Source organism: Callospermophilus lateralis, chromosome 20, assembly GCF_048772815.1.
Source record: "Callospermophilus lateralis isolate mCalLat2 chromosome 20, mCalLat2.hap1, whole genome shotgun sequence".
NCBI lineage: Eukaryota > Metazoa > Chordata > Mammalia > Rodentia > Sciuridae > Callospermophilus > Callospermophilus lateralis.
Genome location: NC_135324.1, coordinates 6,477,049 through 6,536,172, shown reverse-complemented (window position 1 = coordinate 6,536,172; position 59,124 = coordinate 6,477,049). Strand labels below are relative to the sequence as shown.

Here is a 59,124-nt window from a genome sequence, read left to right as displayed (position 1 = left end):
TTTTTTAGTTGTTGTTGGACACAATACCTTTATTTTATTTATTTATTTATTTTTATGTGTGCTGAGGATCTAACCCTGGGCCTCACACGTGCAAGGCCAGCATTTTACCGCTGAGCCACAACCTCAGCCCAATTTTAACCAAACTTTGGGGATTTATGAATGATGAGTGCTGGCATGGAGCAGGGTGAAAGCACACTTCCTGGCAATCCGTTTCCCTGGCTGTGAAATGAGAACACCTGCGTCTTAAATTCAAGTTGGAGCTTAATAAACTGTCAATGCAGGAGAGGCTTTGGGCAAACAGCATAGGACGCCTAAATTGGAGATTAATTTCCTGCGCGCTCCACACGCGCAGACGTGGGGCGGGGCCCGAGAGAGCGAGAGCGCATGCGTGAGGGCAGTAACCACAGAGTCGGTCCTCCCAGGACAGAGAGGCCGGAAGTCCTCCTCGCAGAGCCGCGCGGCCGTTGGGTAACTGTGCTGAGGCGGCGCGAACAGGGTTCCTGGGGTTCTTGACTGTGTAGTTGTTGTAGCCGGTGGGCGCGAGGGGCTCTGGGGTTCTGTTCGGACACAATGGCGTCTCGGGCAGGCCCGCGAGCAGCCGGCACCGACGGCAGCGACTTTCAACACCGGGAGCGCGTCGCCATGCACTACCAGATGAGGTATGAAGTGAGGCGAGGAGCACGGAGGCCTTCCTGGCTGGAGCCTGCAAGGGTCTGGGAGGCAACACCAGTCCGGTTTCAGCGTTTTACTCCCCAGCCCCCGCGCACCTGCCCAGCCCTCGCCGCCCGTGACGGCCTCCCCAGTTCTGGGGAAACCCCATCGCCCCGGCGAGCTCCACCCATTGATTCGCCCATTGATTTTGCGTTAGGGGATCCAGCCCTTCGTGGGCTCTGGAGTCGCGTAAATGCTGTTCATGCCACGTGACCTTGGAAACTTGAAAACCTCAATAATCCACCTTTCAGGTTTTGATGAGGTATTAGCGAATAACTCGTGTAAAGGACATAGCCTAGGGCCTATCACGTAATAATACATGGTAGTTGTTATATTCTGGGCAGTTTCGGGGAATGTGTAAAATGGGTCCCTGCCTAAAATGAATTTTGTAAAAAAATCCCACATAAGGACTGTTTTCTACAGTCATTTATTCTTTCCATAAATTCTTGTTGAGCTTCTACCCATTCTGCATTGTGTTAGGATACAATAGTGAGCAAAAGCAGACGTAGTCTTTGTTTGCATGCCATACCTTGAAGTTTATTAGTCTTTGTTTGCATGCCATACCTTGAAGTTTATTTTAAACCAGGCACGGTGGCCGCATGCCTTTGTGTAGACCCAGTTACTTAGGAGGCTGAAGCTGGAGGGTCGTTGGAGGCCAGCCTGAGCAACACAGGGAGACCCCAACTTAAAAAAAAAAAAAAAAGTAACTCTCAACCTTTACCCCTCATGAAGCTTGAAGTCTGGAGGTGTTTGACACACACCCCTTCCCCACACTTTTTTATAATGAATATTTTTAAATTAAATTATTTTCTTTATTAAATTCATTGACTCCTCCCAGGATGTTCTTCACATCTTTCTTCAGGATTTTGAAGAATGACAAGCTCTTTGGATCCTCACTTCATTTTCAACCTTAGGCCCCTGCCTAAGGTGTCCTCACAACCCAAGCAGTGTTTTCTTGACTACCCAGAGCAGAAACATTGCCCACAGGAGTATGAGAAGGATACATTTGGGACCTGAGAGAATTCAAAGAATAGAAGAAATATTCTTTTATATGAAAAATCTATAGCTGAAGAATGGGCAGCCTTAGCTGGGTCCTTGTTGCCAATACCTTCTCTCTCCAGGCTGTAGTCCTCTGGTGCAAATAACATTGCAGCGTTATCCTGCCATTTATAGTCTTTGCACCTTCATATCCTGTTCCCCTCCCATCCACATTCAACCATTTGGTTTCCTGGAACACGAATGCTTATGCCTTTGTGCCTGCATGCTATTGTCTCTGCATAGAATGCTCATCTCCAGCCATCTCTAGAGCTTGAATCAAATATCCCAGTTGAGATAGCCTTCTGTGACATTCCATCCCATACAGAATTGATTCCTTTCTGGTGATCCTGTATATCTTGGAACATACATTTACTAAAGCGTTTTTTCATTTTTTTTCTCTAATTGTTTTTTCCTCTGTTCTTTGTGCTCAACCTCTGTCAGACTGTATCATTCAAATTTGTATCCCCCCTGTCCAGTAAAATTGCCTGGCATATAGCTGGTGGTCAAAAAAATTTGAATGAAAGGTGCTTCTCCCTCTGCTCTGCCCCACAGTGTGACCCTCAAGTATGAAATCAAGAAGCTGATCTACGTGCATCTGGTCATATGGCTGCTGCTGGTTGCCAAGATGAGTGTGGGACACCTGAGGCTCATGTCACATGATCAGGTGGCCATGCCTTATCAGTGGGAATATCCATATTTGCTGAGCATTGTGCCCTCTCTCTTGGGCCTTCTCTCCTTTCCCCGAAACAATATTAGCTACCTGGTGCTCTCCATGATCAGCATGGGGCTATTTTCCATTGCTCCCCTCATTTATGGCAGCATGGAGATGTTCCCTGCTGCTCAGCAACTCTACCGCCATGGCAAGGCCTACCGCTTCCTCTTTGGTTTTTCTGCTGTCTCTGTCATGTACCTGGTGTTAGTACTGGCGGTACAAGTGCATGCCTGGCAGTTATACTACAGCAAGAAACTCCTAGACTCTTGGTTCACCAGCACACAGGAGAAGAAACGAAAATGAAGCCTGCCTGATTGATGGACTTCTGAGTGAAGCCCAAGCCTCCCATTGAGCAGAGAAGGCTAGAAGAACTGTTTGTAAATCTCTTCCGGTGATTAAGGCAATTGTCATGTTGGCACCTAGGGTAGACTAAGCCCAAGTTCTGACTTAAAGTTCTCCTACTGCCATCTGCTGAGGTAGCAAAACTATATTTAATTTATTCCTGATTGGCTAAAACTGGGTGACCAACAGCTGTGAAACTTCACTTGGTTGAAGTTGAGCCACTTAGGACTTTTTCTGCCTTACCTTGCCTCCTCTTGGTCATTCTCCCCACTTCCATCAAGACCGAAGGAGATAAGGAATAAATCATTCTATTTTAATCAATAGGGCAGGAAACATTTGGGAAATGCTTCCCCTGAAGGCTGTGCTCTCTACTGAAAAGCATTTTAATTAAGTAAAAAGAACCTCAATAAAAGTTAAGACTGCCCTCTCCACCTTGTTCCTTGTGTCTGGGATTTGGTAAGAATGTGAAAGGGGTGTTGCTTGAGTAGCCTTAGAAACGGGGGTAAGCAGCAGCTCTCTAAGAAACTTGGCAGTAGCTGGAAAGAAATGAACTGGGCATGGGAAATATAAGTCATAGTTGTAGTCCTGCAGCTAATTGGCATAAACTCCCATGGGTAGACACTTAGTCTCTACCCATAACATGGGCCACTTTCATTTATCTAGACTGGGTTATAGACTCTTACGAAATACTCAGGTTTATGATTTATGTGCCCAAAAGAATTTCAAAATATTTTTGTGCACAGGAAGTGTGAGCTGAAGTAAATCAGACAAAAGGTTTATTTTGGCTCTTGGTTTTGAAATTTTCAGTCCCTTTCAGTTGTCCCATTGCTTTTGGTGAGGTGGTAAATCATGATGGGAGCATGTAGGGGAAAAAGCTGCTCATCTCATAGCAGCTGGGAATTGAAAAAGAGGAAAAAGTCTCAATATCCCCTTTGAGGGCACACCCCTAACTTCCTTCTATTTGGCTTCACCCCAAAAAGGTTCCATCATCTCTCAGTAGGGCCACAGGCTAGGGACCAAATCTTTAATACTTAGACCTTTGAGGGACAGTATCCAAGCCATACCAGGAAATTTAGCTATCCAGTGGGAAAGAGCTGTGTATGTAAAGTAACCAGTAAGAATAGGATCTAATGGTATGGACCAGATAATTTTTAAAAATATTTTTTAAGTGTTGATGGACCTTTATATTTTGTTTACTCATTAATATGTGGTACTCAGAATCAAACCCAGTGCTAGGTAAGCACTTTAACCACTGAGTTACAACCCCGGCCCCCTGAAGCAGATAATTTAAGTGGAAGGCTGTGGTCATAACTTAGTGGTAGAGCATTGCCTAGTATGTGTGAGGTAATTTGTTCAATCCTCAGCACCACAAAAAAATAAATGTGTCCATCTACAACTAAAATTTTTAAAAAAGAATAAAAGTGGAAAAGAAATCTGTTACTGAAATAACACTTTGAAGTTTGATGCACAGTAAATATTTATTACATGAAAGATGAATGTCCCTTTGCACTTCATTGTGTAGGGCTCTGCCCTCTCCAAAATTGTAGTCATTCTTTATTCTAGAAACAGGATTTCTGTACTGTCTATTACATACTTGTGATAGTTTTAACTGCAAAACCTCTTCCTTTAGTTGTCCTGTTATCTCAAACTTATGTCCCAAATTTAATTTTGCCTTCTGCCTCATATTCATTACTCTTCCCTGCATCCTTGTGTTCAAGTGAGCCTACCAAGAGCATAGATTTGCATCATCTTCCATTCCTATCTTGGTAGAGAGAGGGGAAGTTGAACCCAGAGCCTCACACCTGCTGGGCAAGTACTGAGCTTCATCCCCAGTCTTTTTTTTTTTTTTTTTTTTTTGGCAGGGAGGTGGGTTTACCTGGGATTGAACTCTAGGATATTCAACCACTGAGCCATATCCCCAGCTGTATTTTGTATTTTATTTAGAGACAGGGTCTCACTGAATTGCTTAGCACCTTATTGCTGAGGCTGGCTTTGAATTCATGGTCCTCCTGCCTCAGCCTCCAGAACTGCTGGGATTACAGGCCTGCACCACCACACCCAGCTAAACAAACTTTTAAACATAAGTACTGGGGATTGCACTACTACTGAGCTACATCCCAACCCTTTTTTATTTTGACACAAGGTCTTGCTATAATTCCCCCGGCTGGCCTTGAACTTGGAATCCTCCTGCCTCAGTCTCCTGAGTAGCTGGGATTACAAGTGTGCACCACCATGCCTGAACTCCTTTTCTTTATTAACTACCCAGCCTTCAGTATTTTGTTATAGTAATGGATACCAGAGTACTTAGAGCCATCCAATGAAGACCTTGAACATAAACACGTAAAAGTTTAAATATTTTCTCCCAACTCCCCCACCCTGCCGGCAAAAGCACTTCTGCTTTAGCCAGAAACCTGAAAGTCACATGACACCTGCCTGTCCAATCAATCAGTGAGACCCAATGATTCAACCCCAAACCTACTTTTATAGGCTCTCTGTCCTAGGGTTGGCACTAAGTCCATCACTGTCTCTTGCCACCTGGACAGTTGCAACGACTTCCAGTTAGTTTCCAGCCTTGACTTTTGTCTCATTACAATCCAGTCCCCACCCAGCAGCCAGAGTAAGCTTTTTCAAATGCAAACTCTACCTTATTCCCCTCCCTTAGCTTCTGCCTCTTGCTAGAATAAAGCACACATAGAGCCAGGCCCTGTGGGGCACGCCTGTAATCCCAGAGACTTGGGAGACAGAGGCAGGAGTTCAAAGCCAGCCTCAACAAAAGTGAGGCACTAAGCAACTCAGTGAGACCCTGTCTCAATAAAATACAAGATAGGGCTGGGGATGTGGCTTAGTGGTCGAGTGCCCCTGAGTTTAATCCCCGGTACATTTGCCTAATGGGTATACATAGGACATACAAATAGTGTATACAGTTGCTCCAACAGACTTTAAGAGTTGGTCAGGAAGATCCTGGAACTGCTGCACCATGGTCTGTCCAGAGTCTCTGCATGACAAGGTTAGCACCAAAAAAGGGAGGGAGGAAGGAAGGAAAGCTGCCAGAGGTCCCCCACAGGTGCTCTACCTGAGCATGTGCAAAGGCCTGTGAAGATCCAAGTTCCTGGCCTGGTCTGCTAGTAAGCGTTATTAGACCATGAGGTCTTGATTAGGTCATTCAGACACAAACCATAGGTGGGTCAAGTCTCAGTCACACTTAGGGAACACAAGACCTCTGGGCCGAGGTCCTAAATCACACCCCTGTTGCCTTCATACTAGTTGGCCACCTCTGATTCCAGCCATCCAGTTACTTACTTACTTACTCCTCCCATGTTGACACTTGCCAGTTTCCTCCCTCCTACAAGGAAGGGACTGCTGATCTCTCACTGTCATAATGCCTACTTTCCTTTATTCTTCCAGCCATTCCAATTTTTCTCTTTGTTGTTTACTCTGCCAACACCGCTAAATCTAGTACCTTCTGTGGTCAACAGGATCCAGAAACCTTCTGATTCCAAGCAGTGTGTTCTGGCAGGGGAAAAAAAAAAATGGGAAGACAGGGAGATAGGGTGCTATATTCAGTTATGTGTTGGAACAAGTCACCTAATTCCCCTGAGTGTTTCCCGGTCAATATAATTGGGTCATAAGCCTGACCTCAGGGGTTTTAGTGCCAATAAAATGAGATTAAGTGAGCAAAGCATTTGATGCTGAACCTCATCCCCCACTCTTCCTCAGGATGTCCTGGAATTCATTCCTATGCTTTTTTACTTTAAATCCTTTTGGGAACAGGCTCCACACTAAATAAATAAAAGTAAGCCAGGAGAGCTGGGGTTATGACTCAGAGGTAAAGTGTGCGCCTAGCATGCATGAGGCACTGGGTTTGATCCTCAGCTCTACATAAAGTAAAATAAAGACATTGTGTCCACCTATATCTAAAAAATAAATATTAAAAAAAGTAAGCCAGGAAAACAATAAAATGTAGACCTACTTTTCTCTTTTTCCCTATTTTTTCATCTTTATTCCTTTTCTACATGCTCCTTTTCTCCTTCTCCCCTTTCCCTTCCCTCTCCCAACTTTCCCTGGTATCTCCATTTTGTTCAAATCTCCATTTCTTTCTTTTCTGCTTTAACCAGGGTCAGAGAGAAATTAAACCAAATATTTCACTTTGAAATTGAAATCGGAGGATTCAGAGGTCTAGAAGGACTAGTGTTACAGAATAGAGCCAAGCTTCTCATTTCATGCCCAAGATTTAGAAAAACTCAATTATTTATATAGAGCAAAGCCACTGTACTGTAGAGTTTGGGGCAAGGCTTCCTAGCCCATTTGTGTGTGTGTGTGTGTGTGTGTGTGTGTGTATTTTGTGGTGCTGAGGATTGAACTCAGGGCCTTGTGCATGCGAGGCAAGCACTCTGTCAACTCAACTGTACCCCCAGTGACTCCTAGCCCATTCTTGGCATGGCTAGACCACCTTTTCTCTCTTCAAATTTTACTAATTTGTTGCACAGATGAGCTCCAAGGTCATAAAACAGCACTGTGTCAGGCAGATCCTCGGTTCAAAGAGCAGAAGAGGATCAGGCAGTGGGAAAAGAGATCACAGGATGCTAGAAAGAGCATTTGAGTTGCCAGGGCCTAGCAGAAGTGGGGCTTCCTGGGCTATAGACTTTGACCTTGTCTAAATCACTCTCCCATCTGCTTCCTTATTTCTCTTTATGAAATGAAAACAATAATTCTCACTTATCTGTCTCATAAGGTGCTTGGCTCAGATAGGAAAATGCTTTGTGAAGTGTGAAACAGATAAACTAGTTAGATGAAATGTATCTAACTTACATTTGTTCAACTACAGAGCACCAAAATTTAAGAGATTCACTACTAGGTATTGGAAAAACATAAAGAAGTTTTATCTTTTTTTTATAATTTTTTTTCAGTTGTATGGATTCAATGCCTTTATTTGTTTTTATATGGTGCTAGGATTGAACCCAGTGCCTCACACTTGAGAGACAAGCACTCTACCACTGAGCTACAACTCCAGCCCAAGAATTTTTATCCTTTAGTGAGCTCAAAAGATAGAGGATATTTTTAGGATAATGGATAGGATGAGGACTTCAGGTAGTGCACCTGAACATTTAGGCCAAAAGAAGGTCATGGTTAGAGCCAGGTGGGGGGGTGTGTACCTGTAATCCCAGCTACTTGGGAGGCTGAGGCAGGAGGACAACAAGTTCTGAGCCAGGCCTGGACAACTTAATGAGACACTCTCAAAATAAAATAGCTCAGTAGTAGAATGTCCCTGGATTCAATACCCAGTACAGCTAAAAAAAGGAAATAGAAGAAGGCTTTGATCAGGCTACTGAGGGTTTTTAGGATTAAGTCGCCGAGGGACAAAAAAACAACCTCAAAATGCTTTGAGTATACTGAGTATGCCCCCAAACTTTCCTTCTACTGTGGGTGTCACCAATATTAGGGCTGAAGCAGCTCAAGTACTCCATGAGGGGGAGGAAGCTGTGGGATGATGGGGAGGGTCCCCACATAGATTGGAGCCTTGTCAGCCTTTTCCTGCACCGGAAACCACAGGAAACCAGGTCAGTGTGTGAGGCCCGCTCCCTTTGCTCCAGGGCTCATCTATGAGCTCTGGGGCTTCCTTAGCAGGCTGTACTGTTTAGTGGGTCCTTGAAGCTGGAGAGCCCTTGACATGAAACCCTTTGCCCAAAAAGTCTAATGGGTAGAAAGAGCCAGCCAGATGGGGGAACCAGGGTAACATTGGGGCATTTAAGATTTCTGTGCACCCTGTAGTGTCTTTTTCTTTTTCTTTTTTGCTCAACTTTAAAATGGTTTGTCACTCACCTCTAAATTTTCAGCATCCAGTGTAGAGTAGTGCTGCTTAATAGCTTTATTAATTCTCCAGGTGAGGGGAAGAAGCTTGTGTCTATGGGAGACCTAAATTCAAGAGCATGTTAATGGATGGGTGTTTAGGTGTAGGAGGGGTTAAGAAATGGGTAAGAAATGGGTACACCATCCCCCAACTTGGTAGTGGCCCCTTTCCTGTTATTTCTCTGCCACTGCAAGAGCCCCTGATTGTTTCAGATGGGAGCGAAAGGTTTTCTAGGGAACAAGTAACCCCAATCCCTTTGCTTGGAGAAGGAATGTGACCTAGCCTGCTGGTTAGGATCAAGGAGGAGCTTTGGGGCAGGGCGGGGCCTGGGCAGGGTAAGGCGAGGGTTCCTGCTGGTACCTTACTCCTACTCCCGCTGCTGCACAGCAAGGCCCTGCTGCCCACCTTCAGGCCACAAAGCCATGTCCTGGGTTCCCTGATCCCCCAGAAGCCCATGGAGAGCCCTAGACCAGCAACCCTGCTACTGCCTCTCCTACTGCTGCTCATCGGCCTCTCTGCCTCTTCTGGGATTGGCTGCCCCCACCTGCCACACTGGATTACCCACTGTCTACTAGCCTCTCACATGGTAAGGTGCCACTGCTACAGGGAGCGGGGGACACCTGCCTGGCACAGGCATAAAGCTCCCCACTCCTCTACCTGCCAGTTCTTACTTCTCTGTCCCTGTGTTCTTGTGGCAGCCACAGTGTGTCCTCTAAAGTCTGGAAGGGATTGTCAAGGTCCTGGTGTGTTGAGGGCCTGGGCAGGGTGGAACTGGGAAGAAAAGAGCCACGGTGGAGGGCTTTTAGCCATGGAATTAAGAACTGGATAGTTCCTGGCAAAGAGCCCAGGGAGAATGCTTCTTAAAGGGAGTATCTTCTATTAATACCTCTTTTCTTCTTTTTGCTGCTGGGCCCTGTGCCTTCAGGACAGGAGTTTTCCTGGTGAGTCTTATTTCCTGTCCCACTAGTGCCTCTTACACTCCCTTTTGTTCTATATCCCCAGTGAGCCCTTTATTGTACTGTTTGGTTCCCACCCTGGGAAGTAGCATAAATCAGTGCAAAAGTGCAGGACAGCCTGGACTTGCACGGCAGTTTACCCCAAACTCCATGAGTAGCCTCTTTTACTTAAATCCTCTTCAGATTCTGAGCTATATAGTAGTAGTGGAGAACTGATTATACCACAGAGACAGTCTTTCTTCTGACCTGTGGGGAGGATTAAGTGAGGAACATGGATACATCTAGTAATCCATGAATGTGGTTCTTCCCCTTCCAGTCCTTTATTCATAATAATACAAAACTAATTATACAAATAATACAAAACTAATCCTTCATATTTTATAGTACATTCTACTTGGCCAGGCATTTCCTCACATATCATCTTACTTGATCCTAACAACAGCCCTGCTTTATGAATGAAGAGGCAGATAGGTAGGTCCCATAACTTGCCCACAATCACGTGTCCAGGATGTAAATGTCAGAGTTCAGCATGAAATCTAATGGTTAAAAATCATCATCATCATCATCATCATCTAATTGGTCTGAAGGAGGAGGGACCTCTTTTTTGAGGGACCTCTTTACACCCTGTCATTTCCTTTCTTTTCCATCTTGCATAGGAAATTCTGTGCCTGCTGTCTGTCATACCAAGTTGGCTCTCCTTCTCTCCACAAAGCCAAGGCATGCGTGGGTCTGGTACTGGCCCTGCTGTTTGTGCCTGCATCAGGTATCAGAGCCCTCAGGTATGAGAAACAGCCCAATGGAGGTGTGAACTGGGGACCTTTTTTTGGGTGGGATACTTAGGCTGAGGCAAACGGGACCTGTCATGGTAGAACAATTGTCAACCTCAACAGGGACTTAGAGCATCCTCAAATATTATACCATGACTGATATCCACAAGTCTAACTGTATGATTCTGTGAAGGTGTTAATCTCTTCAATCAATTCAAAATTTGGGCATTTCTATTAACTTGAAGTTATTATTTCCTATTTTTTTAATTTTTATTTTTTAGGTGTAGATGAACACAATACCTTTATTTTATTTATTTATTTTTTATATGGTGCTGGGGATCAAACCCAGTGCCTTACACATGCTAGGCAAGTACTCTACCACTGAGCCACAACCCCAGCCCCATTACTTTTTATTTTTAAGGTAGGATATTCTTTTTTTTTTCAACTATATTTTCATTGCCTTGCATGGTTACATACTAAATATTCATATGCTGCTTAAAAATTAGAAATTTCTAAGTTTTCACTATTAGAAATAATGCTACCTTTGATCCAGGCATGGTGGTTCATGCCTGTAATACCATTTATTCAGGAGTCTGAGGCAGAAACATCACGATTTTGAAGTCACTGGGCAACTTTGTGAGACCCTGTCTCAAAACAAAAAATAAAAAGGGCTTGGGATGTAGTTCAATGGTAAAGTGCCTCTGAGTTCCATTCCCCATTACAAAAAAAAAAAAAAAAAAAAAGAAGAAGAAATAATGTTACAATGATCTATTCTGAACATGTGCATGTATCACTTTTTCTCTTCTTAATAAATTAACTTTTTTCATTATGTCTTACTTTTTTATATAAATATTTATTATATTTTTAGATGTAGATGGACACAACACAATGCCTTTATTTTTATGTGGTGCTGAGGATCAAACCCAGGTTTCGCCCGTGCTAGGCGAGTGCTGTACTGCTGAGCCACAATCCCAGCCCCTCATTATGTCTTACTTTTGAGGAATAAAGAAGCTTGGCATCATTATGCTTCTTGATAAGATGATTTACAATCTGAGTGTGGTGGCATATACCTGTAATCCCAACACCTCAGGAGGCTAAGGCAGGAGGATTGAAAGTTTGAGACCGTCCTTGGAAATTTAGCAAGACCCTGTCTAAAAATACAAATAAAAAAGGTTGAGTATATACCTCAGTGGTAGAGCATGCCTGGGTTAAATCCTCAGGACCACAAAAAAATAAATTAAATAAATAAATAAATAAATTACTTATTACCCAACATTGGACCACATCTCCAAATAGGAGAGAGGCATTGAAGCCTAGATACTAAGTATGTCCTCCTCCCCTGTGCAGGCCTTCAGAGGGCCTGGTTCTACCTCTTGCTGCTGAAATCCAAAAAGTCTTACAAGTTCAAGTCCTCTCAGAGGCACAGGATGCCAGCATCTTCTCAGGTACTCTCTCTGCCAGTTTCAGCCCTGCCATGTACCCCATAGCCCTTTGCTTCTTAGTCTCTCATTTTGTTCTGTAGCCACATGAGGGAAGTTGAAAATGTGGAGATTGCACAGTAAGGGAAACTAAGGCCAAAAGAGGTTGTTCAACTTGCCTGTGGTTCCTCAGGTTCCAGAGGCACAAATAGAAGCCAGATTTCCTGATTCCTGACCTAAGGCCAACCTTGTTCTCTGCTTTCAGTGGAAGCTGCTAGGTAGCTGCACCCTGTCTGAGAAGGACCATCATATTTCCATCCCTTCCCCAGACATCTTTCAGAAGGGGCTGCGCTCTAAAAGGACCCAACATTCGGATCCAGAAGTAGTGGAGAGTCTCCCCAGACCAGGTTCACAAAGGAATGAAGGTAGGCGTGGGGAACAATAGGAGTTTGCTTGAGTTGTGTAGTGCTACCCTGCTAAGCCCAAGTGACAGCCCAAGTAACTGAGTACCTAACTCTCCTCAGGACCTGAGTTCTCCATTGATTTTCTGCCTGAGGCACGGGCTATTCAGGTCACCATTCCTCCAGGCCCAGAGGTCAATGTGCGTCTTTGCCACCAGTGGGCACTGGAGTGTGAAGAGCTGAGAAGTCCCTTTGATGCCCAGGTATGGAGTGTCATCCCTCTGTAAAGCAGAGCCAGATCATGCTGGGTGCAGTGGCACATACCTGTAATGCTAGCTATTTGGGAGGCTGAGGCAAGAGGATTGCAAGTTCAACACCAGCCTGCTCATTGGAGACCCTGACTCAAAATAAAATTTTAAAAATGCCTGGGGAAGTAGCTCAGTGGCAGAGCTCTTCCCTAACATGTATTAGGCCCTGGCTTCTATCCCCAGCACACATGCACAAAAAGAACAAGAAAAAAAGAAGCTAAAACACCCAGTGCTATAGCAGATGATTAGAGCAGGGAGCAAGGTCATTGTCCCAGACATATTGAGGTGTCTAGCATTAAGCCTTCTTTGGACTAAATAGAAAAAGCAGGGGTCCTGTTACTTGGGAGGAGAGAAAAAAGAGGGGCAGATAGAGTCCTGGAGCGACCAGGAATGATGAATAGCAAAATGAGTATGTTTTGTACCCCCAATAAGACCTTCAGTGTGATTCAGCTTGCATTAGAAGCCTTTTCAGGGCTGGGGTTGTGTCTCAGCGGTAGAGCACTCGCCTTGCACGCACAATGCCCTGGGTTCGAACCTCAGCACCACATAAAAATAAATAAGTGAAATAAAGGTATTATGTCCAACTATAAATAAAAAATAAATTTAAAAAGAAGCCTTTTCAATTCCCACAAGAGGTTCTTCTCAAGGGGAACAGAGTGGTGACATGTCTTGATACCCTCCTTTCTCTCATCCTTTGTTCTGCCCCCCAGGGAATGAGCATTCCTTCAAACTCCCTGCCCTTGCCCTAACATCTCACCTCCACCCCCAGTTTCCACAGATGTCATGTGTACAGTTAATACAATTTGCACAGACTGATGCCATACCCCATAGGCCCTCAGCACTCTTCATTTATTCAGTGGTGTTGATAACTCACAACTTCTCTCTGATATTAGTATATGGATTAACTTAATTAATGCTACTAATACACTGTCTGGCATATAGTTGGAGCTCAATAAATCCATATTCCTTTTCCTGTCTTTTTCCTCCTCACTCCAAGTAGAATACCTAGAGCAAATGGTCAGAATACAGAACAGAGACCCTGAGAGGAAATTTTTCAGTGTAAGAAATAAATGCCATGTAAGAGAAAAATAGAGTGTGTGGGCCAGCTTCCTCTTGCCCTTTTGTTCATGGTTCCCATATGCTCTTTCTCAGATGTCTCTTCTGACCCTTTGCTGTCTCATCAACAGAAAATCGTTCCTGGGGGCCACACTACAGACTTGCCTTATGAATTCCTTCTGCCTTGTCTGTGCATAGAGGTGAGCAGAGGAAAATGTGTGGGTTTTCGGTGGCTCCTCAGTCAAGCATCTCTCCAGTAAGTCAGGTTTTTAAAAAAACTGGATGGGGCTGGAGGTGTGGCTGAATGGTAGAGCACTGCCCAGTATGTGTAAGGTCCTGGGTTCTATCCATAGCACTATTTAAAAAAAAAAAAAAGGAAGGAAGGAAGGAAGGAAAAGATTGAGTGTGACTGAGATGCTTAGGATGACTGGTACCAGTGGGGTTGTGAGCCATATGTGGTTCAAGGTGGAAGGGTCCTGCTGAAGGGTGGAAGGGTGATCCAATCAGCCTCACCCAGATCCAGCATTCCCTGTGCAGATCTGGCTCAGCCTATAGAGAAAATACTGTGTGTTCTGGGGAATGTTCTAGCCCCAAATTCTTCTCCCATCTACCCCTCCATTATAATCTTCCACCTTTCTGTATAAGTCTGAGGTGCTAGCACAAAACCTTGTTTGGATTAGACAAAAAAAAAAAAAAAAAAAAAAAGGGGAGTGTCACTGCAGAGACCAGACAGCAGGCACAGCAGAGAGCTGGAGCAATGAGCAACTGCTAGGTTGGAAAGCAGTTGGGTACTTGGGCAATTCAGAGTGAGGGTAACAAAGGGTACTGGGCACCTTGGGAATGGTCAAGGCGGAGGCCAGGGCAGGTGAAAGTTGAGGAAGGTGAGCCTTGTGATTTTCTTCTTGCTGGGACTAGTTCTCTCCAGGGAGAAGAGGTATCAGCCCCTCACATGCTGATCTCTCTCATACTCAGGAGTTCTTGCCCATCTCTGCCCACACCATACCCTGTCTACCCTCCATGGTACCCTGCTGGCTTGGGTAGCTTGCATTACAGTAAGGTAGAACCAGAATGAGTTTTAGGTCTGAGTGATGCAGGGAATGCCATTCTCCTGACTCTCTCTCCCATTCCCCCAGGCATCCTACCTGCAAGAGGACACTGTGAGGCGCAAAAAATGTCCTTTCCAGAGTCAGCCTAAAGCCTGTGAGTGCTTCTTGTATGTACTGTAGTGCGCACACACCCTCTCTCTGTTTCTCTTACACACCCATCACACACACACACACACACACACACACACACACACACACACACCACCTGTATTGGAGGAAGCCCCAGAAGGCATGCAGGCACTTCCCCCTGCAGTTCTGTCTGTGCATCAGCCTGCCAATAAGCCTAGGGTACTGAGCATTGTAGGACTGTGAAAAGGTCAGATGAGGTCCAGGATGTGGTCCTAAGAGGTAGAGTCAGAGACTTGGGTTCACCCCTCAGCTCTGCCACTTATTTTCCTTTGAGCCTTAGTGTCCTCATATATAAAATCATGGAACTTGTGCTGCTTCATTTTCAAACTATAAATCTTTAATAAAATATTACATGTGAAGATGGTCTGTGACATCTAAAGTGCTGCATGCGCATTGTCCTCCAGGAGAAACAGGACACTGACACAAGTAAGTAGCACCAGGCAGCCCACAGCACATGCAGGGCAGAGTTATAATTAAGGGCTAGGCTTTGGGACATAATCTCAGAAAGGGGACAAACCCATGAAGGCTGTTGTGAGCAGAGACATTCCCTCAAAAGATCTAGGACCTGAACTGGGTTCAGAAAATGGGAGGATTTAGAAAGAAGAGATGGGAGAGGAAGGCATTCCAGGTTCTGCAAGGAGCCTAAGCAGATTTCCAGCATGGAGTACAGCAAGGGGCTGGCTGGAATGGGACCAGGATGGAAAGAAGGATAATAAAAGGATAGAAAGGTAATCAAAGAGACTCAGAAGTAATGTTTACTCACTGAGTACCTATTCATGCCAGGAAACATGCTGGACACTCCCACTTCATCTCCTGGTGCCACTGGGATGGGGGCAGCAATATGGGCCTAGAACAGGGCTGAGGCCTTACTCTTTGACCCTGCCACCTGCCCAGATGGCTCCGACTTCTGGAAATCAGTGCACTTTACTGACTACAGCCAGAGCGATCAGATGGTCATGGCCCTGACACTCCGCTGCCCACTGAAGCTGGAGGCCTCCCTGTGCCAGAGGCAGGATTGGCATGGCCTCTGTGAAGACCTCCCCAATGCTACTGCTCAAGAGTCAAAAGGAGTGAGGACAGACCCCTTTCCCTTCACTGAGGTGGGCAGGCTTGGGACCCAGAGACCTTCCTAACTAATACTCTTCTCTCCCCCAGTGGTACGTTTTAGAGAAGGTGGACTTGCACCCCCATCTCTGCTTCAAGGTACAACCATAGGCAACAGAGGAGGGGGAGAGGGAGTGGGTGATTCCTGGAGCTTGCTGACTTGCCATTCCTGAATTTCTCAGTTCTCCTTTGAAAACACCAGCCATGTTGAATGCCCCCAGCAGAGTGGTAAGTCAATAAATGACCTCAGTTAGAATCCCCTCCCCATAGTTCACCCTTACCCAGCTGTGACTAAACAAACCCCAGTCCAGCCCTGACTTCCATGTTCATCATAGCCCAGCCCCAATCACCTTCCACAAACAGGATCTCTCATATCCTGGAATGTGAGCATGGACATCCAGGCCCAACAGCTGGTCCTTCACTTCTCCTCGAGGATGGAGGCCACCTTCAGTGCTGCCTGGAGCTATCCAGGTTTGAGGCCGGACACCTTGATTCCCCCTGTGTACAGTGTCAGCCAGGTATGGCCCAGCCAGGGCTGGCTCCACTAGGTCCTGTTGTTTAGAGCATGGCCCATACATCTACATGCCACCTTGGTGAGACAAATCCTGGGTGGGTGGAGGCAAGCAAAGCCCTGATTTCTATCTGGTTAATTTATTTACCAATCAGCCTTTGTTTAGCTGGTCCTCTGTCAGCCAATGGGTCCTCAAAGGGGCAATTTCTAAACCTTTCAGCTCCTGTACTGACACTCACCTTTCCACATTTAGCTATTCTCTAGTCCACCTGAACTGCTGCCACATTTCATATTAATGTCATCCCTGAACACAGCTCTCCTCTACCCACTCTCCTATTTCCTCAAGGCACCTGAGCAGAAGTTCTCTGATTCTCTCAAAAGTCAGAGCCCCTAGAAGCCAAAGTGTTCTCTGTACAATACTGTGAACAGATTTAACACAATATGTAGACTAAGAACAGTTTGACTAATAGACTCTCTTCTGTGTATATGATATAAAAACCACAATCAAACATACCCACAAAACCACAGCACCAAGCTAACTCAGTATGACTAGCTTATTCCAGTTGTTTCTTAAATGCTCACTTGCAAGTTATTTGTTTTGCATTATATATATATATATATATATATTCCCAAATAGACAGTGCTACTATGGTAGCAAACACATAGGGTTTAAGACCAAAATTATATGGGATAACCTAAAAGTAAGACCTAAACCCATTGACTCGTGTATTTCTGCAAGGTGTGGAAAAAGACTACCTTCTTTTTGAGAATCAAAAGGAAGATATAGTGATTTGAGAATCACTATATCACTATCTGCTTACAAGCTGACTGGAGAGTTGGGTCTGAGACAGGTGTGAGGCACTAGGTTAGAGCATAGAGGGTACTCCTCAAAGATGGAGACTGGTCAACCCCCTATTTCTCAGAACATAGAGGGGAACCACATCCCACTTGTAGACAGATAGCAATCATTTCTGTCCAATTCAGCGTGTGTTTGAGGACCTACTCAGTGCTCACCCTGTATTAAGCCCTGGGAGATACAGGAGAAGTACATAACACAGTCTCTACCCTTCAGAAGTTCACTGTCTAGTAATAGGTACTACCAAAAAATGAATATATACTGCAGTTTATTAAAAGAGCATTCATATACATATTGCCTTTTGGTGCCCTCAACCCATTAAAATATAAAGATTATTGCTCCTTGGGTACAAATGAAGAAACTGAGGCCCAGGGAGAAGAGGTAGTCATTTCCATGCAAAAATCAGACAGCTGGGATTACAAAGGCAATAGTTAAGCCTGAATGTAGGTTTTCTGACTCCATAACTCACATTCCTCACAATATTACCTCCTTTCTTGGGTGGGAAAGTAAAGGGAGCACATAGAATTAGCCTCTCTGGTTTGTGAGCTGCTGAAGGACAGAGACAATGTCTGTGGCCACCTTCCCCAGGGCTTGGCCCAGAGTAGCACTCAGAAGATGTGTGTTGTGTGACATCTTTTCAGGAGTTGAGATCTGGGAAAGATCAGTAGGGGCTGCAGTAGCCAAGGAATCTTGACTGAAGTGACACTTGGGTCTATAAACCTGGGTGGAATATTTTGGGGGTGGGGAGAAACTGCATAGGCAAAGACTCAGAGGCTGTACAGAGCCAGATTTGCTTCTATGGGACAATCATTCTGCTGTTTGTTCCTACAGACCCAGGGCTCAGGCCCAGTGAAAGTGGACCTTATCATTCCCTTCCTGAGGCCAGGGGGCTGTGTCCTGGTAAGGAATCCTCCTACCCTCACTCTGTGTATACTCCCTAGCATCTGCTCCTCAGGTAGTAAACATGGAAAATATAGTCTGAAAAACTGGCTTTAGCCAGAATAGTTTTTTAAATTGGATATGATTGTCCTATTTACATATTTTTTAAAGCTGTATTTCAGTTTTTTCTGGGCTCTATGTCCACATTTGGGCATGGTGACAATGGTCTAGGGCTCAGCAGTGTCTGATTGTTTCTGCTTTCCAGCTCCCTCCTGTAGCCCTGGCCAACCTTGTGAATTTACTTTTTGAGTTTGGCCACATCACACTTGCACTTGGCACCCCTGCCCTGTTCTGTGCCAGCCTGGGAACTGGCACACACACAGCCTGAACTGGAGGCATGCCCTAGCCAGTAGGGACTTCCCTTCTTGTCCCCACAACTCCTCACCCAACTCCCCCTGGAAGGCAGGGATGTTGTGGCTCAAAGGGCAGGGGCTCTGTGCCCTCAGGTGTGGAGATCCGATGTCCAGTTTGCCCGGAAGCACCTCTTGTGTCCTGATGGTGAGTTCTTGGGAGAGAGCTAACAGAGGTTGGGCGCTGAGGAGCTGGGTTTGGCCTCACCCTGCTTGACTCAGTCTCTCATAGACGCCTGGGGCTCTTGACCCTGGCACTGCTGGGCCTCACCACCCTACTGGGCGTTGTTCTGGTCTTCACCTGCCGGCGCCTACTGCCAGGTATGTTCACCTGGGGGTAACCAGAGGCTTCAGACGTGCTGGCTCCTAGGTTAGTTGCTCCCTCCTGTCCGCCTCCCCCCCCCCCCGCCCGCCAGCCAGCCAGCCAGCCAGCTCCGGACCTGTGCCCCTAAGTCTCTCAGGCCCCCTAGTGGGCATAAATGGTTAAGGCAGAGCAAAGGGTCCTCTGAGTAGGTTGTCTCGGTACCAAGACAGTGGGCCAGAGGCCAGGGGGGCAAAATTCCAGTCTGCACGGAGCTTGCCAAGTGTGGTGTGCTCCATAAGGTGTGCCTTTATTTAATTAGCCCACAAGAACCTTATGGGTCCAAGCTGCCCTAGGTACTGACTCTTCAGCACAGATAGGAGACAGCGGGGCGGGGGGTGGGGATGGGGGAGTCACTCTACTGTGTAGCCGAAAGGCTGGGGAGGAGAGGGCCGGCTGTCCCTTGCCCTCCCCCGCCCCGCCCCACTCTGTTCAGGTGTTGCTCCCGCCCTCAGGCCGGGGCAGAGCGCGACTGGTGCTACTCCTGCACGCAGCGGACTCAGAACCTCAGCAGCGCCTAGTGGGAGCTCTGGCTGAACTGCTTCGGACAGCGCTGGGCGGTGGATGCGACGTGATTGTAGACCTGTGGGAGGGGACACACATGGCACGAGTGGGCCCATTGCCGTGGCTCTGGGCGGCGCAGGCGCGCGTGGCACGGGAGCAGGGCACCGTGCTGCTGCTGTGGAGTGGCGCAGGCCCTGGTCCCACCCAAGGCCTGGATCCTGGCGCCACTTCCCTGCGCACCTTGCTCCGGGCTGCCCCGCGCCCGCTGCTGCTGCTCGCTTACTTCAGTCGGCTCTGTGCCAAAGGCGACATTCCCCAGCCGCTGCGCGCCCTGCCGCGCTACCGCCTGCTCAGAGACCTGCCGCGCCTGCTGCGGGCTCTGGGCGCTCGGCCTTCCACCCGAGCCACCAGCTGGAGCCACCTTGGGGCTCAGCAGTGCTTGCGTGGCCGTCTGGAGCTGTGCCGCCAACTAGAACGTGAGGCCGCCAAACTCAACTGCCAAAGCTCGGCGGGGTTCCACGGCAGTCCCAGATGTTTGTGGCCACAGCCTGTAGGGGCACTGGCTGGAACCCCAGAATGAGCCTTTGGACCTGGATTCCTTAGGGGATCTCTTGAGGACTATTGACAGAAAAGCCTTCTTGTCTGCCTCCTAATCCAAGAGGCCTAGCCTGGGCCTCATGGTGTTGGGTTTCCTTTTCAGACTTGCCTGCCTCTTACAAACTCAAGGGGAAAGAGGTGCTCTTCAACTGAGAACTCAGACCCAGGTTCTGATGGAGAGAGGGCCCTCTTCCCACTTGAGCTCTCTAAATCTCCAGGAAGAGCTGTCTGCCAGGGCTCTAGTCCATGCTGGAGGGGATGGGGCAAGGGTGGTGACTGTAAGAGCTGTCAGTCCTTCAGGGGTTGGAAGAAAACCACCTGGGGCCAGGGTTCTCCATATTTTTTGGTCTAAGGGAGGACTCTCGACTAAGGAAAAGTTGCTTTCGTCCTGGGTGACAAAGCTAAAGGTGGAGCAGGATCCAGAGATCCAGAAAGATGAATAAAAGTGTACATTATAAAGGAAGGAACACAACATGCTTCTCTAGTATGGCTGGAATGCCAAGTTGGGAGAGGGTCCCTGTGAGCCTGTGAAGTATGGGGGACATGGGGTGTATGGGGGGGTTGTATCAGTTTGTGAGTCCAAATCTTCTGCCTGCACATCTACACCCTTGACCATGCATTCTCACAAGTAGTGCCTGGGCAAGGCAAAGGAGGACCAAGCAATCTCCTGGATCCTCACAGTGATTCTTTCAAGAGGAGGGAGGAGAAACACAGGCTTTACTAGGTGGTGTGTTCATCCTCCTGTGACTAGCCATGGCAATAGCACAGGCAGGACCCCGGCCTGGCTCTGGGTCCTGTTTTCCTTCCCCCGTACCATTCTTGAGCCTAGTCTGGGCAGTGGGGAAAAGACACTCTCTGGTACCTTTTAGAGCTCCTGTCCCACAAAGGGACAATGAGACCCAGGAAAGTGTGGGAAAATGGACCCGAGGTATCCCTAAGAAGGAACCCATTGGCCCTGGGATCTCAGGTTCACATGGGAAGTGGAAGTGCCCCAGGATTGCCCAAGCCCTGGGCTGGATTCAGTTGGAGCTCCTTTTTAGGACTCCCAGGATGAGTAGGAATTCCCTTGCTCAGCTATGATGCTGCACTGTCTTTCTGGGGTCCCCTCCCAGTCAGGTGTCAGCTATGGAGGAGGAGGAGAGGCCACCATCCCAGTCCAAGACTGCTAGAAGCCAGGATTGGTGTGGGTGGGAGGGACAGGGCGGGGCGGGAACAGCCGGTTGCCTGCTGGGAGCCAAATCGAAAGCACTCGGCTGGAACTGGGACTGGAGTCAGGGCTCCCAAGAATGGGAGCTCATAAGCTCTCAAGTGCTGGGACCCCTGAGACTGGGGAGGGATTCCAGCTCCACTGCCCACAGACACTGGGCTGAGTGGGGGCTGAGTGGGGGCTGGGATAGGGTGTCTGCCCCCCCCCCCCCCCCCGTGGGGGTGGCAGGACAGGGCCCCAGGCCTGGGTGCTTCCTGGCTCCTGGAAGATGCCTGTGCCCTGGTTCCTGCTGTCCTTGGCATTGGGCCGAAATCCCATGGTCGTCTCTCTGGAGAGGTTTGTGGGGCCTCGGGATGCTGCCCGCTGCTCTTTGGTGAGTCGGAGGCCCTGGGACGATTGGGGAGGCTCAGGGTTCAGGCTACGGCTCATCAAATCCTTAGTCTGGCTCCTGTCACTGCCACTGCCACCAGAACCGCCCTGGCTGGTCTGTCTGGTATGGATGGGGAAAGAGAAGAATAGGAAGGGGGCTGGTCCTGTCTTCTTCTGGAGGGAGACTTGAGATAGAGAGCCTCAGAAAGAGGTGGAGGGGTCTTGGGCAGGGGACGTTGCTTAGACTTGGGGGTATAAATTCTGACTCTACTTTCCCTCCCTTTAAGGGCCTCTCCTGCCACCTCTGGGGTAAGTATCTCCACTTTTTTTTTTTTTTTTTTTGGTAATAGGGATTTAACTCAGGGGAAAACTTGACACTGAGCATATCCCCAGCCCTTTTTTGAATTTTATTTAGAGACAGGGTCTCCCTTAGTTGCTGAGGCTGGCTTTGAACTTGTGGTACTCCTGCCTCAGCATCCCAAGCCGCTGGGATTGCGGGTATGTGCCACCATGCTCGGCAGTATTTCTTCTTTTATAGAGAAAAGAACTTTCCATGTTGATGAAAGGGAGAGAAACCTTCCTAGCCCCATGCCTACTCTGCTCACCCTCATCCCAGGAAGAGCTAAGCTCCTTGGTGCTCTGGGATGTAGGTACAACTAAACTAGGTTCTGAACAACTTCAGCTTCCACCCCACCCTTCATAAACAGATGGTGATGTGCTCTGCTTACCTGGGAGCATCGTGTCCACCCCAGGACCTGTGCTGGTGCCCACGCGCCTGCAGACAGAGCTAGTGCTGAGGTGCCACCAGGAGACAGACTGTGACCTATGTGTACGTGTGGTTGTCCACTTGGCCGTGCAAGGTGAGTGAGTCATCCTGAGACTGCATGTGTACATGTCAGCATGTCTAGCCCAGGCATGAGAGCCAGGGAGTATGTCGGGCAGTAATAAGCATCTTCAGTGTTGAGATGACTGGCCAAAGGACCCCAAGGTCCACCTGGTCTCTCGGCCTGGCCCATGCTTCTCAGCACTGGAATTTTTAGAAGGAAGCCACGCCCAAAGCCAGCCCAGAGCTGGGGATCTGATCTGGTCCTTGCTCTCTGGTCCTTCCAGAGCATTGGGAAGAGCCTGGAGAGGAAGAAAAATTTGAAGGAGCAGCTGACCTGGAGCTTGAGAAGCCTACGAATGGTAAGAAGAACCTGCTGGCCCAACTGGCCCTCACCAGGGTCCCTGGTTCCTGTTCACAATCCCTGGCCTGCCTGACACCTGCCTGTTGCTCACAGCCTCTCTGCAGGCCCAAGTCGTGCTGTCCTTCCATGCCTACCCTACTACCCGCTGTGTCCTACTGGAAGTGCAAGTGCCTGCTGCCCTGGTGCAGCCTGGTCAGTCTGTGGTATGTGAAACCCTCCTTCTCACAACCAGAATAACCACCTGCTAGATATGAATTCTAGAAAACACTTTCATATGCATTATTTCCCTTTGTGCCTCAGTTTTTCTGTCTGTAAAATGGGGATGAGAATATCCTACCTCATATGTTTGACTTTGTGAAAAACTACCAAGGAGAGTTCTACTATTTCATACCCTTTTAGCAGTACATGGGAGTTCTAATTGCTTCCCGACTTTGTCAACACTGGTATTGTAATTGTAAAATTTAGCCATTCTACTATGTGTACAGTGGTTTATCATTGTAAGTGGTTTTTTTCCTCTCTTGTCATTCTTCCTTCTTTCTTTTTTCCCTTCTTTCCTTCCTTTCTTTCTTTCCTTCCTCTCTCCCTCCTCTCCATCTCCCTTCCTCCCTCCCTCCTTCCCCCCTCTTTTTTTTTTCTCTCTCTTTTTTCTTAGTTGCCTGTAATCCCAGTTACTAGTGTGGCTAAGACAGGAGGATCACCAGTGCAAGGCTGGCCTCTGCAATTTAACAAGGCCCTGTCTCAATAAAATATACAAAAAGGCCTGGGGATGTAGCTCAGTGGTAAACTTCTCCTGGATTCAGTCCCTAGTGCCATAAAAAAATAAATTTTGGGGGTTATGACTTTAAAAAAAAATAGTCCTACTGCATACAGCTGGGTTTTCTTTGTTTTGTTTTTTTAGTGCTGGGGACTGAACCAGGGCCCTGTGCATGCAAGACAAGCACTTTACCAACTGAGCTATATCCCCAGCCCTACATATGGCTGTTTTAAGAATTAAATAAATTATTATCTGTAAGACACTTTGTATAATACCCAGTGCTGAAGGATATCAATAATTTTTTTCCTTTCTTTTGTAATATTGAGAACTATCCCCCATGAACGAGGCATTGTAATCACCCTTATTTTCCAGATAGAGAGACTGAGGCTTGGAGAGGCTTGTTTGTGGTCTGCATGCACTTCTCCAAACTCTTGAATAAGAATCCTGCCATCCCATAGTATATACACCTGGTTCAAGGTGTTGGGACTTCTCCCCGCCTCAGGACATCACACATGGTTCAAAGAGCTATCTTTGCTAGGGCCAGATCACTCAAACTCTATGACTACTCCTGCACACCCAGGCCCTAGCTGGAAAATTGTACAATGGGAGAAATTCTTAGCCCACCTCACTCCTACTAAGGCACTGGATATGAGAACCACTTCTGTAGGGAGGGGTGAGCCACATTTGTGCTGGGTATCTCATCAGCTTAGCTTTGGCCAAGTGGTCTAAGCCAGCAGAGGTCAGGGCAGGGACTGGGATAGCTAGAGCCCATTCTTGCCTTGCCCATGCTGCCACAGAGGATGTTTGCTTCAGAATTGGAGACCTTCAGTGGGAACTCTGATGGTAGATTTCAGGGTATTTGGTACAATGGAGTCATTGGTTAGGAAAGGCAGGTGGTGAGCAGAGTGGTCCATGCAGAGAAGCCCAATCCCTCAGTCTGGATTCTGAGCCCTTTACCAGGGCCTCTTTCCAGCCTTCTACCACCCTTTCCTCACAGGGCTCTGTAGTCTTTGACTGCTTTGAGGCTGCTGTGGGAGCTGAGGTACGAATCTGGTCCTATACTCAGCCCAGGTATCAGAAAGAACTCAACTTCACACAGCAGCTGCCTGGTAAGTGCCTGCAGAACCTCAGAAGCCCCACATCCTAGCTTCCGAGTTTCTGTCCCCTCCAGGCACTCCCCTCCTGCTTTTACCCTCTTTCCCATTCACCATTCATCCCAGGCAGGAGTCTGAGTTTGCATCCTCTCAAGGGACTAATTCAGTCCCTCAGGCTTCCTCTCCCCATGTAACAGTTTTCCAGCCCCTCGGGAAGAGCTTTGTGCACTGGATAGATGTGGGTAGTATTTAGGGGACAGGGTGTTCCCCATGGGTTGGATTGCTCCCCTTTCTGTCTTTGGTGCCCAGTCCCACTGGAGGCATTTCTGTGATCTCTCTCTCCAGACTGCAGGGGGCTGGAAGTCCGGGACAGCATCCAGAGCTGCTGGGGTAGGGGCTAGGGCCATTGGGCTGGGAAGAGGGAGGGGCAGGGTTTGGAGTTCATGTGAGGGACTCTTGGAGTTAGCTTCAGACTGGGGCTGCCACACTCACAGAGCCCATTCATTCATTCATTCATTCATAACACATGAAGTACAGCGCTGCTATCTGTGCCAGGCAATGGAAATAACAAAATTAATTTCTCACTTATAACAAATATTTATTCACACCAGGAACATCTAGAGTCCCAAAGCATTGTCAAGATTATGGTGGTCTCATCCATATATCAATTATAATAAACCTGTAATAAAAGCTAAGAAAGGCAAGTTTCTGATTTTTCTCTCCTGTGTGCACTATTCGGATTTTGCTTTCTTTTTTTTTTAATTTAGAAAAAAATTTTTTGTAGTTGTAGATGGACAGAATGCCTTTTTGTTTATTTTTATATGGTGCCAAGAATGGAACCCAGTAGTGCCTCATGCATGCTAGACAAGTGTTCTGCCACTGAGCTGCAGCTCCAGCCCAGGATTTTGCTTTTTTGTTGCTAGGTTTTTTTGGTTTTTTTTTGTACCAGGGATTGAACCCAGGGGCACTTAACCACTGAACTACATCCTCAGTGCCACCCCTTCCCTTTTGTGGGGGAGTACTGGGGATTGAACTAGGGCACTCAACCACTGAGCCACATCCCCAGCCCTATTTTGTACTTTTATTTAGAGACAGGGCCTCACTGAAGTTGCTTAGTGCCTCACTTTTGCTGACGGTAGATTTGAAGTTATGATCCTCCTGCCTCAGCCTCCCGAGCTGCTGGGATTACAGATGTGCACCATCATGCCTGGCTTTTGTTTTGTTTTTATTCTCTGTGTATAACATACATATAGAAAGGTATGTAAAGTGCATTAATTTTAATGTCCAGATCAATGAGTTTTTACATATATGTACATATATAAGTATATATGTGTGTGTGTCTGTGTGTATATATAGACACATACACACTACATACACATGCTTGCATAACTGGAACCCAGATCAAGATTTAAACACTGTGATTTTTTTTTTTTTTTTTTTTGGTACTGGGTATTGAATGGGGGGAGGATTAACCACTTAGCTACACCCTACAACCCCCATTTTTAAAATTTTGATACAGGTCTCACTAAGTTGCTCAGTGTCTTACTAAGTTTATGAGGCTAACTTTAAAATTGTGATCTTCCTGCCTCAGCCTCCCAAGCTGCTGGGATTATAGGCATGCGCCAACATGCCCAGCTAACACTGTGGTTTTTTTTTTTTTTTTTTTGGCAGAGATTAAACTCAGAGGTGCTTAACCACTGGACCACATCCCCAGTGCTTTTATAATTTTTTTTAGAGATGGGGTCTTGCCAAGTTGCTGAGGCTCTCTTTAAACTCATGATCTTCCTGCCTCAGCCTCCCAATCCACTGGGATTAATTGTGATTTTTTTTAACTATTAAATTTTTTCAACTTCATTTTCTTTTTGTTTCCTTAAACTTGGCCTGTCTCTTTGGCAATCCATAAAGATCCATCAGCACCAGGGCTTTGAAAACACAGATGCACATCCTGCATTTCATTTCTTGATTCATTCAATAGACATTGCTTCACTTATTCAAAAGATATTTACTGAATAATTACTCTGCACCAGACATTGGGGATAAATCAATAAACAAAACTGACAAAACTCCCTGATTTATGGAGCTGGGAGCGGGACTGGGGTAGGGGCAAGGGAGGACACAATAAACACATGGAGATATGAAGTAGACAGTAAGTTAAATGGTGATTAGAGCTGTGAATAAAATTCAAGGAGGAGGGATAGAAAGGTTGGGGTTTGTAGCAGTGGAATGACCTCATTCTAGTGAAGGAGGTGATGGAGGAGCCATTTGAGAGACAAGGGTTCTATGGGGAGAGAATAGCTGGTGCAAAGGGTCTGGGGTGGAAATATGTCTGGTATATTTAAGAAGCAGTAAGGAGGACAGTGTGTCTGCAGCAGAATAACTAAGGACATAAGTGCTAGAGAATGAAGTTAGAGAAGTCACAGTACCTAGATTGGGTAAAGACTCCATCTTTTACTGGGAGCTCTAGGGGAGGACCATATATGGGTTCTGAGAAGAGGAGAGTGGTTTGTTTAATAGAGGTTACAGGATCCAACTGGCTGCAGAAGAAGCAGCAGGGAGAAGAGCTATCCCAAGATCACATACTGGGACCTCTATGGGCTTGACCCTAAGTCAGTGGCTGGGGACAAAGTCTGGTCTGAAATGGAGATGCAGAGGACACACCCGAAGCAAGGGCCTCCTAGTGTAAGAGATTTGAAGGAGACCAAAGGGTCAGTTGGTAAGTATGGCCCAAGCTTAGGTTTGTAGCAGAGGTGAAGGAAGTCTAAGCTGCCCTCTTTCCCTGTGTCTCCCCCACCAGCCCTGCCCTGGCTCAATGTGTCTGCAGATGGTGACAGTGTGCACCTGGTGCTGGCCGTTTCTGAGGAGCAGCACTACAGCCTCTTACTGTACTGGAATCAGGTCCAAGGTCCCCCCAAGCCCTGGTGGCACAGAAACCTGGTGAGGCCTTTCCCTCTCTGAGTCCATTTTCAGTCCAAGCCAGTGCTTATACTAAGAATGTGCATGTCTTACCAAAGGGGATCCTTGAAGAGGACACACCCAAAGCAAGGGAACAAACATTGATAGGGGAACTTTTACTTGTCTGATTTCCTTGTTTTCTCCAACTTCTCTCCTTATGCTTTTCCCACAGACTGGACCACAGACCATTACCTTGAACCATACAGACCTACTTCCCTGCCTCTGTATTCAGGTAGGAGCAAAGTCTAGCAGGGCACCAGGAGAAGGGGACTGAGAAGATGGTGAGAGGGTAGATGCCACCTTCCTGGTCTTACCATCCTCTGTACTGTACTGTTCTTTGAGGTGGAGACTCCTCCTCCCTTGACCCTTACTGTGCTATATCTTCTGCCTATTATATACCTAGAATGCTCTTCCTGTTCCTCCATCCATATTACTCCTACTTATGCTCCATAGTCCACTCAGACATCACCTCCGACTTGAAGCCTTCCTCTGTTCCTTAATTTCCCTCTTTGTGCTCACATGGAGAGTAGAGTATATGCTATGGATTCAGACTGTTTTCAATCCTTGCTCTTGTCATTTGCTAGCTGTGTGATCTTTGAGGAGTCATAACCTCTCTGAGCCTGTTTTGTATCTGTAAAGTGGAAATATAATCGACCAACTTCATAGGGCTATTATTAGAAGGAAGTGCACCACATTCTGGCTTAAATTCTGATTGTACATTTAATTGGTCATCAGGTCCTATTCATCTGACCTCTCCACATTGTGTGTCTTTCATTCTCTTTCTCCCTGCTTCTATCTCAGTTCAGTTTGGGCCTCTGTCATCTTTCTGCTAGACTGTTTCAATAATTCCAGCCCCATCTCCCTTCCCATCACTTCTCTGGCATTTTGGACCCCATACTCAATCCCCAGTTGAACCTTCCCCACTAGGTGTTCCCCACGATTCCCCTTTATATGAATTTGGTATGTTCAGTGGAGCTATTTACCGAGGTACAACCACCTCTGTGCCTTTGCTCAGGCATTGCTCTCTCTCTCTCTGAACTGCCCTTACCCTTTCCCTACAACCAAATTTTCCCAGCTCATATGGCATCTCTTTCCCAAAGCTTTTCTCTAACCACCTGGCCTCTCCTAGCTCCAAATCCACTTGTACTTCCTCTTTCCTTCCTTGTGTATGTATCATTTCTTTTCATATTTGGACAACCATCAGCTGCTTCTTCTACATGATACTCAATATATACTCAAAAATGACTGATTTATTTCCTAATTTATGTACATATTTTATTGTGACTACTACTGTGAGTTTGTGATTTCCTTGAAAGCAAGCAAAGCTTATCTAATTTAAATATGATAACTTTGCCAGAGCCTTGCACAGGGCCTGGCATATAGTAGGTGCTAACTAATGAATGAATGAATGAATCTCTACTGCCTAGCACAGAGGTAGGACACAGCAGATGTTTAAGAAGGAAATGTTTGCTATAAGTTAACTGTCCTCATTGCCACACACAATGCCTAACCATATAGTGGGTGCTCTTAATTAAAAGTTTGATGAATAAAATAATAGGTGCTCTTTAAAAAATCTACTGAAAGGGCTTGGGGTATGGCTGGGAGGAAAGGTGCTTGCCTAGGACGTGTCCCCAGCACTGGGGGAAAATTGTTGAATGAAGATATTGCCATTATTCGGCAGAGTGTTTGCTGACAGAATGAATTTTTGCATCTCTAGAGCTTTGTAAAGGGTTGATAAGACCTGGTAAGTGCTTATGAAATATCAGCTGAGAGATTGTGTCCCTAGTGCCTAGCAGAGGACCCTGGCACTGGCTGGTAGAGGGTTGGAATGAGTTGGGTGAGTTGAACAGACCTGAGCAGATCCCTTTTTTCTTTCCAGGTGTGGCCCCTGGAGCCCGACTCTGTTAGGACCAGCTTCTGTCCCTTCAAGGAGGGTAAGCAGATCTCCAGAGGTGACATTGGGGTCAGCGGGGAACCAAGCCGGGAGCACCTTGACCCTCATGCCCTCCTGCAGACCCCCGTGCGCATCGAAACCTCTGGCACGCCACTCGGTTGCGGCTGCTGTCCCCACGGACCTGGCGGCTAGACGCGCCCTGCTCGCTGCCTGTGGAGGTGGTGCTGTGCTGGTGGACACCGGGTGGTGGCCCCTGCCAGCCGCTTGCCCCGCCCTTGCCCCAGGAGAATGTCACTGTGAATGTAAGCAAGGCCAAGGGCAGTGCCCAGGGTGGGGGATGGGAGGGAACCCAGGGGTTCATTTTTACTACCTGACCTCTTCCCTGCTTTTTGCAGAAGGCCAACGAGTTCCCGTTGCTGAAAGGCCACCCCAATATCTGTGTCCAGGTCAGAATGGGATACCAGAGCACTGGGTTTGGGGCCAGACACCACACAGACACAGAAGTCAGTCTTCTGCTTGTACTTTGTTCTTCACTCCCTAAGGCATAGTGGTTACCAGCTTCCTCTTTGGGAGTCCCCCAGTGGACTTCAGCTGTGCATGGGACCGTATGCACTTCACCTCTCTGAAAGTCAGTCTTCTCATCTGTTTAATACAGATGATAATAACTACTTCCTCCAGTTGTTATGAGGATGAAATGAGAGAAGTGCTTTGCCTCAGGGGCTGGCACACACCAAACACTCAATAAGTATAAGTTGCTTTTATTATTGCTCTCATAATCCCATTTCCCCATTTGTAGAATAGGTTGCTCTACAGCTTCAAAGGGTGGTTATATTCAAGATTTATTTATTGAGCATCCACTTTGTGCCAGGTACTGTTTTAGGTCCTATGATCTGCAAATGAACAAAATAAAAATGCTCCCTCCCCATACACAGAACCTATTTTCCAATGGAGAAAGGCAAATAAGATACCATAGTGAGTAAATTAAAGTACATAGTAAGTATGTCAAGGTGGAATACAAACACTACGGTAAAAGGTGAAGGATTGGGGCTGCAATTATAAATGGGGTTGTCAGGTGAGAATGGAACTTTCTCTTTGAGAAGGCACTTGGTTGAGAAGGGAATGTAATAAAGTGCTTGGTTAGGACATTAAAAGAGCTTTAAGATCAGGTGTGGTGATTAATGCCTGTACTCCCAGCAACTCAGGTGGCTGAGGCAGGAGTCTCACAAGCTTCAGGCCAGCCTCTGCAATTTAGCAAAACTCTCAGCAACTTAGATACTGTCTCAAAACATAAAAAGGGCTGGATATGTCATTCAGTGGTAGAGTGCTCCTGAGTTCAATCTCTGGTACCCATCCCCCCATAAAAAGAGCTTGAAGGGTCATCAAGCCCTTAAGTGCAGATGACTTTGCAAGGCTGAAACTGAGGAAGATGAAATTACTCCTAACCAAGGAACTTTGAAACCAGACCTGCCCAACCTCAGCTCCACAGTGCAGATTCCAACCTGGCTTACTCTTGTCTGCCCCTTCTCTTTTGTCCTTTCTGGCCTTGGCTTTCTGTTTTCTTGTGCCCTTAATTCCAAGCAGGTGAGCAGCTGGAAGAAGCTACAGCTCCAAGAGTGCTTGTGGGCTGGTGAGTGGGACCCATGGGGAGGCTGTGACGAGGCCACTGTAATAAGGGTGAACCCTGGAGGTGCTGGGGGTGAAGGTCAGGGCATGGGAGGGGGATAAGGGGCAACTCCCAGCAAGACTAGATCTTGTTCACAGTCACCTGTCATTCTTCCCAGACTCACTAGGGCCCTTCAAGGATGATATGCTGCTAGTGGACACACGAGGCCCCCAGGACAACAGATCACTCTGTGCCTTAGAACCCAGTGGCTGTACTCCCCTGCCCAGTCGGGACTCCACGGTGAGGGATAGTGGAGGCATAGATCTGTCCAGCTGTATCTCACCTGACTTCAAATTTTCACTCCACACACTTTGTGACAAGGCTTGTGCTAGTCTTGGGGGATGGATGTGTGAATATGTTCATATGGGGTGACTTAGACCTGGACCCTGCTCTGAGGCCTGTCAACTCTCCCAGCGGGCCTCCCACTCCAATTCTGCCCATCTGCAGCCTGGTGGTTTCCCGAGAGTTCTGATCCCTGGTGACAGTCCCCATTCCTTTCTTGGCAGAGGGCAGCTCGCCTTGGAGAGCAGTTAATACAAGATCTGCAGTCAGGCCAGTGTTTGCAGGTGAGTAAATGGCAAAAGGGCCTTGCCCTAATGCCCAAGGGCAATGGGCCTAAAGCTAGTCCTCACCTATCATTTGTATTTCTTTTGCAACTAGCCTTGGAGAGGTTAAGGGTAGAAGAAGCATAGTTCCTATCTCTGTGGAGTTCACCACTGGCTAGAGACCAGTAAACCAATACTTACACCCTCAGTGCTAAGTTTGGGGTCCCAGAGAGAGTTTCAAGGAAGGATCTCATCCTGTGGGTCAGATTTGGCATGGAGGAAATCCACCTAGAGAGTAGATAGCTTTAAAAAGTATAGAGTATGGGCTGGGATTGTGGCTCAGTGGCAGAGCACTTGCCTCACATGTATGAGGCACTGGGTTCGATCCTCAGCACCACATAAAAATAAATAAAATAAAGGTATCATATCTATCTACAACTAAAAAAAACATTTTTTTTAAAAGTGCAGATTATGGGCTGGGGTTGTAGCTCAGTGGAAGAATGCTTGCCTAGCATGTATGAGGTACAGGGTTCGATTCTCAGCATACAAACAAATAAAAGTCCATAAACAACTAAAAAATATTTAAAAAAAAATGCAGAGTAGAGTGCAGAAACTTACAGTGCGGGGGGGGGGGGGGGGGGGAAATCTGCATGGCCCAGGCTGGCCAGAAACTGGTAGATGTTGAACACCAACCTGGAAGGAGGTTCTGGACTTGGTTGTTTGTGTCTTGCAGTTGTGGGATGGTGACCTGGGAGCACTATGGGCCTGCCCCATGGACAAGTGTGAGTATTACAAGAGCTGCCCTTCCTCTGCATACTCGGAGCTAGAATCTTGACAGGGACCATTCCTGAGACAGCACATGCAATGGCCTTGTCCTTCCCTGCACTCAGATAAGTCAGAGGGTCATTCCTTTATTCAAAAAAATATGATGAGCCATATGTGGTGGTACTGGAAGATTGCAAGTTCAGGACCAGTCTCAGCAATTCAGTGAGACCCTGTCTCAAAATTTAAAAAAGAAAAAGAAAAAAGAAATATTTTAAATTTAAAAAGGACTAGGTGGGCTGGGGTTATGGCTCAGTAGTAGAGCACTTGCCTAGCACCTGTGAGGCACTGGGTTTGATCCTCAACACCAAAAACAAACAAAGGTATTATGTCCAGTTACAACTAAAAATATTTAAAAACAAAAAAGGACTGGAGGTGTAACTCAGTGGTAGAGCACCTCTGGGTCAATCTCCAGTACCACAAAAAACATAAGTGCTTACAGGGATGCCAGCATCACTAAAATGATACAGTCCTGCCCCCACTAAAAGAAGATAAAAGATAAGCCAAATAACCCATTACAATTAGTAACTATGAGCTACTGAATATTCACAAAAGTGTGAGCTTACAATAGGGTGAGCTATTGAAGTTACAGAAGCCCTCTAAAATGTTCAGTGCTGTAAATGCATATAATGGAGACCTACGTGAGATAAGGGGTTCAGAGAAGTTTATAGACACACTCTGAAGGCTGACCTAGGTGATGGGAACAGGAATACATTTTTATGAAGACTATGAGATACTTTTCTTGAGAAATTCCAAGGTAGTATGGATAGAAGGTCCTGGTCAGACAGATCTCTGTCATGAGATGAAGATGCAGAGACCAGGCAGGGAATTTAGATTTTATATTTACAGAAGCAGGAGCTTCCATTTTATTGAAGGGTTATAATAAAATGTGTATACATATTTTTAAATTTTTTCTTTTTTAAATATTTATTTTTTTAGTTGGACATAATATCTTTATTTTTATGTGATATATATTTTAAAACTTAGGGCTACAATTTTTTAAAATATTTTTTTAGGTGTAGTTGGACACAATGCCTTTATTTTATTTGTTGTTATGTGGTGCTGAGGATCGAACCCAGAGCCTTGCATGTGCTAGGCGAGTGCTCTACCGCTGAGCCACAACCTCAGCCCCTACAATTTTTTTTTTACATTTATTTTTTAGTTGTAGGTGGACACCATATCTTTTTTTTTTTAAAGATAGAGGGGGGGGGAGGGAGGGAGAGAGAGAGAGAGAGAGAGAGAGAGAGAGAGAGAGAGAGAGAATTTTAATATTTTATTTTTTAGCTATCGGCGGACACAACATCTTTGTTTGTATGTGATGCTGAGGATCAAACCCGGGACCCGCTACCACTTGAGCCACATCCCCAGCCCCTGGACACCATATCTTAATTTCATTTTTAGTGGTGCTGAGGATTGAACCCAGAGCCTCTACCACTGAGCCACAGCCCCAGCCCTCTTTTAATATATTTTTAATTGTCAATAGACCTTTATTTATTTATATGCAGTGCTGAGAAAGGAACCCAGGGCCTCACACATGCTAGGCAAGCATTCTACCACTGAGCCACAACCCCAGCCCTAAAAATGTATATTTTAAAAAGATCTTTGAAGATGCCACAGAGGAAATGGATTGGAAGCAAAAAAAGATGGACTGGGGGGCTGGGGATATAGCTTAGTTGGTAGAGTGCTTGGCTTGCATGCACAAGGCCCTGGGTTGATCCCCAGCACCAAAAAAAAAAAAAAAAATGAGATGGGTCAGTGATACCAGGTAGGAGGGTACTAACAGTCAATGGAGACAGGAAGGTCAAGGGCCAGTAACCCTAGGCTTGGGGGACAATGTTAGCTAACATTTGAGCACTTACAATGCTTGGCATCCTATAAACACTTCATGTGCAACTCTATTAAGTTGGTACTGCTGTTATCTCAATTTTACAGCCATAAAAACTGAGGCAGAATGTAAATTCACTTACAGAGGTTCGCCTAAATAGATGGAGTTATGTTAATGCACTGGCTTTGATTATGTGTTTTTGGCAATGACTTCGTTTCTTTTTGTTTTATTACTATTTTTACTTTTTGTTTTTTAATCATATCATTTCTGTACTCCTGTTTTTCATCTCTGTGATGTGGGGTGAAAGTGTAAGATTTTGCTGAGCATGGTGGCTTGCACCTGAGGCCAGCCTCCACAACATTTAGCAAATTAGTGAGACCCTGTTTCAAAAAACAAAAGGATGGGTGGGGTGGGGGTGGGCGTGTAGCTCAGCAGCAGGACACACCTGGATTCAATCCCCTGTATACCGACAAAACAAAACATAAACAAACTAAACAGAAAAAGAAAGTGTAAGGTTTTCTAACTAGCCGTTTTCTTCCTTGGCTTTCTCAGACATCCACAAGCGCTGGGTCCTGGCGTGGCTGGCCTTCCTTCTCTTTACTGCAGCGCTGATCCTCTTCCTCCTTTTAAAAAAGGATCGCATGAAAGGTGAGTGCTTCCCGGCTCCCCAGGAGGAGGGCCACAGTGGGCTTGAGAGTTCCACGAGGGAAGGGGCGGACGAGCTCACTGGCTGCCTAGGCCCTCTCCTTCCCAGGGTGGCTGAGGCTCTGGAAGCAGGACCTCTGCTTGGGGGGTGAGTGTGAGCGTGCGTGGCCTAGGACTGACTGCACGCAGAGGCCAGACCGCTAGCTTTCTCATCTCTGCCCACACCTCTGTCCTTTCTCGTAGTGGCCGCTAGGGGTCGCGCAGCTCTGCTCCTCTATTCCGCTGATGATGTGGGCTTCGAGCGCTTGGTGGGCGCGCTGGCGTCGGCGCTGAGCCACCTGTCGCTGCGTGTGGCCGTAGACCTGTGGAGCCGCTGTGAGCTCAGCGCTCAGGGTCCTCTGGCCTGGTTCCACGCACAGCGGCGCCAGACCTTGCAGGAGGGCGGCGTGGTGGTCCTGCTCTTCTCGCCTGGGGCCGTGGCGCTGTGCAGAGAGTGGCTGCAGGATGGTGCAGCTGCGGCCCCAGGGGCGTACGGCCGGCACGACGCCTTCGCCGCCTCGCTCAGCTGCGTACTGCCAGACTTCTCCCAAGGCCGGGCGCAGGGTCGCTACGTCGGGGCCTGCTTCGACAGACTGCTCCACCTGGACGCTGTACCCGACCTGTTCCGCACAGTGCCGGTCTTCTCACTGCCCTCCCAGCTACTGGAGTTCGCAGGCGCCCTACAGGGGCCCAGCGCCCCCCATCCCCGGCGGCTGGAGGAGTGGGCGGAGCAAGTGTCCCAGGCCCTGCAGCCCGCTCTGGACAGCTGCTTACAGTTCCCGGGAGCCCCGGAGCTGAGGCGTGGGATGGAGCCTGGGGCGGGGAACTGGATTTGAATAAACGCAGACGCTATTTTCCTATCGTCATTGCCCACACGTGCCTCTGTGGCGGAGCAGCTAGGCTGGCAAGCCCTCTTTTAACTCCGCGGCCCTTTAAAGCCAAGACAGGTGCAGCCCGTCGCCGCCTCTGGTTGGTTATCGTGGGGTGACGCAATGGCACATGGCCCGGCGCTATTGGCTGGGAGGCAGGCTCCGCCTCCCGGACTGCGGCGCTGGTGAAGGTTGTACGTTTTACGCAGGCGGTGGTGGCTGTGGCGTTGACGAGACGTCGCTGGCGGTGCCCAAGAGCTGGGGCTGTAGCTGCTCTTCCCTCCTCCGTGGTCTAGGCGGGTCTGGATCCTCCCCTGCTGACTTGTGAGCCGGGACTTTGCCTACCTACGAGGCTCCCAACCTGACCCCTACTCTTCATATCCGGATCCGGGCTCCTCCCAGGACTGGGGTTCCAGACTCCTCCCCCAAGACCGCCCATCCGGCCTCCTCTTTCCCAGTATTTGGAATCCGACCCCTTCTCCCTAATTCTGCGGATTTGACCCCTAATAACTCTTATTGGGACCCTAGAACAATGGGCTGACTCCTGTCCCTTTGCCAAGGATTCCGGCCACTTCCCCCCACGGTAACGGGGATAATTTATTTATTTTCTGAAATTGAAGATTAAGCAAGCTTCTTTCTCCACCCAACTCCACTCCCTCCTCTCTAATACCCCACTTTATTTTCCTTTACTGATAATTACGCAGGCCTTGGTTCTCTGCCCTGCGGCACCTCAGAATCGACCCTTCCTTTCTCACCTGGAACCTGACTTCTCCAGTGAACCTTCCTCGCCCCTTCTTATCTGCAGGTCCTCAGCCTGGGAAAAGATGGCCCCCCAGTCCCAGAAAGACTTAATCCCAGCTCTGCTCTGGGGCCTGAGCCTCTTCCTCAGTCTCCCAGGTCCTGTCTGTCTCCAGCCCTCTCCTCTTCCCCATTCTTCTCCCCCACCTGAACCCCATCCTTGTCATACCTGCCGGGCACTGGTCGACAGCTTCAACAAGGTTGGTGTACCGACAGCCTTGAGGGTGGGGGTCTCAGCTATTATAGCACAGCAGTAGTGAGTAGGAAGCTCTCAGAGGCACATCTGCATGGATTCACATCTTGGTCACTTAACTTCGTTGCTGGATGACCATAGGCAAGTTGCCTGTCTTTGTCTTAGTTTCCTGGTCAGTTAGATAGTAAAGTGCTAGAATGTATCAGTCTCTGTACCTAGGTATTATTAAATTTCTTCATGTCCAGGGCCTGGAGAGAACTATCCGGGACAACTTTGGAGGTGGAAACACTGCCTGGGAAGAAGAAAAGTTGTCTAAATACAAAGACAGGTAAGGGGTTGGGCCAGGGAGGAGTGTACTCTTGTCTCCCAATCTCAGCCTTGGAGCTCTTGGGGAGCTCTTACTCAGTGAATATCGCAGAACATCTTTAGTACAGGAGTAAACAAAGAAGCAAAATCTAGTTTTCTTGGAGCTGTAGTTCTAGTAGAGGAGATGAGGAATGAATGAGTAAATAATGTCAGATGAAAAAAACAAAACAAAACAAGGTAGACTACAGAATGGTGGGAGGCAAGATGTGAAATTTGAACAGAGACCTGAAGTAAAGAAGCAAGCTGTGTGAAAGTGGGAAGGGATTTGTGCACAGGGTAGGACTGATCTTGATCTATGTCAGAAATGGCTGGAATGTAGTGAGCAAAAGGGAGGGTGATGAAAATTCAGGACAGAGGCCCAGGCATTGAAGGCTACAGAAAGGAGTTTAAATTCCATTCAGAGTGTAATGGGAAGGTTTTGAGTAGAGAAGTGATGTGGTCTTATTTATTCCTTGAAAAGATCATTAACACTGCTGTAACAGGGGCCAGGGTGGAAGAAACAGACTCCTTTGGGAAGCTAAAGTACAGCCCAGGCATGAATGCAGCATGAGCTAGTGTGACATCTGGTGGTGGATATGGTAACAAGGGGTCAAAATCTGGGTATATTTTGCAGGCAGACCAGTGGAACTCATTGATAGATTTATTATGGAGGTATGAGAAAACTAGAATAAAACACCATTGGGTGAATGGTGCATGTGTTTTCTGAAATGGTAAGACTACAGAGAAGATTTAGGGGAGAGGTGGGATCAGGCACTTTGTTTGAAGGTGTTGGGCTGAGATGTCCACTACACATCCAAGTAGACTCCATTCTACTCTGGATCTCAGGGGAGAGAGGTAGAAACTGGAAACAGGAATTTGAGGGTTGTCAACATATAGTCAGTACATAAAGCCACAAGGAAGACAAGGAAGATTCAGAAAGCCGGACCTGAGCGCCCTAGGCTTTCTACCTTTTCTTTCTTTTTATGTACTGGGGATTGAACCTAGGAGTATTTAACCACTGAGCCACATCTCGAACACTTTTTATTTTTTATTTTGAGATGGAGTCTTGCCAAGTTAATTAGGGCCTTGCTAAATTGCTGAGGGTGGACTTAAACTTGTAATCCTCCTGCTTCACCCCCCAGAGTTGCTGAGATTACATTTGTGCACCACCACACCTGGCTACCTTCACCTTTTCAAAATCTGATGGAGAAGGGGTCAATGAAGACTTGGAGTTAGACCTGGTTGTCAGTCCTTACCAGTCTGTAATCTTGGAAAGGTCACTTATCCTCTGAGAGCCACAGTTTCCTCACCTGTAAGAGAGGCATACTAATACCTGTTTTGCCTCTCTTGTGGGATTATGAAAAGAGTTAAAAGATTATATTGTGATGCCCACCAGAGATTAAAAGTTTTGCTGCACCAGGTGATGCATGTCTGTAATCCCAGCAACTTGAGAGACTAAGGCAGGAGGATTGCAAATTTCAGGCCAGCCTGGGCAATTTAATTAGAATCTGTCTCAGAATAAAAAATAAAAAGGACTGGGGATATAGTTCCAATAGTAGAACTACCCTAGGTTCAAATCCCAGTACTGCCAAAAAAAGAAAAAAAAGAGTTTTGTTATTCTATTATGGTCAATCTCCTTTTCCTCAGTCGTCCTCAGTTTCCTTATTTAGGAATGAGGGGATTGGCCAAGATGACCCCTTGGCTATAGTGACTCCTGGGTTATTTCTGTTGTTTTGTTTTTTAATCACCTCCTATATGCCAACCACTGTACCAAATTTTTTAAATACACAGTACACCAAGTTTTATACATTAATTTTAAAAAAATTTTTGGTAAGATACACATAAAAAATTTACTATTAGGAACATTTAGTACATTCACAGTGTTGGGTAACCATCCCCACTATCTATTTCAAGAACTCCCCCACACACACACTATTGAGACTTGCACCCGGGGGCTCTCTACCACTGAGCTACATCTCCAGTATTTTTCATTTTTATTTTCTAAAAGGGTCCCTTTAAATTACCAAGGCTGGCCTTGAACTTGCAATTCTCCTGCCTCAGCTTCCGAAGGAGCTGGGATTACAGGGGTGTGTCACAGTGCTTGACCCAGAATATTTCCATTACCCCCACCCAAAAAACCATACCCTCCAAGTAGTCATTCCTCATTCTTCACTTCCTTCAGGGAACCACTAATCTGCCTTATTGAAACAGAAATTTCTAGGGTTCCTTGGGAAACATATTGTATATTTCATAGCTTTTGGGGTCTAGCTCATTTCACTTAGCATAATGTTTTCAAGGTTCATCCATATTGCAGTATAGTATTCCTTTTTATGGTTGAATAAGTGAATGGATATACTGCATTTTGTTTTTTGTTTTTTTTTAAAGGATATTCTTTTATATATATATATATATATATATATATATATATAGAGAGAGAGAGAGAGAGAGAGAGAGAGAGAGAGAGAGAATTTTAATATTTATTCTTTAGTTTTCGGCGGACACAACATCTTTGTTTGTATGTGGTGCTGAGGATCGAACCCGGGCCGCACGCATGCCAGGCAAGCACGCTACCGCTTGAGTCACATTCCCAGCCCCTGCATTTTGTTTAAACATTTATCCATTGATGAATATTTGGGTTCTTTCTACCTTTTGGCTCTTATAAAGATTGGTTGCTGTGAACATTTATGTACAAGTTTTTGTTTAAACACCTGTTTTCTGCTCTTTTGGGTTTATGCCCAGGAGAGGAATTGCTGAGTCATATGATGGCTCCATGGTTAACTTATTGAGAATCTTCTTTTCCATGATGGTTGCTCTTTTTTTTTCTTTTTATACCAGGGATTGAACCCAGGGGGCACTTTATCACTGAGCTATATCCCCAGCCCTTTTTTTATTTATTATTTTGAGATAGGATATTGCTAAGTGGCGTAGGGTGTCAATTAGTTGCTGAGGCTGGGTTTGAACTTGAGATCTTCCTGCTTCAGCCTCCTGAGTTGTTGGGAATATAGGTGTGCGCCGCCATGTCCTGCTAATTGTGCCTTTTTTTTTTAAAATTTTTTTTGTAATTATAAATGGACAGAATTATGTGATGCTAAGGATTGAACCCAGTGCCTCACATGTGCTAGGCAAGCGCTCTGCCACTGAGTTACAGCCCCAGCCCTAGTTGTGCCATTTTTTATGCCAACTTATAGTGTAGAAGGGTTCCCAGTTTCTCCATTTCCACTTCAACATTTGTTATATGAAACACACACACACACTTTTTTTTTTTTTTTTTTTGGCAGTGCCTCAAGCATGTTAGGCAAGCATTCTACCACTGAGCTACATTCTCAGTCAGTCCTACTATACATACTTAATCATATCTACTCAATAAGGGTATATTCTGTTGTTTATTTGCAGGAACTGAGGTATCATCTAACAAACCTGCAGGGAAGATATTGCCCCCATTTTAAGATAAGAAAAGCAGGTTCAGAGAGGTTTATAAGGGTATATTCTGTTGTTTATTTGCAGGAACTGAGGTATCATCTAACAAACCTGCAGGGAAGATATTGCCCCCATTTTAAGATAAGAAAAGCAGGTTCAGAGAGGTTTAGTGACTTGCCCAAGGTCACACAAGTAGATTAAAACCATAAACAATATCCCTTCCATTATGCTCTATGGCCTCTCCTTTGATATTGTTACAGAACAGGAAGGGTAGGAGAGATCTGAAGGTGGTGGATGGGGCAGAGCATGTTCTGACCATCCTGCCTTGTTCCTACAGTGAGACCCGCCTGGTAGAGGTGCTCGAGGGTGTGTGCAGCAAGTCAGACTTTGAGTGCCACCGCCTGCTGGAGCTGAGTGAAGAGCTGGTGGAAAGCTGGTGGTTTCACAAGTGAGTGACATGGAGGCCTTCTGGGAGTGGGTTACAGGCAGGGCCTGGTGGCAAAGTCTTAGCTTGGCCAAGAAGTAGAGGGTTGTGTGCATGTCCCAGTTCAGTGTCTTCCAACCCCAGATCTTCCAAGGACTTGCTGGAGGACCCAAGCTCCTGTGCTGAGATAAGAAAAGGGCATGATCGGGTGGCCTTATGGCCAAGATGGGTGGAATCAGAGATTCTGTTGGCAGTAGGGGGCTAAGCAGCACCTCTGACACTGTCTCAGAATCCCCTCCCTTTTACCTAACCTGCCTCAGACAGCAGGAAGCCCCGGATCTCTTCCAGTGGCTCTGCTCAGATTCCCTGAAGCTCTGCTGCCCCTCTGGCACCTTTGGGCCCTCCTGCCTTCGTGAGTTTCTCAAGTTCCTCTTGGGGAATGGGAGGGGTTTGCTAAGGCCAGGGATTCAGTTCTGGCTCTACCTCCTTGTGAGCTGAAGCTATTCAGATAACTTCTCTGAGTGTCAGGTCTTGGCTGTCTCAGGGGCAGGTAAGATGAGCAAATCAGTGGGTTAGGCTTTGAAAAAATGTACAGGGACTAGACTGAGTGAGATGCAGTTGTGATTATTATCAAGAGAGTTCCCTTGCCCTCTTCATTTCCTGCGCCAGACCAGACTAAGTTACCTTCCTGCGGAGGAGCAGGAGTTGCCCTGAACCCCGATTATTCACCATTAATGCCCCTCCCCAGAACTGACACAAGATCTGAACTTACCACCAGCTCCTGAAGATAAAAGGCTGGAGCTACTAAGATGGTCAGTTCAGTCTCTGTAAAAGATTTGGGAGGGATGTAGCTCAGTGGTGAAGTGCTTGACTCCCAGGTATGAGGCCTTGGGTTCAATCCCCAGCACTACCCAAAGGGGGTAAAAAGATTTTTAACAAGCTATGTGTTCCACAATAGAATATAGATTGTGCAGTTTTATGACCAAATATGTAATCATTAAAATTAACTTTCCTCTCCAAATGTATTTGATGTTATGCAAAATATACTCTTCTATGTCAAGGGTGGTATTTATGGTCTCACCCAGTTTGGTGTCTGCCCACAGCTTGTCCTGGGGGCACAGAGAGGCCCTGTGGCGGCTACGGGCAGTGCGAAGGGGAAGGGACACGAGGGGGCAGCGGGCACTGTGACTGCCAAGTCGGCTACGGGGGTGAGGCCTGTGGCCAGTGTGGCCTTGGCTACTTTGAGGCGGAGCGTAACGCCAGCCATCTGGTATGTTCGGGTAGGTAACCAACTGTGTGGTGGTGGGCAAGGGCAGGAGGGGCATCTGCCTGCCCATCCTCATACCACACCTATTCCACCCAGCTTGTTTTGGCCCCTGTGCCCGCTGCTCGGGACCTGAGGAATCAAATTGTTTGCAATGCAAGAAGGGCTGGGCCTTGCATCATCTCAAGTGTGTAGGTAAGTGGGGCCTGTGTGGTCCTGGGGAGGATGGGCAGGGCCTGGCTTCATTTTTTCAGTACACACACACACACACACACACACACACGTGCCTGAGCTAGACAACACAGTTCTCATTTTCATGGAGATCTCACCCTGGCTGGGAAGGCAGAAAAGTAACCAGTGGAGATTGACCTGTGTCTGGTGAGGGGTGTCTGGGATGCAGCTCAGGGGAGGTAATGGTGAGGAATCAGTGGCTTCCTGGAGCATGTGTCACTTTGTCTAAGTCTTGAATATTGGAGAATGTTTAGCCAGAGAAACAAGGACACTGAATGTAGGGTCAGGAAACCTGGGTTCAATACTTATTTTGGTTCCTGCTTTGCTACTTAGAGGGACTAAGCCATTGTAATAGAAAGATTCCCAAAAGACTGTGACTTGAAGAACGTAGAGATTTATTTATTGTTTTATATTACAGTCTTGAAGTGAGTGGGCCAGTCTGGCAAGGAAGCTCTGCTTGTCACAGTCACTCAGGGACCCCGGTTCCTTCTTTCTTACTACCTAGTCCTCCCCTTGGGCATTATCTGTGTGTTTATGCTGAGTCACGAGTCCTGAGATCCATGTCCCGACATTTAGTAAGTGAGAAGGGGAAGATTGTTTTAAGGCCAGGCTAATAGTGGAGTACATTACTTTTGTTTACATCCTGTTGTTCGGAAGTCAATTCCATGGCCACGCTCAACTGCAAGGCAGGCTGGAAACCATAGTCTCTGCAGGGGAAGCTGAGTCTAGCTACACCTCTACTTAAGTTTGCGGGAAGCTTGGTGTCTCTGCCACAGCATGTAATCCTAAGCAAGTTTATTCTTTGACCATCCTGGCCTTGGTTTCCCTGTTGATTAATTAAATAAGGATTGAAATTCCCACCCTTTCCATCTCTGTAGACATCGACGAGTGTGGCACTGAGCGAGCCAACTGCGGGGCTGACCAGTTCTGTGTGAACACAGAAGGCTCCTATGAGTGCCGAGGTCTGTGTCTGTCCCTTGGAGGGAATGTGGGTGTGAGGAGGGGAGGAGGAACTGCTGGATGCCTCTCCCTCCAAAATTCTGTCTTCTCAGGCTGGAGTCCCCTGGGCCTCCTCTTCTGGAGCACTTCCCCAGGCCTAGGGGCAGCTGTCATGTTTGTCTCTCCCTTCCCTAGACTGCGCCAAGGCCTGCCTGGGCTGCATGGGAGCAGGGCCAGGCCGCTGCAAGAAGTGTAGTTCTGGCTACCAGCAGGTGGGCTCCAAGTGTCTCGGTGAGTCTTCTCTGATGGGACCGGCATCTGGGAGGGCCTTGTCCACCGTGAATTGAGAGGGGCTGGAATACAGGCAGGGAGCAGAAGGAAAGCAGGTGGAATGTAGATTGGGCAGCAACAGAGGGAAATGTCAGGTTGTGAATGGGATTGAGTCAGGGTGCTGCATGGGGGGGCCTTGCAGTCAGCACTCTGACCCCTCCCCATTCTCCCCCCACCAGATGTGGATGAGTGTGAGACTGCAGTGTGTCCAGGAGAGAACGAGCAGTGTGAGAACACAGAAGGTGGTTACCGCTGCATCTGTGCTGAGGGCTACAAACAGGTAGAGGGCATCTGCGTCAAGGAGCAGATCCCAGGTAAGCCCCTTCTCCAGCTGGCAGCAGCAGGAATAAGCTCTTGTTCCATCCCCACTGCCACTTAGTCCCCTAGGAGGCAGCACTGAATTCTGGACCCTGCATCTTCTCTCCAACTTGGCTTTTAGGGACTTTACCTCCCAGGGAAGAATGAAAATTGAACTTGGGATCAAGTTACCCTGCTTCCTAAGCCTGTTCCTCATCTGTTCAGTGGCACCAGTCCCTGTCCCCTGTGCCTGAGAGCTGCCATAGGCCGGAGATGTGAGAAGAATAATTACAGCCATGACCTTAGGGACTACTTCCACAGCTCTTATCTTGTCTGACATGCTGTTCCAAGCACACGAAATGTATTAACTTATTTAGCTCCTTGAAACAACCCAAGGCCATACAGATTCTCATCCCCATTTTATGTATATGGAATCTAAGATGCAGGGAGGCGGAACAACCTACCCAAGCCCACATTGCAAGCAGGTTGCAGAATTGGGATTCAAATGGGGATGGTCTGGCACTGGAACTGGACTACACATAGTATGTGTTCTGCCCCCAACTCGCCCATTGCACGGCCTTGGACCAGCCCCTCTATCTCTCTGAGCCTGCTTTCCACTTAGTTATCCCAAGACTGGGATAACTGCCCCTTGTGGAGTCATTCTGAGCAGTAAATAATGCTGTGTGCCTGGTAGCAGTTGAGTATGTGGGAGTCCTGAGATAGCTCCAGGAACTGCCAGGAACAGGAGTAGGAATGACAGGCTGCATCTTCTCCTCCTCCGCAGAGTCGGCGGGCTTCTTCTCAGAGATGACAGAGGATGAGCTGGTGGTGCTGCAGCAGATGTTCTTTGGTGTCATCATCTGTGCATTGGCCACACTTGCTGCTAAGGGTGACTTGGTGTTCACTGCCATCTTCATAGGGGCTGTGGCAGCCATGACCGGGTACTGGTTGTCAGAGCGCAGTGACCGAGTGCTGGAGGGTTTCATCAAGGGCAGATAATCCCTGTCACCACATGTAGGATCTCCTCCCACCCAGGCTGCCCCCACTGTTGGGCCTCTCTCCAGATAGACACTCAGGGCAGCTTGGTTTATTTTGGAAAGTGGGATTAACCCCCCTTCCTGCCTTATGGAAGAGCACAGGCTCTCAGGCCTGGACAGGCATGGCCCCTGTGGTGAAGAAGTAGCCCTGATGCTGGATCTCATGAAATCTTAGCCTGTAGGGGTGGGAGGGGGGACTGGGCAGCCTTCACAACAGTATTGTGAATTTGAAAGGTTTCCCCTCATGGTGGTTGCTAGAGAACTTTGGCTCCTGCCTAGGATGAGAGGGGTCCCTACAAGGGACAGGGCTGCCACAACCCTCTCCTGCCAGCTGCATGCTGCCAGCTCCTTTTCTGGATTCACCCCATCTCCCTCAGCCATCCATTTATTTATCCATCTCAGGAAATAAAGAAAAGTATTGGAAAATGGAGTAGCTCCAGTCTTACTACCTGTCTCCCACCACCGCCTTAGGGAAGATTTCTAACTTTCTGGGAAATTGAGAGCTGACCTGAAAAAGTAGAGGGAAGACAGAAGGTTGGCCCTGGAGTAGTGTTAAGAGGCGGATAGAAGAACCAACCTAAGTAAGGGACTCTCTGTATTCAGTACCATCTGTCATTTGCAGAAGGACTTAGATAAATGACTTTTACTTCTAAACTTCACTCCTTTCATTCCTAAAATGGGTCTGATAATGTTTTTCAGGCTTAATGTGAGATTTTTTTTTTTTTTAAATGTATACTGGGAATTAAACCTAGGGGTACTTTACCACTTAACTGCATCTGCAGTCCTCTTGTGAAATTTAAGACAGAGTCTCTCAAGTTGCTGAAGGTAGCATCGAACTTCAGACCCTCCAGCTCAGCCTCCCGAGTTGCTGGGGTTATAGGCGTGCACCATCATGCCTGGCCTTAATATGATAATTAAATGAGATGACGGATGTTGAGAGCTGAAATCAGTGCCCAGCAGATATTCTGGTGAGACACTGATAGTTGTCATTAACAAAGCCTGGAGCAACTTGTCCTCTTGTTGGATACTGGAGCCTGGCTTGAGCAGAGGGACGCGTGAGCCAAATCTTAAGATTTTATTTCTTTGGCACAAAGAGGACAGTCAATCTGGACAAGCAAGGCTCATCTCTTCTCACTGTGGGGAACCAGTTCCCTGTTCCCGACACTCAAATCCATGCACTTCCACCCTGTATTCCCTGTAAGTCACGGCCTCTGTGCAAAATACCTGCTGAAAAAAATAGAGATATTTAAAAAAGGGGGGGGCGAGTTCACGCCTGGCTGTCGGGTGGGGTCGGGTGTGCTGTCAGGTGGAGGCCCAGGAAAGCCAGTTTTTCAAACGGTCAACTGTCCTGGTATGCCATAGCGCAGGGTCCAGGTCTGCAGCGGGACAGCTCAGAGCTCTATGGTATCGCTGGAGGCGCTGCGGGAGTCCCCAGCCTTGCAGCGCGGCTTCACCTCACCCTGGGGCTCCCCAGGCCGCGCAGGAGAGGATGCAGGGGCTGGTGTAGCAGCGGGCAGTAGCTGCACCGTGCTGGGAAGTTCATCTAGGGGTAGACTGTCCACCGACGACAGCCCATGACGCCATGGATTCCAACTGATCTTGAGCGAACCTCTGGAGAAGCTGTCTAGGGAGCTGCCAGAGGCAGCTGCCGTCCCGTCTGGCGCGTCCACTACGTGCGGCGGGACCGGCCCGCGCACGCGCACATCGCTGAGTGACCGGCAGCGGCCGCGAAGGAGCGAAGAACCCGCGCCGTCGAGCTCGGCGTCCGGGTGGCTGCCCCTGCGCGGCCGTAGAGTGCCCCCCGGCGGTGGGGAGGCCAGGCCACGCAGGCCGCAGCGCTGGAACACGCTGTCTCTCACTAGATGTTCCCGGAAGAGAGCGGCGTCGATGCTTCGGCTCAGGTTGATGGGTGATGGTGGCCGCAGGTCTAGCTCGCTTAGCGACGGCGCCGGCCCCATGCTGCTGCGGGATATTCCCGGGCCATTCAGGGGACCGCGACCCAGCGACGCAGCTGAGCCCCAGGCTCCTGAATTTGGCGTGACAGGCGGCCCGCCTTCTGCCGGGTTGCGGATGAGGCTTTTGCTGATGTCCAAGCCGCCTGTGCCCATGCCACTGGGTCCCGCATAGCAGTTATTGGGTCGCTCAGGTACCTCGCTCTTTCCAGACGGTGCAGGGCACGCCAGGCGCAGCAGCTTAGCCCAGCAAGCGTGCTCCGTGGGCGGCCTGGGTCGTGCAGCGACCAAAGCGGCCAGAGCCAGGGCGAGCGCCCACGTCAGCTCCAGCAGGCGCAGCCAGAAGTGGACGCCCCACCAGGCCCACGAAAAGCGGCCCACCCGGCCTGGGCCTGGGTACAGCCAGAGCGCGGCCGCCAACTGCAAGCCGCTGGCCAGCAGCCCCAGTGAGCCCGCCACGGCCAGCAACCGAGGACCGGGGCTGGCATCCCAGCCCCGAGGGCCTTCCAGCAGGCGGCGACGGCACAGGCATAGCGTGCCTAGAGCCACCGACGCGCCCCAGGCGCAAGATAAACCCTGCGCCAGGAGGTTGAGCACAGGCCTCACGGAGAACAGGTCTGTCATGAGCAACCCCACGCCGTGCACCAACGCCACAATCCCCAGCAGGAGCGGGTTCTGTAGTGGCTGTGGCAGCCCCACGCCCAGACCGAGTAGAGTCAGGGCCGCCAAGGCCGTGAGTAGCAAGGGGAACGGCAGGTTGTAGAGCACCAGGCCAGCGCGCATGCCCAGCCGCGCCTGTGCGCCATAAGGGTCGGTGAGCATGTAGGCAGACCGCAGCCCTGAAGCTACCAGCACCAGCACCGCGGCTACCAGTGCCAGTCGGGGTCCCGCCAGGGCGGCTGCCAGCGTGGCCAGTGCCAGTAAGGCAGGCAGCAGGAAGAGGACTCCCACCCCATAAACGTGCAGCTCCCAGGAAAAACTCAACACCCGTCGCAAGGGCCCCCAGCGCAGGGGGGGTGCGGTGGCGTTGGCTGGGGGGCCGGAAGCAGGCGCTGAAACTGTGGAGCTGGCTGAGGGCTCCGGAGGGGGCGGCTGGCCCAGAGCTCGCTGCGTAGTGACACGAATGAGGCCCCTTCGTGAGGTTGATGGGGCCTGGACTGGAGGTGCCGGGGGATGGCTTTGGGGACGTCCAGGCCACTCCTCCGCTTCATCTGCAATAATATTAAAGTGCCTTTTGAAAAGTGCTCTTGATTTTCCATCGTTCTCTACTGTGGTTGGCAAGTAGAACATTTAACTTCTCTAAGAACATCCATCAAATGAAGAAAACAGCTCCTGCCTCATCGAGTCATGGAGAAGAATGTTTAATTAACATGGTGCTGGATGCCAGTGAGCATCCAGTGGGTATGAACCACCATTTTTATTAAGCTAACTATTAAGGAAATCCCAGCATTTCTCATCATGGCCTGCATATTGGAATCACCTGCAGACCAAGGAATCAATTTCTTGTAATGTGGCCTGGAGCCTGGGATTTTTTTTTTTCTAAATATATATTTTTAAATTACCTTTATTTTGTTTATTTAGTTCTTTATGTGGTGCTGAGAATAGAACCCAGTGCTTCATGCATGCTAGGCAAGCACTGTACCACTGAGCCACAATCCCAGCCATTTTTTAGTTGTTGATGGACTTTTATTTTGTTTATTTATATGTGGTGCTGAGAATCAAACCCAGTGCCTCACACATGCTAATCAAGCACCCTACCACTGAACTACAAGCCCAGCCCTCACTGGGATTTTTGAAAAACTCCTTTGGAGATCACAGCACCAAATGTGTCCATGTTACATTTTACAACATTCTAGCCCCTAGCAAAAGAGCAAATGACTTCTCTCAGAGTACCCAGTAAGTATTAATTTATTATCCTCAGTTCTTGAACAGGGTCTTTACCAATTTCTTTCTTTCTCTCTCCCCTCCCCCTCCCCCAGGTATTGAAGCCAGGGTCATTTTACCACTGAGCTACACCCTTAGCCCCTTTTATTTTTTATTTTGAGACAGAATATTGCTAAATTGCTGAGGCTGGCCTCAAACTTGCAATCCTCCTGCCTCAGCCTCCTGAGTTGCTGGTATTACAAGCATATAAACAATTTCTTTAAGCAAGTATTTATCTCCAGTTACTCTTGAGCTCCCTTTCCCCTCTGCGAACATCACATGGGTTCCTGATTATTGAACAGAGTATACCCTCTCCCCCAGACCCCCAGCCATGCCCTCACCTGGCTGAAGGGCTCCCATAGGGCTCTCTGTTTGGTTTGTAGCTGGGCCAGGGTCTAAGAGACCAGGGATGAGGGTCTTGGGGGTTCCTGGAACCTCCATTGCTCCTCTCACCCGCTGTGGGGAGATGGGGTCTGCGCCATTCATTGCTGCTATCTCTGAAATGATTAAAAAAAAAAAAAGTCCAAATGAGGAAAATGGGTCCCCGAGTCACACAGAACTGGGGTCTTCGACTGCCCAGGAACATTGTCCCTTCCCACCCCTGCTCAGCACCCTTTCTTTGATACTTACCTGGCTTTGGCTGCCCATCAGGAGCCTCAGAGGCTGGAGGATGTGTGGGCTGAGGTCCTGGGGGATCCTTAACATCAGGGAGGTCCGTCTGCATGGGCTGGGGACCTGGGGAGCTGACTTCCCAGGTTTCCCCAGCTCCAGTCTTCTTGGGAGGCTCCACTGGTAGCTCCTCAGCAGGAGGAAGGCTTCTAGCCAATGCCAAGTCTGGCCGGGACCCTGCTTCCTGAGTGAGTGCCACCTCAACCGGGGATACTGAGCCAGCATTGGGGACTGCTGGATCTTGTTGGGTGAAGAGGGGGCCTTGAACTGCCTCTTGGAAATCCTCCTCATGGCCCACCTCTTCCTCTAGCACTGGCCTCTTGACAGCACCTGTGTGGGGCTCAAGAGTGTGGGGAGGGCCCTGAGGGTCTGAGGGAGAAGTCTGAGGGAGCCTGATCTTGGCTTTGGCCTTTAGACCCTCATCTCTAGGTGGTGGCTGTTCTGCTTGACCTTGGGGTTCCTGTGGAAGGGGAGGAACTGTGGCTACCCTGCGTTGAAGCTTGGGAGTTGGAATGAAAGGGAGGTGGGGGAGACCCACTGGGTGGGGGACTGCTGCTTCTGGCTCTGGAGGCTCCTGTGAATCAGGGGGTCCTGTCCAGCCCTGAGAGCTAGGCCCTCGAACTATCTGGAGGTCATCAGTTACTGGGAGTCGCTGTCCCTGAATCCCGTGAGCTGCTTTGGGCCCATGCAGAGCTGGGCCAAGGGGAGAGTCTGCAAGCCTCTCAGGGCCGTCAGCAGGGACCTGGGGGACATCAGAGTGCCAAGGGCCCTCATCACTGGGGTTCTCCCAGAGGAAGTCAGAGGCCTGGGACTCTGAGCCGACAGGGCCCTTGGGGTGGGCTCCTGGGGTCAGGTGGGGTTCTGAGTCCTCAAGTGGCCTGGGAAGGCCCCTGCCCAGAGCAGGGCCAGCCCTCAGGTTCAGCAGCAGTAACAGCAGCAGGAGGCCACGCGCACGGGGCCATGGGGCCATGATCTACTCTGATGTCCGGTGTAGAGACCTCAACTTCCAATCCTCACTGGATGAGCCTAAAAAGAGGAGAGAGGATGACGTGAAGGTTGGGGGTTCCTATGGCTTCCCCCAAGGGACTGGTGGGAAAGAAAGAAGAGACTCAGGCAGTAGCTTCTCCCCTGCTTTTAAGACTGCATCTCTGGTCATGCCACTTGCCCTGCTTCAAAACCTTCCATGACTGGGCGCGGTGTCACATACCTGTAATCCCAGCGAATCAGGAAGCTGAAGCAGGAGGATCTCAAGTTCAAAGCCAGCCTCAGCAACTTAGTGAGGCACTTAGCAACTCAGCAAGACCCTGTCTCTAAAGAAAATACAAAAAAGGGCTGGGGATGTGGCTCAGTGGTTAAGCACCCCTAGGTTCAATCCCTGGTACCAAAAAAATCAAGAACAAACAAACAAATTCCATGGCTCCCCATTGCCCTTAGGAGAGAATACAAGCTCCTTTCCTGGCCTTTTAAGGCCACAGCCAGCCCCATCTGCTCACCTGTTGTCCTAATTCCCAGGGCTTTGCTCCTGTGTGCCCTCAGCTTGGAATACCCTCTGCCTTCTCTTTCTTTACTAATTGAAATTCTATTTTTGAAGGCCCAGCTTCAATAAGAGAATGGTAGACAGGAAGAAGAATGTGCACCTGTCTTTGAGGAGGGACCAAGTTGGAATCCCTGCTTGCCATTTACTGGGTGAGTGACTTGACTTTTTTTTTCCCCATGCTGGGGATCCATCCCCCGGCCTCACATGTGCTGGCCAAGTGCTTTACCACTGAACTACAACCTCAGCCCTTTTTATTTTATTTTGAGACAGGGTCTTGCTAACTTGCCTGGGCTGTCCTCCAACTTGTGATTCTCCTGCCTAAGCCTCCTGAGTTGCTGGGATTATAGATGTGCTCTGACATGCCTGACTTTTTTTTTTTTTTTTTTTAAATGCTTTTTAGTTGTAGATGGACACACTACCTTTATTTTATTTATTTTATATGATGCTGAGGATCGAACCCAGGGCCTCACATGTGTGCTAGGCGAGTGCTCCACCACTGAGCCACAACCCCAGCCCCTGACTTCACTTCTTTGCTTCACAGTTTTCTCAACTATAAAGCAAGATTATAAGAGCACCTAACTTCAAGGGGGTTCTCATGAGGCTTAAAGGAGCAAACACACAGGACCAGGCCTATAATAGGGGCTTAGTTAACATTAGATGCCTATTGCTTTTCCCTTTGTCCAGAAAGATTTTTCTCCCCGTTCTCTTTTTTAAAAACATTTTTTTATACTTGTCGATGGACAGAACACCTTTATTCATTTTTATGTGGTGCTAAGGATGGAACCCAGTGCCTCACACATGCCAGGCAAGCGCTCTGCCACTGAGCCCCACCCCAACCCTCTCTGTTCCTCTTAATTATTTCTTTTTTAAAAATATTTTTTAGTTGTTGACAGATCTTTATTTTTTATTTATTTGTATGTGGTGCCGAGAATCGAACCCAGTGCACTACCACTGAGCCCCAGCCCCAACCCCTCTCTTAACTATTCCAATAAATAGATTGAGCGCCTACTGTGTGCCAGGTCTTGGGGCTAAAGCAGAGAACAAGATTGCGCTCGTGAAGAAACAGACAATAAGTAATTTAAACAAGTTAAGCTATAAAGGAAATAAAATAGGGTTAAGAAAGATGAGGGCCTCTTTACACAGTGGTGGGGGCAGGAAGGCTTCTCTGGAGTGATAACTAAGCTCAGTGTTGAATACTAAGAAGGTTGGAAGGAAAAGCAGTTGGCAGAGGGTTCAGAGAGTGCAAAGGCCCAGAGACAGGTGTGAGTTAATGAGTTCAAGAAATAAGAACACTAGTGAGGCTGGAGCACAAAGGAGAGAGTAGAAGATGAAGTCAGAGTCGGGCGCGGGGTGCACATCTATGATCCCAGCAACTCAGGAGGCTGAGGCAGGAGGATAGGAATTCCCAGGCCAGCCTCAACAACTGAGTGAGGCCCTGTGCAACTCAGTGAAACCGTGTCTCAAAGTGTTTAAAAAGGGCTGGGAAGGTAGCTCAGTGGTACAGCCCCCCCCCCCCACCCAGCTCAATCCCACTAACCACTGCCCCCCAGTCAGGAAGGCGGGGGGCTAGATCGAAAGGTGTTTTGCAGGCCACCATAAGGCCCTTGGAGGTTATTCTTCATGCCCCAGGAAGCCATTGGAGATGGGACCATGGGAACACCAAGGGAGAGAAAGGCCAGCGCAGATACCCAGGAGCAGCAAAGCACTGGCTCATTTCAGCCTGGGTCCCCTTCCTCCAGGAAGCCTTCCTTGCCTGACCCTCCTAGACCCTAGTTGTTCTGGTTCTACATTTTAATGATCTCCTTTCTCCCCTGCGGGCCCGGGGCTCCTGTCTCTTTAATTCATACCTCAGTTCCCAGTGTACACCTGGCCCTGGTGGGTCTTCCCTAAAAGGTTCCAGGACAAGGGTGCCGTGGTGCCAGGACTGAGGCCTGGGTGTGTTTAGGGGCAGAGGCCTTGTTCTTTCCCTTTCTGGGAAGCAGCTGTCCCCAAAGCTCCCTGGTTCCTGACCCTTGGTGGCTCCTACACACCTTGAGAAGCTGCCCCCCCACCCCAGGAGAATGCCCAGGCTCACCAGTGGTGGTGGACGATTTCAGGGGGGTTCCAAGACCTCAAACCCGAATCCAGACTCTGCCTTTACAGCCTGGTTCGTTGGTTTCTTAGACATTCCCCAAGCACGGTGCTGTGCTCCCAGCCCAGGGGAGGGGCTGGAGACCCACAAACAGGTCTCAGTTCCAGGGTTGGAACTAAGGGTATGCAAAGGGTGACCCAGAGAGGCCCTTCTGTAACACAGGTACTGGTTATTAATAGTGCTCCTGGGCTGAACTACCCATTAGGCTCCTGTGCTAAGCTTAGCTCTAGGTCATTCCGCCCTCCAAGCAGGTGGGAGTATACCCATCTCCCAAGGTTGGAAACCAAGGTTCAGAGAGGTTGAGCAACTGGTCCAAGGTCACACAGCCAGCCAAGTGGACACACCAGGGGAAATGAAACCCACTATGGCTCTTCTTGCATAGGGGATTGGAAGAGCTTTGCAGAGGAGGCGCTGGTTCAGTTGAGCCCTCAGTGGTAGAGATGCCATCTGCCTACCACCCCCGATCGATCGATCGGAGAGATGTGGGCACGTGCAGATAAGGCGGGGGCTCGCCCAGAGCTGGGGACCCACTGCTGGAGAGACGCTGGGGGGTGGGGAGATTTCCCTGCCGCAGGACGGAGAGAATGGCCTGGGGGCAGGGCGAGGGCTGCCGCAGGGCAGCCCGCAGGAGCCGGTCCTTCTCCGGTTACCTCTCTTCCTCCTCCCCGGGTCTCCTCTCCCTGGCTCCGCGCCTTCCCGCAGTGTCCCTGCTGGGGGTGGGCTCCGTGCAGGCCTGGTCGCCCGCACCCTCAAGGAGGGCTGCAGGCCACGCGCCCGGCCTGGGCCCTGCCCGCGCCCCCTCCCAGCACCGGCTCCTCACCTGGGCGCAGCCCGTTCACCTTGCGCGCGTCCCCGCAGCCGCTCCCCGCCGCAGCCTCCGAGATGCTCAGACTTGGCCAACGGAGCCCGGCGCTGCCGATCGGAGCCCGCCCACAGCAGCGCCAGCCCCGCTTAACCCTTTCCACTTGGGGGTGGACTCTTCTCCCAGTCCTGACCTCCCTTCTCTCAGAGCTTCTCTAGGAACAGAGCTGAGGTCGCCTCCCAGGGAAGTGGGTAAACCTGCAGCATCCCTGCAAGCAGGACAGCCAGCCTCCGTTTGCATTCCTCCCAAGACGGGGAGCTCACTTCCTTGATATCTTATGGGGACACACACAGGCATGCATACCCATCCACTGGTAAATCCCCCCTGCAGCTTGGTGTGTATTCTTCAGATCATTTTCCAATGCAGTTACATAAATAGGAATGAGATCATACTGTATGTGTTGTTTTTGTAACTTGCTTTCCCCCTTCACGTTACAAAGCATCCTGGCACATATCTCACGTATATATCCAAAGGTCTACTTCACTTCTTGTGTTTGCTGTTGAGAATGCCTGCATCTGGTCAGCTGGTAATCTCTATTTTTCCTGTCCCTCGTGGTTAGATATTTAGCTTGGGTCTAGCCATTTACTAGCAGGAATAATGGAGTAGGTCGTTCTTGCACATTGACACCTGTCAGATCTGTCAAACCATTTCCTAGCTGAGGCATGGTTAGGTCTGTGGTTCTGTACATTTTCATGTCTGATATCAGATGTCCAAAGGTCTCTCTTTGGATTGTTCCTAACATACTAAGTATCCATCACTACACTCAATGCATTCAGGGAGATCCACACAAGAAATATATATGAGTACTTAGTTGAGTGTGGTTGCACATACCTGAAATCCCAGTGACTTGGGAGGCTGAGGCAGGAGGATGGCAAGTTCAAGGCCAGCCTCAGCAACTTAATGAGGCCCTTAGCAACTTAGTGAGACCCTATTTCAAAAATAAAAAAGGCTGGGGATGTTGCTTAGTGGTAAAGTATTCCTGGAAGTTCAGCACCCAGTATAGGGGGAAAAAAAAGGAAGAAAAAAGAAGGAAGGAAGGAAGGGAGGGAGGGAGGGAGGGAGGGAGGGAGGGAGGAAGGAAAAAATTCTTTCCAGAATTAAGTTGAACCTCCCTCCCAGTGGTTTCCTATCTCTGGCTATGCCAAGGCCTACATCATGTAGTTCTCTCTCTCTCTCTCTCCCCCTCCCTCTCCCTCTCCCTCTCCCTCTCCCTCTCCCTCTCCTTTAAGATGGGCCTCACTATCTTGCCCAGGCTGATGTTGAACTCCTGGGCAGAAGTGATACTCCTGCCTCAGCCTCCCAGGTAGGTGTGGCTCCAGGTCTCTTCCCCCACGGCTGGCCTGAAGCTCTTCCGACTCTAGAAGGTGGCATGGGCTTTTCCCATCCCACCATTACCATCTGACCAGCCCTCTTTCCACTCTGTGAGCCCCTTCAGAATCGGATCCGCCCCTCTCATTTCTCTGGAGTCTTCTTCCATTTCTTTCAGCCTTCCCTTATAGAACAGGATTCTGGGCTCTTGAGGTTATGGAGCCTCTCCTGTTTGCTTCTTACCACTCCATGATGCACTCCTTAAAATGACTCTTGGGAATGAACCCTGTTGGCCATAAGCTAAGCTTTCACCTCCTCTTTCCTAATATCTACTCCTGTGTTAATATGACCTCTTATAGATTGATTTACAGTGTCCCTCAAGGGCTCATGTGTTAAGGCTTGGTCACCAGCCCATGGTGCTACTGGGAGGTGGTGGAACGTTTTGGAGAAAGGGATGAGTGGAAGAAAGGTCACTGGGGGTGGCCTTTGAAGGGGTTATTGGGACCTCAGCCACTTCCTTCCCCTCTCTCTGCTTCTATGAGGTGAACAGACCTCCCTACCACACGCTCCTGCTGTCATATTCCGTGCCACAGGAGGCCCAAACCCAACAGGACCTTATAGTTTAGATATGAGTATCCCCCCAAGAGACAATGCAAGAATTTCCAGAGGTGAAATGATTAGATAATAGGAGGCATGACCTTATCCGTGGATTAATCCATTCATGTGGATTAAGTGGGTGATAACTGTAGGCAGGTAGGTGTGGCTTTACGAGGTAGGTCACTGGGGATGTGCTTTTGGGGTTTAGGTTTTTTTCCTGGGAGCAGAGTTCTCTCTCTACTTCCTGGCCATCCTGTCCTGAGCTGCTTTCCTCTGCCACACCCTTCCGCCATGATGTTCGGCCTCATCTTGGGCCCAGTACAATGGATGCAGCTGACCACAGACTGAACCCCTGAAATTGTGAACCAAAGTAAAACCTTTTTTCCTTATGAGTTGCTTATCTCGAGCATTTTGTCACAGTGACAGAAAGCTGAGTAACACATTACCTCACGCTAAATGGATGTTTTTGGCAGCCAGGTCATTTTGTTGACCAATATGGATCTACTAGGTCTTCCCTATCTCTCGTATGCTCTTGGTTTCCTTTTCTTTTAAAATTTTTTATAGGTGTAATAGACAAAATGCCTTTATTTTATTTGCTTACTTTTATGTGGTGCTGAGGATGGAACCCAGGGCCTCATTACATACTAGGCGCGATCGACCGCTGAGCTACAGCCCCAGCCCCTCTTGGTTTCTTGATCCTCGATCTAGCACTTGACCTGTGTTGGTTATTGCTTTTATCTTGTTAGATCTGGCCAGTTGTTCTGTCCTTGTGGGACGTTCTCCGGATCTTGATTCTATGTATAGCAGATAACTGGCATTTTGGGGGATTGTCCAAAATCTCCTCTGGTCAGTCTTAGAGGTCACTTCAGAAGCTGCAGGGTCCAGATTCCTCCTTTCGAGATGTCAAGATCCCCTTGCAGCTCAGCACTGGCCTGGTCCTCGTCCTCAGTTTCTCCTCAGGGGGCAGTTGTGTGTTCAGCCCCCATCTGTAGGACGGCCCTCTGGCTGCCCTCCTTGGAATCAGGAGCCCCAATCCCTTAGTGTTTCCAAGCCACCCATTGGCAGGGGGTTCTGAGATCCCAGACAAAGGCAAGAGAGATCATGATCCCTTTGGCCAGAGACCAAGGTGAAAGCTGACCCTAGGGAAAGAGGAGACGGGGAGTGGAGTGAATGTGAGTGGGGAACATTAGGCACTGGTGTGGTCAGGAAAAACATCTCAGCTCCAGAAGGATCTCTCAGCTTCAACCTGGGGACTCTGGAATGGCCGGGGTCAGGCCCTGAGATGTGTGGGGAGAGTGGTGGCCGGTAGCTCCCATTGTGGTACACACCTTATGTGCCTTCTTCTTTTTAAGCCCTCACAACAATATATGATATATTATTATGCTCTTCATTTTACATCTCACAAGTGGAAGCACAGAAAGGTTAAGCAACTTGTCAAAGGTTACACAGCAGCTAAAAAGGCCGCAAGTCGGCTTTAATGATGATGACACCGTTCTGCCTCTCTGGAAGAGCCTCAGAGAGAGAGAAGAGAGGAGGATGAAAACTCCATGCCTTCCAGATGGCCCTGTAGTTTGGAATAGGGTCTATGAAAACAGGCCCTCCAACTGGGAACTCTCTAGAGAGGACTTCAGACCAGCACATCTGGAATCTGTTGGGAGCTGTCACTCAAAAGTACCCTGAAAGCTTCCAAGGAAACAGAGAAGGAAGGAAAAGGTAAGGGAGATGTGGCTGGCAGTGATGAATTCCCAGGCTTGGATAATGCCCAGAACAGTGGGCTGGATTTTCCTTCTGGCTGGTCACTCTGGAAGGCACAACTAGTAAACAAACGCAGGGCAGGTGGGACCTGGTGCGGGCTGGTGCACCTGCCAGCTGTCCTTAGCTCTGGGGGCGTGGCAGTTCTGCTGGCCAAATTGAATCTTCCCCCCTCACCATCACACACAGTGCTGCAGATTGAACCCAGGGCCTTGTGCATACGAGGGACACATTCTACCAACTGAGCTGTATCCCCAGCCCCCAAAATGAGTCTTAAGGGCTCCTGGAGTCTTAAGCCATTCTTTCTCAGATTTTAGCCTCCAGCAATACCAATTAAACAAACCTGATCTTTTTAATTTAATTTTATTTTTTTAGTATTTATTTTTTTGGTTATAGTTGGACCCAAATACCTTTATTTCATTTATTTTTATGTGGTGCTGAGGTTCGAACCCAGTGTCTTGCACGTGCTAGGTGAGTGCTCTATCACTGAGCCACACTCAGCCCCCAAACCCTATCTTTTAAACAAGTTATTTTTTGGGGGGGGGGCTGGGTGTAGTGACATACACCCATAATCCCAGTGGTTCTCTTGAGAGGCTAAGCCAGAGAATTGCAAATTTGAGGCCACTGAGCAATTTAGCAAGACCCTGTCTCAAAATAAAAAAGATTCAGAAATAGGTTGGGGATGTAGCTCAGTGATAAAATGCCTCTGGGTTCAATCTCCCATACTGAAAAAGTTATTTTTTTGCTGGGTGTAGTGGCGCAGGCCTGTAACCTCAATAAGTAAGGAGGCTAAGGCAGGAGGATTGCAAGTTCGAGACCAGCCTCAGCAACTTAGTGAGATCCCCAGAAACTTAGTGAGACCCTGTATCTAGACAAAAAAATTAATAACAGAAAAGAACTGGGCGTGTAGATCAGTGGAAGAGCACCCCTGGTTTAGGGTGAGGACTGTAAAACAGTCATTCAAGCCACTTGAACAAGTGTACTGTGATTGTAATTGTCTTCCTGGACGTTTTGTTTCCTCTCGTGGTAAGAACTGCTTAATTTTTCATTTGCTCAATCTACGCATCCATCATCAGTGCATTCTTCATCTTTTTTTTTTTTGAAGTGAAGATTGGATTTCCTCTCCAGACAAGAATATTTTCAAAGAGTCACAGAATTCTCCAGAACATACAAATAACATGGTTTCTTCAACAAATGATGGGTTTAGGGTGGGGGACAGGGGAGGGAAGGAGGGAAGGT

At 48.3% G+C, this 59,124-nt stretch overlaps 5 protein-coding genes across 11 annotated transcripts; 4 read left to right on the top strand and 1 right to left on the bottom strand.

Annotated features, from left to right (window-relative positions):
* The first annotated feature begins 459 nt into the window (after positions 1-459).
* Jagn1 (jagunal vesicle mediated transporter 1) lies at positions 460-2,907 on the top strand. Its single transcript, XM_076841113.1, has 2 exons — positions 460-659; positions 2,302-2,907. Exons 1-2 carry the CDS (start codon positions 571-573, stop codon positions 2,762-2,764), a joined length of 552 nt encoding a protein of 183 aa, XP_076697228.1. The 5' UTR covers positions 460-570; the 3' UTR covers positions 2,765-2,907.
* A 6,130-nt stretch (positions 2,908-9,037) lies between these two features.
* Positions 9,038-20,012, top strand: Il17re (interleukin 17 receptor E). The gene is made up of 15 exons (XM_076841216.1): positions 9,038-9,237; positions 9,577-9,592; positions 11,722-11,819; positions 12,058-12,217; positions 12,317-12,456; positions 13,689-13,757; positions 14,691-14,757; positions 15,687-15,862; positions 15,948-15,995; positions 16,079-16,124; positions 16,260-16,414; positions 18,095-18,163; positions 18,649-18,700; positions 18,775-18,873; positions 19,369-20,012. The coding sequence occupies exons 1-15, from the start codon at positions 9,106-9,108 to the stop codon at positions 19,995-19,997; spliced, it is 1,956 nt and encodes a 651-aa protein (XP_076697331.1). The 5' UTR covers positions 9,038-9,105; the 3' UTR covers positions 19,998-20,012.
* A 1,227-nt stretch (positions 20,013-21,239) lies between these two features.
* Il17rc (interleukin 17 receptor C) lies at positions 21,240-35,876 on the top strand. Of its 4 annotated transcripts, none has more exons than XM_076841209.1 (18): positions 21,240-21,594; positions 21,878-21,899; positions 22,298-22,450; positions 22,701-22,775; positions 22,871-22,980; positions 24,529-24,640; positions 24,971-25,015; positions 27,447-27,559; positions 27,750-27,809; positions 29,457-29,511; positions 29,592-29,773; positions 29,867-29,917; positions 31,053-31,098; positions 31,253-31,374; positions 31,641-31,700; positions 32,413-32,461; positions 34,879-34,974; positions 35,215-35,876. In XM_076841209.1, exons 1-18 carry the CDS (start codon positions 21,490-21,492, stop codon positions 35,844-35,846), a joined length of 2,088 nt encoding a protein of 695 aa, XP_076697324.1. In that variant the 5' UTR covers positions 21,240-21,489; the 3' UTR covers positions 35,847-35,876. The 4 variants fall into 4 exon arrangements, with proteins under 4 accessions (XP_076697324.1, XP_076697323.1, XP_076697326.1 ...); XM_076841208.1 differs by having other exon boundaries at positions 27,420-27,559; XM_076841211.1 differs by lacking the exon at positions 24,971-25,015.
* Positions 35,877-35,926: 50 nt separating this feature from the next.
* Creld1 (CRELD disulfide isomerase 1) lies at positions 35,927-45,584 on the top strand. Of its 4 annotated transcripts, none has more exons than XM_076841215.1 (11): positions 35,927-36,203; positions 36,685-36,877; positions 37,116-37,198; positions 40,970-41,080; positions 41,377-41,468; positions 42,160-42,336; positions 42,420-42,515; positions 43,430-43,513; positions 43,686-43,762; positions 44,000-44,134; positions 44,902-44,989. In XM_076841215.1, the coding sequence occupies exons 1-10, from the start codon at positions 36,010-36,012 to the stop codon at positions 44,102-44,104; spliced, it is 1,212 nt and encodes a 403-aa protein (XP_076697330.1). In that variant the 5' UTR covers positions 35,927-36,009; the 3' UTR covers positions 44,105-44,134; positions 44,902-44,989. The 4 variants fall into 4 exon arrangements, with proteins under 4 accessions (XP_076697330.1, XP_076697327.1, XP_076697329.1 ...); XM_076841212.1 differs by having other exon boundaries at positions 35,932-36,203; positions 43,686-43,781; positions 44,902-45,584; XM_076841214.1 differs by having other exon boundaries at positions 36,110-36,462; positions 43,686-43,781; positions 44,902-45,584.
* Positions 45,585-46,545: 961 nt separating this feature from the next.
* Prrt3 (proline rich transmembrane protein 3) lies at positions 46,546-50,668 on the bottom strand. The gene is made up of 3 exons (XM_076841236.1): positions 49,660-50,668; positions 49,371-49,526; positions 46,546-48,317 (listed from the first exon to the last, which is right to left on the bottom strand). The coding sequence occupies exons 1-3, from the start codon at positions 50,666-50,668 to the stop codon at positions 46,546-46,548; spliced, it is 2,937 nt and encodes a 978-aa protein (XP_076697351.1).
* Positions 50,669-59,124: the final 8,456 nt, after the last annotated feature.

Bases quoted from the DNA above. Each gene is read 5' to 3' on its own strand.
- Creld1 (XM_076841212.1), top strand. From the start codon at position 36,010: ATGGCCCGGCGCTATTGGCTGGGAGGCAGGCTCCGCCTCCCGGACTGC. The intron at 36,204-36,684 runs GTGAGCCGGGAC...TCTTATCTGCAG, and splicing joins GGATCCTCCCCTGCTGACTT to GTCCTCAGCCTGGGAAAAGA. The intron at 44,135-44,901 runs GTAAGCCCCTTC...CCTCCTCCGCAG, and splicing joins CGTCAAGGAGCAGATCCCAG to AGTCGGCGGGCTTCTTCTCA.
- Jagn1 (XM_076841113.1), top strand. From the start codon at position 571: ATGGCGTCTCGGGCAGGCCCGCGAGCAGCCGGCACCGACGGCAGCGAC. The intron at 660-2,301 runs GTATGAAGTGAG...TCTGCCCCACAG, and splicing joins GCCATGCACTACCAGATGAG to TGTGACCCTCAAGTATGAAA.
- Il17re (XM_076841216.1), top strand. From the start codon at position 9,106: ATGGAGAGCCCTAGACCAGCAACCCTGCTACTGCCTCTCCTACTGCTG. The intron at 14,758-15,686 runs GTGAGTGCTTCT...CCACCTGCCCAG, and splicing joins CCAGAGTCAGCCTAAAGCCT to ATGGCTCCGACTTCTGGAAA. The intron at 15,863-15,947 runs GTGAGGACAGAC...TCTCTCCCCCAG, and splicing joins CTGCTCAAGAGTCAAAAGGA to TGGTACGTTTTAGAGAAGGT.
- Prrt3 (XM_076841236.1), bottom strand. From the start codon at position 50,668: ATGGCCCCATGGCCCCGTGCGCGTGGCCTCCTGCTGCTGTTACTGCTG. The intron at 49,527-49,659 runs GTAAGTATCAAA...TAATCATTTCAG, and splicing joins TGATGGGCAGCCAAAGCCAG to AGATAGCAGCAATGAATGGC. The intron at 48,318-49,370 runs GTGAGGGCATGG...ATATTATTGCAG, and splicing joins TATGGGAGCCCTTCAGCCAG to ATGAAGCGGAGGAGTGGCCT.
- Il17rc (XM_076841208.1), top strand. From the start codon at position 21,490: ATGCCTGTGCCCTGGTTCCTGCTGTCCTTGGCATTGGGCCGAAATCCC. The intron at 27,810-29,456 runs GTAGGAGCAAAG...TTTTCTTTCCAG, and splicing joins TTCCCTGCCTCTGTATTCAG to GTGTGGCCCCTGGAGCCCGA. The intron at 31,099-31,252 runs GTGAGTGGGACC...CATTCTTCCCAG, and splicing joins CCAAGAGTGCTTGTGGGCTG to ACTCACTAGGGCCCTTCAAG.